The sequence below is a fragment of the Hippopotamus amphibius genome, chromosome 13 (assembly GCF_030028045.1).
Source record: "Hippopotamus amphibius kiboko isolate mHipAmp2 chromosome 13, mHipAmp2.hap2, whole genome shotgun sequence".
Taxonomy (NCBI): Eukaryota; Metazoa; Chordata; class Mammalia; order Artiodactyla; family Hippopotamidae; genus Hippopotamus; species Hippopotamus amphibius.
This window is the reverse complement of record NC_080198.1, coordinates 375,016-440,578: the sequence shown is the minus strand read 5'-3', so window position 1 is coordinate 440,578 and position 65,563 is coordinate 375,016. Positions and strand designations below refer to the sequence as shown.

Below are 65,563 nucleotides of genomic sequence, written 5' to 3'. Positions count from 1 at the left end.
GCACCGGCGTGGATCTGACCGAGGGGGCCCGAGCCGAGTCTGGCAGCTGGACCTGGGGGGCCCCGGCTGCTCCAGGATATGGTGCAGGTCCTTTGGAGCCTCTCGGAACCCGGAAGGGAAGGGGTGAGGAGGCGAGAGGGAGGCGCTCTGAGACGAGAGCAGCCTGTGGATGGGGGGGGGGGGGGGGGGCGGGGGGCGGCACTCGAGGATTTTCATCCTCTAGGACGAAAAGGACTCCTGCCAGGTTCCTTCAAAAACACGTCGGTTTGCACATCTCCCTCCAGCCCTTTCGTCCTCCACCTCTCCCCTCCTCCACCTCTCCCTTCCTCCACCTCTCCCCTATAAGCAGAGCCTGAGTAGGGGATTTGGTGCACGTGGTTTACTGGGGGGGAGGGGGTGGTGCCACAGGAGAAAGCTGAGATGCCGTCGGAGCTGGAGACTGGCTTCAGCCCAACCCCATGGGGGCCTCGGAGCGCAAATCACGTCCAGAATTAGCCCGGCTGAAGGCCGGGAGGCAAGAGGACCAGCCCTCCGTTCCCCGCAGCAGTCGGCCACTGGCAGCCCAGTGAAAAGGGCGTCTGTGAGCTCTCGGGAGCCCACACCTGCAGCAGCCGGGGGCGGCCTCACCAGCCGGTAAAAGATCTGGGTGGGGCACGTTCAGCATCTGCTCCATGTTCTGCTCGTTTTTCAAGGTCTCCCAAACACCCTGTGACTGTGGAAGGGGTTATAAAAATTGAGGAAAGAGCTGGATTTCATGTCTGAGCCGGATGATGAAATAATTAACCACTGAACTAATTCAGCAAAACAAGAGTCAGAGCCACAGGTGACTGTGAGACTGTGTGGTCTCCCCCGCTCCCACCATGTGCCAACTCCTGGGAGAGAACTGGAATCCCACAAGGCTGAGAGTGGGGGCCACGCTGACACCAGCTGAGCTAAGCCTCGTGACAACCCAGCACATTGTGTATCCCTGCCTGGCTGACGAGAAAACCAAAGCACAAACAGGTGAACGTAGTGACTTGATCAATCCAAAGAAGGGTGAGGATTTTAATAAAAGCGGTAGCAGAGGAAAGGAAAGGCAGAGAAGTTTATGGTTTTTGAGCACCTTCTTTGCACCAGGCTCTATGATGCAGGCACACATGCTTTGCGTGCAGTTAATCCATGACCAGCTCCTTTAGTCCTGGAAACCATCCTGAGAGAGTCTTACCCCCTTCTAAGGCCCAGGAAATGGAGGCTTTGGGGAGGTTAAGTGTTGTGACAGGCCCACAAGTCACTGCCCACTACCCATTCTCTCCTTCCTTAGGACAGCACCCAGCTTCCTTAGGTGCAACAATGTATCTGGTTAGAAAAATTGGTGCCTAAACTCCCCATCACCAAACTTGAGCATTATAGCAATTTGAACCTATGACACTTAAAATTTTTTTTAATTCAGCAGTCCATGTGTTAAAAGAGAGGGGATATAAAAAAGGGGAGTGCTCTTCTCTACAAGAGAATGCCAGCAAATCAATGTGAGATTTAAAAATTGCCATATTTTGTGACCCTCGGTGAATTAACTAAATCATGCAAAAATCAGCAGTGTATCCAAAAGCTATTGGGTGAAAAGTGGTCAGGAAACAGGATGTTCACACAACCCCTAAGTCTCACCACAGATTTCTGAACAATCAGAAAGCTATTACATTGATGAGACCTGGAGGTCACTTCCTTATCCAAATGGCTGAACTTAGCATCCCAGAGAGTGGGACAACATGAGATGAGATTGCTCCCCAGGAGATGTAAGCGACACACAATGTCCCCTTTGGAATGTTATTGCCAAAAACGTGGACCTGAATCCAACCATGAGGAAGTAACCAGACAAATCAGCATGTGAGACATCCTACAAAACAGCTGTCCTGGACTCTTCCAAAAGGCTAACGTCATGAAAAGCAAAACAAGTTTCAAGACATGAAAGAAGCATAACAACGAGATACAGGAGTGAGCCTTGATTATAGCCTGAGTTAAAATGACAATAAGAGCAACAAAGCCATAAAAAGGTACTTGGGACAATTGGGAAGGTTTTCTATATGGAATAGTGTCCTAGGTAACTTTATTGAATTAATGTTAATTTTCTTGTTCTTGGGAGATGCCTTTGGAAATATTGGGGGAGTGTCATAGTGTCTGCAACCTGCGTGCACTCAAATGGTTTGGCGAAAATGTTAACAATAGGTGAATCTAGGTGAAATATATATATTGGAATCTGTTATATCTTCCACTGTTTCTATGGGTTTAAAATTTTTCAGAGTAATAAGCAGGAAATAAAATAAACTTCTGTACTTTGGGAAGTAAAAAATACTCTGTCTCCAGACTGCCTTCTCCCTTGCAGCTAGAGAGGACTGTGTGACCTAGCTCTGGTCAGATGGCTCAGGCAGTGTGCTTCCTGGACAACAGCGCAGTGCTGAAGAGAGCAGTGAGATGGGCTGCCAGGCTGAGCTCTGCCTCTTCCTAGACCTGTGCCCCTCAGTTTCCTGACATGACTGGTGCTGACATGACATGGAGTGCTTGCCTGGAGCTTGGACTTAGTGAACTCATTCAGTGATAGCTATTATTACTGAGAAGTTTTTTTTTAAACAATACCTTGGCAACCAGTATAGGGGGTGGGCTGGAGAGGGTGTTGTGTGAGCTGGCTTCTCTTAAATTGGATTCTCTGGAAGCAGAGAAGAAAAAGAAAAGGGCCGGTAGAGCAGCAAAGTAAGAAAAGGAATTTGCTTTGTCCATGTTAAAAGCCAAAAGGAAGCTTCTCCTATAAGATGAAGAAAGAGATAAGGATGTCTGCTTTCACGACTTCTGTTCAACATTGCACAAGAAAATGAAGTAAAAGATTGGAAAGGAAGAAGTAAAATGATCTCTATTTGTGAATGACATGATCTTGTATGTAAAAATCCTAAGGAATTCACACACAGACACACACTCAACAGAGCTAATGGAGCAAGTGCAGCAAGGTGGCAGGATAAAAGAACAAGATACGAAAGTCAGTTCTATTTCTGTGTACTCACAAAGAGCGATCCAAAAATGAAGTTAAGAAACCAATTCCACTTAAAATAGCATCAAAAACAAGAGAACACTTAGGGATAGATTTAGCCAAAGAAGTGCAAGACTTGTATCCTGGAAACTACAAAACACTTGTCTGGGAGGGAGGGTGGAAATGGACAGGAAAATAAAACTTGGAATAGTTATCAATACTCACCAAGGCATACACTTAACATCTAGGCATTTTACAGTATGTATATTATAGCTAAGCAAAAGTTGAAAATGTTGGGGGGGGGGTTACCAATATTTTATTTCTTACTCAGGCAAAATGTGGGTGTGCAGGACATGGCAGTGCCAGCCACCAGGGCCTCCACCATGCTTTACCTGCACACGTGGCTTCCCTGGTGGACTCAGCAGGACAAGTGAGCCTCAGAGCCTAGAGAATGGAGCCCGGCTTTTCCTGCCTCTGGAACTGTCACTTCCATTCACATCCACTGGCCATTCAGACCCACAGCCCCTCCCACCTGCAAGAGCTGGGAAGTGCTGTCTTCTGTGAGCAGAAGGAGAGAGGAGACATCTAAACACTAGGAACATCGGGCACAACTGATGAATTAACAGCTCATTGACCCCTTACTGTTTCCTGAGACGTAAGAAAGATGTACTGATAATAACCGAAACATTCCAGACACTGAAAGCTCACTTTGAGACAAAATCACAGTCCGTCTTGTGCACAGGTGTCATGATAACAGCACCTGCACATCCTCTGCCTTACAGAGGTGTTTCCCGGGTGCTGAGATTGTCACCCAGGATGCTGGCATGTTTGCACCCCTGAAGCCAGTTTGTTGCTTCTCTTCACTGGCCTGACTTTCCCGTTGCCGGGCACTGACACGCACTTCCTCTGGGCTAAAGTTTGGAGACCACTGGGGAGGAGTGGAGCCCTGATGAGAAGGGGCTGGAGTGAAGGAGGCTTTCATGCAGGAGGCTTGGGTGGGCCCGCGGTCCGGGAGCCACTGGGAGGAGTCACTGAGAAAGCGGGGCCCCAGGGCTGGGGGGCATCTCCGAGCTTTCTGGGACTCTTCACCTCTCTGAACCTCAAGCTCGTCATCTGTGGGATGGGGGTGATTCAGCCCCAGGGAGCACCCCCTATGGCCTGAAGAACGAGAGCAGCTGGATGCGGGGGTGTTTGTACGTTCAGGCTGTTTGGCCTCGCATTGAGGCTCTTGTGGAGTAGACTGTCAGCTGCATGGATTTTCAGAGGTGGAGGTGGAGGGTAGGGGCAGAGCCAGCTCGGCTGAAGGAGAGTGGGGTTTGGAGTGAAGGAAGGAGGAAAGAAACCTGGTTGAGGAGGAAATTCTGGAAAGGCAGTTATGGTTCCAAGTGGCACATGGACAGATTTTGTTCTGCGATAGGTGGTAGGACCCTCTCTTCCACGTGATTCATCTTCACTGAAGTTTGCCTCTGTCCGCAGTGCCTTTGAACTGGATTAGGTGGTTTCAGGCAGAGTTCGTGTCTGGCTCTCAGCAGGCTCAACGAACCTCCCCAAATCCACCCTTGGACCATTCGTAAGAACCTAGAGGACAGTTGGCCATCGGTGGCCCTAGGGAAGGAAGTGGCAGGGCCCTGAGTGGAGGAGAATAGGCTGTGGCGGGGAAAACTCCAGAAAGCCTGCTTGGATCCTGAGGACAGAAGCTTTGAATGCCTGGTATGCCCTTCTACCCTGAGGTGTGAGAGCAGAGGACACTTGATTTGGGGGCCGTGCTTTGGAAAGCTCTCTGCAACCCCACAGGGCAGGACATCTCTGCAGGAGCCCAGGAGCCGTGGAGACAGATGACGACAAGGTCCATCCCTGAAGCACAGCCCGGTCAACGTGCAGAGAGCACCACCTGCCCTTCACCACCATCTGGTTCTGAGGGCCCGCAGCACCCTCCCCGGCCCCGCCAGGCAGACACCTCCCCTCTCCAGCCCCGTGTTTCCACTGGGAGGGGCAGGCATTAGCGTGACACTCGTGGGTGGAAGTGCCTGCGGGGACTCGGCATGTGACACCCTGGCGGCTCTCTCCTCTCCTCTCCTCTCAGGCCTGCCTGCCTGCCCGGAGCAAGTGCTTCTCCACGCGGGGCTCTCAGTGCCGCAGTCCGGGCCCGAGGAGGATGGAGGCGCTTCCCTTCTGCCTGCTCAGCAGGTTGGTGACCTCCCCCCTCGTGGCGTCGGTGTCCAGATGCCAGCCTGGGCTCCGAGCATCACACCTGCCCACCTCCGTGGGCCCTGCTGGACGGAGCGGCTGCGGAAGGCGCTCTCCCTCCCTCTCGGCACAAAGGAATCTTTCCCAGAAGCCAGTCTCCCCTGGAGTCGCACTTGTCACCCCAGCCTGCGCCAGGCCCCGGCAGAGGGGGCAGGGTGGACAAGGCGGGCTGGACCAGCGTGATCACTCCCCGAGCCCGACGGAACCAGCCGCCGGCAGCCGGTAAGCGGCCCCCTTACGGAGCCCCCCTCAAGCACCCCTTCCAGCCGCCCTCCGTGCCAGCCGGGACCGGGCGGTCGCGTGCGCAGCGCTCCCTGCGGGTCCGCGGGGAGGGCCAGGGCGCTCCGGCCGCCGGCGAGGCCGCGCCACCCCCGCCCCCGGGCGCGCTCGGGTCCGCAGGGCCTCCGGACGTCCAGGAGGGGCCTCCGCGGGGGAAGCTCGGCTGCGAGGCAGGGGGCCGGGTGCCCTTCCGGTGCAGCTTCGGGGGCGGAGCAGCCCGCAAGGCGCCCCAGAAGCCCCCCAGGACGGTCACCCCTCGTCGCGGTTCTCCCGGCGGCCGCGGGGGCGGGGCGCGGAGGGTCCCTCCCCGCGAGCCGGCCCCTCTGCGCGCCCCCGCGCAGGTGCACACGCGCACGCGCAGGTGCCGCCTGAGCGCGCGTGCACCCGCCCACAGCCGGAGCCCGGCCGCAGCCACGGGCTCCCCGCCACGGCGCCTCCCCAGCCCGCCCTCCCGCACCCTCACACGCTGTGTTTCATTCTCTTCCCCCCTGGAGGGAAGATCGCTGTCCGGATCTTCGTTGCCTAGTTGCTTGCTTACGGGGCGCACACGCAGCCCCAGGACAGAAGCTTCGCAGCAGAGGGACTGTGTCCGCTGCGTTCATCCCCGCGCTCCTGGCACCCGGCGGGGGCCTGCGGCTCAGGGCATCGGTGGCTGAGTCCCTGACTGGCTGGCTGAATGGGCTCTCCTGCTGGTGAGCGGGTCGCTCCCGGTTCAGAGACAAGAAACCGAGTAACTGGGAGTGAAGACTGTCCTCTCAGTCCCAGCTGTGCTGCCCGCGTGTCTCCCGCAAGCTCCTTCGCCTCCCCCTGCCTCTGTTTCCCCACCTGTAAAACAGGCATAAGCACAGTGCCTACCCGTCGGGCCGATGCGGGGTTGGGTGAGTTGATACACGTCGTGGGCCCAGAACAGTACCGGGAAGAGGAAACACTAGTGTCCCTAGTCAGCACCATGCTGTGCATCACCGAAAGCAGCCTGCCAAACCCAGGCTCAGACAGGGTGCTCGGCTTGCCTGAGGCCACACAGCTGGAAGGAGGCACGGATGGGATTGGAACCCTGGTCCTAACATCTCAGAAGGTGGAGCCCTTCCTCGGGTCCCACCTGGCTGTGGCGCCTCCCTTGGAGCGTGGCCGGCCTGACCCTTGGGTGTGGGGCTTGGGAGCTGGGATGAAGGCCCAGGAAAGGGTGTGGGCGTGCGGGAGGGGAAGGAGGGGGTGCTGGCCCCCACGCCAAGCCCTGATGGGGAGACTGTCTGGGCACTGGCTGCCGGCCCCACTCTCCATCCCGTCCACCCCCTGCAGCCACACCCCCTCCCCTCCACGGGACTCTTACAGAGTTTTAGGAATTCATTAAAATGTACCCACAACCTGTAAGGAAATAACATTGTGCCACAACAAGAGCTGCAAATGGACACGATTCCGACAGCCCAGTGGTGCTCCTGGTTGCCTGCTTGGCAAGATGGTTTTCCAGCCTTTTGCAGCTATTAGCAGGGGAAGGGAGGGGCCGACTGGGGGTGCCGAGAGGGCTCTGAGCAGCTGCAGGGGCCTCCTCCAGAGCGGCCTGTGCCTTCTCTGCGTTCAAGGTCCCACATAGAGCAGGGGCCACACCAGAGGGTGGCGGGGGAGCGTTCCCCGTCACCTCTGTCCCTCCTCCCAGCCATGCTAAGCAAAATACCCTCTAAGAGGAAGCGCTGTGTTTGTGCTGCAAGTAGAGCTTCACGATAGGCCTCCCAGGTTTTCACCAGCGTGACAGAGAAACTGTTGTTTTAATTTTAGTTGCACTTCCCTGACTATGACCATGTCTAAAGTTAAGCATGTGTGCTGGTCATGGACATTCTTTTACCTGTGAATCACCTTCTCCTGTACTTGGCCCACCTTGCTTGTTTTGGTCTGTTTGGATCTGAGTCCTTTTGCTATTGGTTTGCAGGAGGTTTTATATGCTCTAGATGTCACTCCTCTTTTCTGATGCTTTACCTGTTTTCTCCTGTCTACCACTTGTCTTGTAACTGTAGGTCATTTTTGGACAAACAAGTTTAAACTGTTTTCAGTCAAATCTCTAATTCATGCCCTTTTTTGACGTGTAGATTTTATGTATTAGTAAGGAAGTATCTCCCACTGAGATTGTAAACAGTTGTTTTAATGTTTATCTTTTAAAACCGTTTGTAGTTTATTTTTGATTACGCCACGGATTCTGCTGGGGAGCATGTTTTCACATAGATAGTCAATTGTATAGGTTTTCGTATACATAGCCCTTATCACTTATTGAATATTTTATTGTTTTGCCACTGAATTTAAAAAGCCAACTTCATGATAAACTATTTTCCATATGTTTCTCTATTCTGTAGCTATTTTTCTAGCAAATCACCACTGATTTAACTGCTATAACTTTATCAGATATTTGGATATCTGACAAGGAAAGTCCCTTCAGTGTTTTTCTCTTTTGAATGTTCTTGACCACCTCTGGCGATTTCCCTTCTGGGGGAGAGAAATCATCTTGTCATATACCATTAACAGTCTTCCTGAGATTTCAACTGCGGTTCTGTGGGATGTATAGATTAATTTATGGGAGAACTGCTATAGCTAACTCTTTTTGAAGGCTGTTCAGTAAACTTTGGTAGCTTTCTTTATTTAGTATTTAGACATTTTCATGAGGTTTCCCTCTAGTTGTTTTATGGAATTTTTTGCTTTTAAGAATGAGTTCATTTTTCATTTCATTTTCTAATTGGTTTTTGCTAGTATGCAATTAAGCTATTGATTTTTCTATGCTGATCTTATATCTGGCTGCACTGCTAGACTCTCTTATTGGTTTGCCAATTGATTCTCTTCAGAATTTTCTAGGTAGATGATCGTGTGGTCTGCAGATAATCTCCGTTTTGTTCTTTTTTTCCAGTATTAATGACATTTTCCCTCTTATTATAGTACTGGCTAGAATCTCCAATAAAAAGGTTGAGTAGCACAAAGATAGTAACATTGACTCTTTTTATTTCATTATCAATCGGTGCAAAGTTTCAATGCCCTTTATCATATTAAGAAAAAACCTAATTTGCTAGAAGCTGTTTTTTTATCATGAAAGTATGTATGTTGAATATTTTCAAAAGTGTTTTTGTTCTCTGTGCAAATAGTTATGTGGTCTTTCTTGTACTCTAGAAGAGCAGTGGTTTAAAATGGTAGATTTTTTTCTAAGGTTGAACACATACTTGCATTCCTAGGATGTCTCTTAATATACTGCCAAACTGAATTTGCTAACTTTTTAAAGATAAAAACTCAATCAATTTAATTTAAAATATAATACTATAAAAGTGTTCTCTTTGGCATAATTTAAAATTGAGAACACGGAACACATTCAAATTTATAAAAACATAACATTTGCATATTTTATATTTTTAATGAAGGGAGAAAAATAAGAGAAAAAAAGGTTAAAAACAAAAGTGGAAAAAAGACTTTCACACAAACATCTAGACACAAAGACACAAAAAATGTGAAACTAAAGAAAAAAGACAAATTACAGAACAAAGGCCAAGAGACTCACAAATAAACATATTCAGAAGAGATATACCTGAAAAAGATAAAAATAGATAGATGTCTACAGAATTATAGAGAGAGATGGGGGCGGGGGTGGGGGGTGAGGAGAGGCAGGCAGAGCCGGGAAAATACACTGAGACTGCGGTAAAGACAGAATGATTCTCGGCGGAGAGTGACCTTGTGGGCAGCACCCGAAGGTCATCTGTACAGCCCTAGCATTTCCGTTCTATATGGCATTTTATTTAGGTGTTTTGCGTCTGTGTGTACGAGGAAGATCAGCATATAGCTTTATTTTCTGGAGCTGTCCTCTTTTGTCTCTTCATCTGTTGAAACACCTATTTCGTTGACCAGCTGCATTGTTTTCGTTTGTATTTCATTAATTTCTACCTAGCTTTTATTCCATCTTTCTACTTTTTTTGGATTTTTTTAATGGTTTTTAAGTGGTTACTTGATTTGAAAGTTTAGTTCATTTATTTTCAATCTTTTTTTGTTTTCTAATAAATGCATGTAAGTCATGCTTTATCCTTTGAGTATTGCTGTGGCAGAAAAACAGATTCTGTGATATGGTCCATCTGTGATGGTTCAGACATAAATAGTTCATACATTATATATTTTAATTTTCCCTTTAATTCAAGAGCTATTAAAATATTTTTGTTAGCTTCTAATTTTATTGCATTTCAATCAGCCTAAATAATAGCAGCTTTTTGAAATTTATTAAGATTTCCTTTATGGCCTTGCACAGGTCAGTTTTTCAGAATATTCCATTTGTGGTAAAAGGAATATATAATCTCTGTCAGCTGAGAGCAGGGTGATTAGAGAAAGCTTATTATCTTATTCAAATTCTCTTTTTCCTTACTTATTTCTATGAGAGCTTTGTCAAAACTGTCACTAAGGCATTCAGGGTTTGTTTTTTTTCTATGTGTAACACTGTCAGGTTTCTGCTCTGTATCTTCAAGTCATACTGTAAGTGCGGTAAAACGATCAGTAGTTGTCCTATGGGTTGTTCCCTTTCCTCAGCATGACATAGCCCTACTTTTATTTATTTATTATTATTTTTTAATTTACTTTTTTTGGCTGCATTGGGTCTTCGTTGCTGCTCGTTGGGGCTACTCGTCATTGAGGTGTGCTGGCTTCTCATCGCGGTGGCTTCAGGCCCTAGAACACGCAGGCTTCAGTAGTTGCGGCACATGGGCTCAGTAGTTGTGGTGCATGGGCTCAGTATTTGTGGTGCACAGGCTTTGTTGCTCCATGGCATGTGGGATCTTCCTGGATCAGGGATCTAACCCATGTCCCTTGCCTTGGCAGGTGGATTCTTAACCACTGTGCAATTAGGGAGGTCCCTGTTTCATTATTAAATGCTTTGACCTTGAATTCTATTTCATCTGAATTGAATGTTACCATCTTTTTGTTTTGTTAGCATTTTCTTTCCTTCACTTTCATTTTTCCTGGATTGTTGCTCTTAGGTATGTTTCACATAGTTTGTACTTTTAGCCAACCAGAGTTTTTTTCTTTTAATTGATGAATTTAACCGATTCACATCTGTTGTGATGACTGATGACATTAGAATTGTTTGTTCCACTTTTTGGTTTTTTGTGTATTATACTTTTGTTTCTTTCTCCCCTTTCTTACAGTTTGTTATAGAGCAATTGAATTTTCTTAAAATTTTTTTCACCCTTTAAAAATGCTTAATTATGCTTATATTTATAGTTAAATCACCCCAAGTCAGACAACACAGTGCTACTTCCCTCTGCTCCATTTAACAGTTCCCTAGAATTTTTGTTCCATGATCATTTTATTTTTTTTCATTAAAATATAACAGACATACTTTACACCCTCACATCTTAAGTGTACAACTTGATGAATTTTTCAAGGTGAACACATCCCTGCAAACAGGACTGAGTGACACAGAACATCGCTGGCTGTCAACAAGCCTTTGCTGAGCCTCCCGTCATTCCCGCCACAGCTAAACCACAGCACCATGCCCGTCACCCGCGGTCAGTGTGTAACGTCTCTCAGCCTGTATGTTTGAGTCACAGTGTCTGTTCCCTTGTGTCTGGCTTCCACTCAGCATCGCGCCTCTGAGACTCCTCCCCACAGAGGCGCGTGGCAGTGGTGCTTTCCTCACGCGGCGTGGTCGTCCCTTCTACAGCTGTGTTACAGGTGGTCTCTTCCACGTTGGTGGACGTTTGTGTTGGTCCCAGTGTGTGGGTGTTGCAAACCACGCTGCCATGAACATTCTAGCATCTCTTTTGGAACAGGTATCTATGCATTCCTTTCGGATACAAACCCAGGACAGAGCGTGACTGTTTAGTGTCTGAGGACACTCAATTTTCTAGGTGGTATGTCACATTGTTATTTAAAATGTCTTAAACAGTCAACACTCATGTTCTCTTATAAAATCGCTTTTACTGTTTTATTTGATCACCATTGTACCCTGTCATTTATCTTCTTGCTAAGAGCTCATCACCCAGCATTTGTTTGTTTTTAGAGAGTGTCCACTGGCCTTAAATGTTTGGCTTCTTGCGTGCCTGGAAAAGTCTTTATTTTGCCTTCCCAGTGAATGATGGCGTTGTAGAAGGCTTCGTACAAAGTTACAGGTTCCGAGTGATTTTCACCCAGAACTTGGGAGATGCTGCTCTACTGTCATGTCGCTCTCTTGCGGGGCCATCGTCGGTCTCAGCATTTCCACATTTCTTGGAAAATCTCTTCCCTTCCAATCTCTCTATTCAGTCTTTCCAGATCTCCTATTTGATGGCTTTTACAATTCTTAAAATCTATCCTTCATCTCCCTTGACTTTTATTTCATGCTTTCTATTTCTTTGTACTTTTATCATAATTCCTCACTTAGCTTTCCTAGAATGTGAATATTCCATTTTTCAGCCCATCTATTGAGCTTTTGTTTTCCCCAATTTAGCAATCAAGTTTTTAACATCCTTTTATTTTTTTTACAAAGGCCATATCCTCATGCACTCTCTGAAGCTGTTAATTGCACTTGTTCAAAATTCCTGTCCTGCTTTCTCTATAAAATTTGGTTCCCTCACTCTTTTGTCGTGCTACTATTTAGAGAACACGGTGGACTTTCTCATTACTCACATTCAGAGTCTCGAGGCATCTCACAGATTTGCAGACAGATCTGAGCAGTTAGTGGCACCGGTGCCAAAGTGGAGCCTGATTACAGGGCTCACATCAGCTGCGTCCGGTGAGAACAGAGGCCCCTTCGAGCCCACAGAGCCCTGCCTTCCATTCTCCTCTCTCTCCTCCCAGGCATCCCTTCCCACGGATCCAGAACGGTAGCTCACTGACCCCTGGTTTACAGGTTGGCTTGGGGGCCCATAAGGGAACTGGTTGGTGGGTCCCTGGGAGTCAAAGCTAGGTTGAGGTGTCCTCCCTCAGGGAAGAAAGAGGAGGAGGAGGAAGCCAAGACGTGTAGAAATCCCTCCGAAGTCCAATGTTGAGCTAAGAAAATAAGATCAGGTGACCAGTCTGCAGACGTGGCCAGAAGAGGAGAACCCAGCGTGGGCACAGGTGGCCGTGGCGGGCAGGTGAGGACAGCCGTCCCCGGTGGCTCCTGTGCGGGCTGCTGAGGGTTCGTGGCTGACCTTTCTCAGCCATCCGGGGACGTGCGTGTGGATGGGCGCGGCTGGCCCGCAGCTTCTCGGTGAGATGGAGAGGGACTTGTAGCCCCAGCCCCGCTCCTGCAGGACGCGCCCCGAGATGCCATTCGTTGGACTCCTGAGTCCTCCCCTTTCTGGATTCAGAAAATGAAATTCAGGCTCTGTGTCTTCTGTTTCTCTGAGACTGGGATAAATACAGTATAGTACCAAATCCAGACTTTGTCCATGGAGAAAACTCAAGATCTTCCTCCAAGCCCAGCCTTGATTTCTTTGCAACTTAGAATTTCAGTCTTGTATGTGTTATAAACATCTTGTCTGCCAGACCTAAGAAATTCACCCACACTCCCCAGCTGGTTGAGTTTTCTTCCCTGAGTCTGTAGATATCCTTCATCACAACTTGACAAAAGAACGGTGCTTGGAGGCCTGTTTTATAGGTTTTCTATCCTACAGGTTTGCTGTCCATTAGTACCATCTGTCAGATTCACAAAGCAGCAGTATGTACACGTTCCTGTTGGCTGATTTTATTTAGACACTAATTCTTGTAGCTGTTAAAAAAGGAGCGATGCAAAGGCAGGGAAGAGCACGCGGACCCCTCCTCTCAGAAAGTTCTCGCCTGTCACAGTTTAAAGACAAGACGCACAAACAATGCTGCAAGATAAGAAAATACGGAAATAAAACCACCAGGATTCTAATGATCACCAATTACTGGTCTCCTAAATTGGATCCCGGAACTTGCAGAGAGCAGGCACATCACTGATAACGCTCACTCTGCGTCTTTAACCCGCAGACGCACCTCTGTGGCTGAGGAAGAAAATGAATTCTTTTAGGTGAAACCATTCCTGCAAGTGAACAGGAAGCATCCAGAGGCCACCGTGCTGGCTCCGGTTTTACGAGGCCACGACGAGTCCCTGGGAGGAGAAGGGAAAGAGTGGTGAGTGACGCCCCCCACCCCCAGGACACAGCCGGCTCTGTCACCTCCCGGTCACATCCCTGAGACAGCCCTTCCAGGGAGACGGGGTGGCTGCCCTTTGATATCTCACGGTTGCAAAGCAGCTAAGGATGTGGCCTCAGAGCCATCATCAGCTTGTTCCTTCTCGTCCTCTGAACACGGTCGACAACCGACGCGTGTCCCTGCAGCTCCCGTGTGCGGAAGGGCACAGGTGTGTTCAAGGAGAGAGTCAGCGCCCGAGACAGGAGGGGCCGAGGGCAGAGCTGACTGTGCACACTGTACCCCCAAGGGCGCCCGTCCTGCACCCTTGCCAGGGTGAACCTTCTATTCTCTGCTTGCACTGCTGCCTTCTGGGCGCCTCAGCCACGTGCCAGCACGCACCCAGCACTGATGACGCAGGGGTGACCACACGGCCTGCTCCCCGCCCCCCAGGCGTCTGGTCTCGGGGAGGGGGGGTGCCACACATGAATCACACAAGCGTAGCATCACACACTGCGGTTTGTGCAAGGGCTCTTGAGAACACGTCAGAGTCTGGGCTGGTGGCAGGGTGTGGTGCAAAGGTGTGTGCAAGGGGGACGGGCCCTGGGCCCAGAGCACACGGCGCCTCCCTGCTCAGGCCTCTGGGGCGCGGGGCCGCGCCACGCAGGCGGCCTGCAGCTGTGGGCTGCGGAGGGGGCGCCACGCTGCCCCTGGCGGGCATCCTGCCCCTGCCCTTTCGCCGCTGGCGCGCTGTGTGCGCCCCTCCTCAGCCCCTCCCCTCCCGGGGCCGCTTACTAAGACGTGGGCTCCAGCAAGTCACCACTTCTCTGGGCCTCAGCTTCCTTGTCTGTGGAAGGGGGTTAATCCAGGTCGCTCAGAGAATCGGAAGGCGACCGTGCGGTTCCCGTGGGCGGCTGCCGGCAGCACACCTCTTCCCCGGCCCTCCTCGCGAGGCCGCCCGTGCGCCCGCCTTCCCGCGCGGGGCGGGGCTCTGGGCAGCCGACCGGGACCCGCCGCCGCTGCCCCTGCTCTGCAGCCACGCGCTCCCGCCCTGCGCAGCCCTGCGCGCCTCACGCCGCGTGCTCCTACCTGCTCCCTCCGTAAACCCGACACAGGACCGACCTGTTGAGGAGGAGAAATCCAGACCCCGCGCGGCGGTCGCGGAGCGGGGCGCCGTCCTGCGGGGGCCGGCCCCCCGGGTCCCGAGGCGCCCAGGGGCGCCGGCGCGGGCGGCGGGGACGCACCTGCGCGCAGGTGCGCGGAGGGGACGCGCCGGGCTTGCCCGCTTCGCGAGCGGCCGCCGCCACCTGGTGGCCGGCTGCGGAAGTGCCGCCGGCGGGCCCGCTCGCGGGGCCGTCCCCGCCGCGCTGCCCAGCGGCGCGCGCGCCTCGGCCGCGCGGGGTCCCGGCCGGAGCCCTGCCGCGGTGCCAGGCCCCGGCCCCGCTGCGGCGGCGCGGAGAGGCGCGCGCGCGCCTGCGACAGGGGCGGAGGGCCGCCGGGAACCCGCCGCAGAGAGCGCAGCCGGCCGGCCGGGCGGCGGGCGAGCCCTGGTCCCGCGCCGCGCTCCCGTCCCCGGCTCGCGGCTGCCCGCAGCGGCGCCGCACCCGAGGCCGAACCCTTCCCGGCCCAGCGGTGCGGGCCTCCCCGCGGCCGTGCGGGCCCAGGCCGGCCTCTCGCTGCGGGCACCTCGGGGAGGCGCCGCGCTCTCGGCGGGAGGCTCTGCTCCCAGCACCCGGAGACCGCGCGGCCCCCGCCCCCTCCCCGGCTCCGCGCCCTGTTTACCAAGGACTCTTTGGAGCCGGGGCATTTCCAAGGCAAAGAAACTGCTGACACCTTCTCTCCAAAAAATAAAAAATAAAAGCAATCGGAGGGACGTCCCTGGTGGCGCAGCGGTTGAGAACCCGCCTGCCAACGCAGGGGACACGGGTTTGGGCCCTGGTCCGGGAAGATCCCACGTGCTGTGGAGCAGCTAAGCCCGTGAGCCACAGCTACTGAGCCCACGCGCTGCAACTACTGAAGCCCACGCGCCCATAGAGCCCATGCTCCGCAGCGAGAGAGGCCACTGCAATGAGGAGCCCACACACTACAACGAAGAGAAGCACCCCCTCGCTGCAACTAGAGAAAGCCCGTGTGCAACAATGCAGACCCAACACAGCCAATAAATAAATTATTTATTTATTTAAAAAAAAAAAAAGGCAATCGGACCTGCTGGCTTGCCCTCCATTTATGTGACTTAAGGAAACTCTTCTGAGGCAAGTCTGTTTCCCAGGTGACTTCGGGTCTCCACTTGGGATCGGGAGCAGCTGCATGTTTTTAAGTTTCCGCCTGAACAGGCATTTCTATGAGCCTCAGACCCCACGTCCACCCCCACCCGCACTGCTTTCTGGAAGGGTCAATGCCAGGAAGAGGGCCAGGGGGCCAGCAGCTCTCCCCTCCCTTGAGAGCCCCAGCCTGACCCTCTGCGGCCCCCGTGAGTGGAGGGCAGAGTGAGTCTCTGCCCCGGCAGGACCTGAACCCACTCTGGTGGGTCCCTTGGCTCAGGGGAGCCACGCCGGGCTGACCAAAGTCTCCTCCACGTGCGGAAAACAGGGAAGGAAACACAGCAAAGTGAACGACTCAGAACGCCTGGAGTTCTGCCCCGAGAGGGGTCCACTCGCACCCCGTGCACAGGGCAAAGGAAAGGAGAGCCCATCGAGCAAGAGAGGTCCCCTCTGCTCCCTTCCAAAATCCTTGTTTTCTTTCCCGTGGGAGACTGATGGCACACGCAGCCCCCGTTTCTCCCCCTCCCTGCATGCGTGTCCTCGGTGATGTGACTGCAGCCCCTCCTGTCCGGAGGAGGGCAGCGTACCTCCCTCTGGCTGTCTGGTCCACAGAACGTGGCAGAAGCGGTGTTCTGGTTCCACGCCGAGGCCTCCGGAGGCCTTGCGTGATCCCTGTCTCTCAGGGATCCCTGGGCCTGCCTGCTGCCAGATAAGTCACCAGGCTGTGTCACCCGGCTGTCCCAGCTGAGTCTTGGGGGGTGCTAGGAAGCCCCACCGAGAGGAGTGAGGCCACGCACTGACTCAGGGCTGACTCACAGCTAATGCACAGCAAGCCCTGCAGAGCCCAGCCCAGAAGAGCAGAACCCCCGCCAGCTCAGACCATGAGTGACACCGAGGGTTGTTGTCTGAAGCTGCTACATTTGGGGATGGTTCTTTACACAGCAACAGCTAACTGGCACACCCACTGCCTTTATTCTTCTGCCCCTCCTGGATTCCCTTGAGGTCACCCAGCTTGGTAGCTGTCTCTGGTTCTTTCCCCCACCCTCTGCCCTCTGGGGCTTAGTGACAGGAAAGCAGCCTCCCCTTAAGGAACCTGTACAAACAGCGGGCGCCTGCTGAGGCCGGGCTGGTGAGCCCTCTGCACCGAGGGGCAGCAGGGGGCTGCTGCCCAGTCTGCGCTTTTTTCCTGGACGTTTTCCGCCTTCTCTTTGAAACAGTCGCTCTGTGAGACAGCGGACTGGCTTCCTGCAGCAGCTTCCATTCACTGACCTCCTAGGGTGGACCCACCTCTTTCTCCTGGGGCACTGCTTCAAGGGTTAGGTCTCATCTGGGTGGAGGGCAGCCTCAAATATCTTCCTGGGAAAGGCTCTGTGCAGGGTCAACCTCCTGAATCCTTCCATGTCTGAAAACACCTTCACTTTGCCTTTAAACACTGGCTTGTTCTAGATGTCTAGGTGCAAAATTAATGTTCCTCAGAAGCGTAGAGGCCGAGTTCCTTTTCCTCCCAGCATCCAGAGGTCCTGGTGAGGCCTCTGATGCCAAGTACATCTCCCCTGCACCCACCCTTTCTGGAAGCTCGTAGGATATTACTCCATTACTCTTGATATTCTGCAGTTTTGTGCTGCTGTCACGTGGGTCTTTTAGATCCATTACACTGGGCACTTGGAGGGCCCTTCTGGCCTGAAGGCTCATGTGCTTCAGTTCTGGGACGTTGTCTCCTATTATTACTATTTTTTTCCTATTTCTGTCCCTTTGTTTGTATTTTTGGAGCTTCTATCGGACAGACGTTGTAACCTCATGGACTGATTTTTTTTTATTTCTTATCTTTCTTTCATATTTTCTGCCTCTTTATTGTGCCATACTGTGGGAGATTTTCTTATACATAGACACGTGTGTATACATAGAAACATATGCTATATGTATAGACAATATTAATTATAAAGTATATAATAATTCGTATTATACATATCTAATATTTATATATAATAATTTATATCACGTACAATATTTTTATATATAAATAAGTTTTGGCAACAATACATCAGATTTCCAAGAGCTCTTTCTTTCTAGTTTTCTAATTGTTTCTTGTTTTATTTATTCGTGTCATCTTTCTTTAAAAACTTACTTCAGATATATTTCACATGCTATGCAATGCACCCATTTACAGCATAAATTCAAAGGCTTTCAGTATATACAAAGAGTTATGCTTCCATCACAACAATTTTAGAACATTTTTATTCTCAAAAAATATTCTGTAACCCTTGGCCATCACTCCCCAGGCCTCCCTATTCTCTCCCCTGCTGCCCAGCCCAAGGCAACCGCTGATCTACTTTCTGTGTCAATATCTGCTTGGCTTTATCATCTGAATTCTTGAATCTGACTTCGACTAATTAAGAACTTACAAGGTGATTAATTAGGTTGTTTCCTGTCCCAGGAGACAAATATGGAAGAAAAAGACAAGTATATATTGAAAATAAAAGAATAGAAAATATGTATACAAATACCAACAAAAGAGTAGATATGACCACAGTAATATTTGGAAAAATAGAATTTAAGGACTGGAGAGTTAAAAACAAATAGGGATATTTTATGATAAAAATATACTCCATTAAAAATTATGTTATGAATTTTTCAGAACCTAACATCATAACCCTGAAATATTTGTATTTGTTAAGATGCTTTTTATTGCAAGTAACAAAAACCACAACTCAAGCTGGCTTACATAATGAAGGCAATTGAAGGGAACTGCAGTGCTGATTCTGGACATGGCACTACCCCAGAGGGAGGGCCTCCGGACCTGAGTTTGTCCCTCCCCTGACATCCGTGTGGCTTTGGGAATATCCTGTTCTCATCCCCATCCTTAGTTGTCTCGCCTGAGAGGTGGAGATGATGATCTCTCCTTTCTGGGGCTGATGGGAGGAGTAAATAATGAGATTTCACGCATGCACTGATTGTGTGCTTACCCTGTGCCAGATGCTGTCCTAAGCACTTTACACGTATCGAATCACGTCAATTCCATCGATCCTTTAAGGTAGGAACTGGTATTAGTGTCATCCTAGGACGGTTGTCTCAGGCCACCAACTAGGAAGCAGCGGAGCTGGGGTTCTGAGCCAGGCTGTCTGGCTCCAGAGCCTGTGCTTTTTCAGACCTTAATGAAAATACAGTTTCCTGAAAAAGGGGTCACAGTTCTGAAAGGCCCACCAGTGAAGCTTCGAGGGATCCACTAGACGTGAGGCCATGAGCAGGATGCAGAGGAAAACAAGAGGTGCCCAGGAAGCAGGGGGCAGAAAGAAATGTGTAATCCTTTCTCTCAGTGACCCAGCCTCTGGCCAAGGACAGGATTGGAGGGTGAGGATGGGAGGGGGTGTGATGGTTCATCGTAAGGAGGCCTGGCTGCGAAACTCTTAAATTGTGAGAACTAAGGTTAGAGGCATCCTCGGGGCCAAGGAGATTACAAATCTGGCACAAGGTATAGAGGACAATTACCCTAAGCTGAGGCCATGGGCACCCCTTTCTCCTTCTTACTCTCATATTTGCGGCCATAAAGCCAACTCCACGGAAAGGTGGGTGGTACTTAGAAAGGAACCTGCAAGGGGCTGTGAGTGAATGGTCAACAGGAAACCTGGACTGACCTTGGCCTGCCTGAGAAATGACCTCAGGCATCCCCTTCTCATACCATCCCGCAGAAAAAGCTAGATTTGCTGGATGCGGGAGAAGGTCTAGGCTGAGGAAACAGAAAACGCAGATGCTAAGGCAGGAATGTGTTCGACGTAAGGGAGGCACAGGGAGGAAGGCAGCGTGGCTGAAGCACAGTGAACCGGAGGTGCCAGGAGATGAGCTCTGAGAGGGACCAGGCCGTGCCTGCTGCTCCTGTGGTTGGACGGCTCTCTCTACTGGCGTTTAAACACATTCATCCTACAGCTGCGTGGGGCTGCACATCACGTGGAGCAGGTCAGCCCCGAGATCGGCCACCTGTCCACCAGAACCATGGACACAGGATTCCTGTTCTGGCACAGGTGGCTTCAGGGTCCCTTCATGAGAGGTGCCTGCAGAACTCCATGCGGTAGGGACGGAGGGGTAGCAACCTAGGAAACTCATTTAAACACTTCGCAGCAATAAGAAACGACGTAGTATTTTTATTTACTCTGTGGAATATGACCTTTAAAAAATAGCCGTCTTTGCTACGGATGGTTTTATTTATTCACTCTTTCGTAAAGATAGACATCCAGCCTCACTGAAGACAGTTTATTTTTAAGGTGGCTTGAAGGGGCTGGTGGAGTGGAAGTGAGAAGCTAAATCAGTCCTTCACAGAGGGCACCCCTGGGAGACCACACGGAGACCGGGCGGTGCCGCAGTGCCCGCTACACGCTTTGATAACAAAGCCGTGCAGATTTCCACCCGCCCCTTCGCGAAGCGCGGATAAGCCAGGCGCAGCGGCCCGGCAGCGGCCTAGATCACATGTGCCGGGGGCGGGGCGCGCGCGGGGGCGGGGCGCGCGCGGGGGCGGGGCGCGCGCGGGGGCGGGGCGCGCGCGGGGGCGGGGCGCGCGCGGGGGCGGGGCGCGCGCGGGGGCGGGGCGCGCGCGGGGGCGGGGCGCGCGCGGGGGCGGGGCGCGATCCGGCCCTAAGCCCAGTCGTCCCAGCCGGACGCCGCGTCTCCTCAGCAGGCCGCCGGCCGGGCCCGGCCCGGAGCGACGCCGCGGCCCTGGCGCAGCCGCCACCGCCTCCGCCGCCCTCGCGGGCGCAGACGTCTCCGGGGCTGGGGAGGGGCGCCGCCTCCAACCGCCGAGCGGCCACGGCCCGCGGCGTGTGGGCGCCGCCGGGCCGCGCGCCCGCCCCCGGGACCAGCCGCCTGTCCTCGGCGGCCCGCGAGGAGCTGCGGCGCCGCCTGCTGGGCCTCATCGCGGGCCACCGAGTGGTGGTCTTCAGCAAGAGCTACTGTCCGCACAGCGCGCGGGTAGGCAGCGGGGGCTTCCGGGCGCGCCGGTCCGTCCGCCTCCGCGGCCCCCCGCCCGGCCCTGGGCCCGCGCGTTCCGCCCTCGCGCCGCCGCCCCCCGCGGTCCTGCGCGCAGCCTGCGGATGGGCCTGCGGGCGGGGGGCCTGCGCCGGGCGGAGGGCGGCGGGGAGAGGCCGGGGTGGCGCGCGGTGGAGGCGCGCGGGCGTGGGCCGCCGGGGCGGCGGCTTGTGCTCGGGGTCGCGCCCGGCTGCCGGCGCGCCCCGCGCTCTCCCTGGGAAGCCCGCGGCCCCCGGGCTCGCCCGCCGGAGCCCGGGGGCGGCCGCCAGCCGGCCTCCTCGCCGCCCCGTGCCGCTGCGCCGCCGAGCACGTGCGCCCCTCGCGGGCGACGGCGGCGCGCGTGTCCGGCGCTCTCCCGCAGCGCTCACGCCTCAGAGGCGCGCGCCGGCCTCGCCGCAGGACGGCTCCGGCCGCGGCGTCCGGCGCTGCGCGCACACTCGCCGGCGCTGAGCCGCCGGGCCGCGCGGGAGGCGCCAGCCCCTCCCCCGGTCCAGGCGAGGCCGAGACCTGGCCCCGCCGGCGGTGGGTGGCCGCGCGCGTGGCGCTGCCTCCCCGCCGGCGGCCGGCACGCTAACGGTCGCCGTGCTGGCGTCTGTGCCGCGGTGCGTCCCCGTGGCTCTAGCTCTGCGTTTTCCCCACGAAGCCGAACCTCTCTTCACGTGTGGATGGGTGATTCGAGTTTCCCGTTCTGCAGAATGTTCGGATATTCTGCTTATTTCCCTGTTAGGTTGTTCGTTTATGCGTTTATGTATTTGTACTGATTTGTAGGCATTCTTTATGTATTTTGGATATCGGTCCTTTGATTCTGTGTGATGGAATGTCTCCCAGGTTTGGCTTTTCTTTTTACTCTCTTCACGGGATCTTTTGGTTCCCTGGAGTTCGGAAGTTTAACGTGGTTGAATCTGTCACTCTTTTTCTCTGCTAGTCTGTGCTTTCTGTGTCTTATTTAAGAATGTTTCTGCTCTGAGGTGGTGGAGATACTCTCCTGTGTTAGCGCCTGAGAGTTTAGAGTGTGCGTCCCACCGCCCCCTCTTTATTCCCCGGGCGTGAGGCTGAGGGTGCGTGGGGACCCAGTTCATTTTTTCCTTTGTGACGTCAGTTTCCCTGCTTCATTTTTTGGAGCGTCCATTCTTTACACGGCGGTCTGAATGCTCGCTCATCACCTTCCAGATCCTCACGTATGTGTTGGTCTGTTTCCAGCCTCTGTTAATTTCTCAGCCTATTTAAGTTGTCCTTTGGAGCTTATAGAAGGGCTAAGGGATCCGAGCTGTGCCTGGCCACTGCTGTGTCACTACGGCTAGAAGAGTGTGGGGCAGATAGGTGGGTTGGATGAATAAATGGCCTTTGGTCGTTCTGGTCAAACATTTGCTGACACAGAATCTTAGAACAAGTGATTTTCAGTTCTGTGTGTCACCCCTTGCAACGTGACTGCTTAGAGTCCCGTTACATGATTGCACAGCTCTGATAACCAGAATTTTTAAAAATTGCACCCGAATCTGTCTCCTTGAAACGCTTACTCTCTTTTGGAGGTGATGGTCGCCCCGGGGCATAGAGCTCAGGACCTGGCTGCTGCCTGATGGCAGATCCTTCCGTGTCTCCCCGGGGGTTTCCCTCTCTGGCCTGGCTTTGCATGTGTTCACATCATCTGTCATTACATGTGCCCTCACTACATGGATGATGCAGGAGTTTGACCAAGAACCACTGAAATACGTCACCCTGCCTGTGCAGACTCAAGTAGGGAGGCTTGTTCCTCGATCGGGCCACGAATGTTGTTCAGCAGGTGTTACTGGTGCTTCGTGTTGTGGCCTTGCCTCCCCAGGACTCATGGTCTAAGGGAGCCGTCATCACAGCCGGTTCTCATGAACCGAAAGAAACGTGTGTGTGAGACAGTGGGGATCAGAAACATTCAGGACATGATGTTTAAGCTGGCCCTTGAAGGGTAAGCTGGATGTAGGCAAGGAAGAGCATCTGGCTGAGGAATTCGTATATGCAAAGGTAGGAGATGATGACATGAAAATAGTGGGGCTGAACGCAGGGTGTATGAACGGGAATCTGGAGAGGAAAGTGGAAAATGGCTGAACTTCAGTTTCTCAGCCATATTGAGATCTGAAAATGCATGCTGGTAAGTGTGGACTTAATGATGTCAGACTTGTGAGGAGTGGAGTGAAAGGAAGGGTCTGTCCTGTGACTTGGAATCTGGCAACAGTGTGAGGAGTAGACTGGACGTGGAGGCAGCTGACTAGGCGGGAAGTTGCCGTGAGTCAGGTACAAGGTCATGGCCCAAACTAAATAGTGAAAAAAGCACTCCGATTTTTTTAAGCCCTTCCCCACATTAACTTTAAGCCATGTTTTCCCCAGTTGGTTAGCTTTTCTTTTTTTATAGTAGAATAAACACCACGTAAGGTTTACTGTTTTAAGCATTTTAAGTTCAGTGGCATCAAGAACATTCACATTGTCGTGCAGCCCTCCCCGCCATCCATCTGCAGGACTTTTTCATCTTCCCCAACTGACACTCGGTCCCCATCAAACAGTAACTCCCCCTCCTCCATCCCCCCAGCCACCATCTGCTTTCTGTCTTATGAATCTGACTCCTCTCTCAGCTTCACATAAGTGGAATCATTTGTCGTTTTCTGACTGTCTTATTTCATTTTGTCTCATGTCCTCGAAGTTCATCTATGTTGTAGCATGGGTCAGAGTTCCCTTCCCTTTTAAGGCTGAATAATATTCCACTGTGTGTATAGACCATGTTTTCTTTATCCACTCATCTGTCAATGAACAACTGGGTCACTTCACCTTTTGGCTACTGGGAATTTTGCTGCGCTGAGCACGGGGGCACAAGTATCGGTTTGAGTCTCTTTTCAGTTCTTTTGGATTTATACCCAGAGGTGGCATTGCTGGCTCCTGTGGTGTTTCTAGCTATTTTTCATGTTTTGAGGCACCCCCCTACTATTTTCCGCAGGGGCCACGCTGTTTTACATTCCCGCCAGCAGTGCACAGAGGTTTCGGTTTCTCCTCATCCTTGCCAGCACTCGTCATTTTCCGTTTTTTGTATTGTCTTTGTTTTGATAATACTTATCCTAACAGGTGTAAAGTGCTGTCTCATTGTGGTTTGATTTGCGTTTCTCTAATGATTAATGATGCTGAATAGCTTTTCACATGATTATTGACCATTTATTAATTGACAGTATCTTTTTTGGAGAATTGTCTATTCAGGTACTTTGTCAGTTTTTACATTGGGGTTTTTCTTGTTTGTTTAGTTTTAGTTCTCTATATATTCTGTAAGTTAATCCCTTATCAGATATGTGATTTGAAATACCTCTCCAATTCTGGAGTTGCCTCTTTACTCAGTTAATAGTGTCCTTTAATGCACAAAATTTTTAGTTTTCCTGAGGTCCAACTTTTCTGTTTTCTTTTGCTGCCTATTCCTTTGGTGTCATATGCAAAGTACCACCAAAAATCCAATGTCATAAAACTTTTGTCCTGTGTTTTCTTCTAAGAGTTTTATAGTTTTAGCTCCTACATTTAAGTCTTTAATCCATTTTGAGTTGGTTTTTGCACATGGTATGTTAGGTAACGGTCCAACTTCATCCTTTTGCATGTGGATATCCAGTTTTATCAGCTACATTTATTGAAAAGACTGTCCTTTCTCCATTGAATGCTCTTGATGCCATTGTCAAAAGTCGTTTGACCTTGTATGTGAGGCTTTATTTCTTGGCTCTTTATTCTCTTCTGCTGCTCTACATGTCTGTCTTTATGCCAGGACCACACTGTTTTGGTTACTGTAGCTTTGTAGCAATTTTTGAAGTCGGGAAGTGTGAGACCTCCCACTTTGTTCTTCTTTTTCAAGAATTTTTCAGCTGTTCAAGGTTCTTTTGAGATTCTATATGAATTTTAGAATGGATTTTTCTATTTCTGCAGCAATCATTGTTGGGATTTTTTTTCTTAGCAGCAGGTGTTTTTTAAAAAATATATACATTTATTTATTTGATTGCACTGGGTCTTAGTTGCAGCACACAGGATCTTTTTTTTTTTTTTTTTTTTTTTTTTTTTTTTTAGTTGCAGCATGCAGAATCTTTAGTTGCGGCATGTGAACTCTTAGTTGTGGCATGTGGGATCTAGTTCCCTGACCAGGGATTGAACCTGGGCCCCCTGCTTTGGGAGCACAAAGTCTTAGCCACTGGACCACTAGGGAAGTCCCCATTGTTGGGATTTTGATAGAGCTTACACTGACTCTGTAGGTCACTTTGGGTAATATTGACATTTAAACAATACTAAGCCTTCTAATCTGTGAACATGGGATTTCTTTCCATTTATTGTTATCTTCTTTAACTCTTTCAGCAGTGTGTTGTAGTTTTCAGTGCACAAGTCTTTGCCTCCTCAGTTGAGTTTGTTTTTAACTGTTCTGCATAATGTTGTAAGTGGAATTCTTTTTTACATTTCTTTTTTGGATTGTTCATTTTTAGTATATAGAAAAACAACTGATTTTTTTGTGTTGAGTTTGTATCCTAAACTTTGCTAAATTTTTTATTATTTATAACAGTTTTTTGTACAGTCTTTAGGATTTTATACATATAAGATCATTTTGTCAGTGAACAAAGATAATTTTACTTTTTTTCCAGTTTGGTTTTCCTTTATTACTTTTATTTCTTGCCTTATTTCTCTAACTAAGACTTCTAGTACTATAATGAGTAGAAATGGTGAGAGTGGGCATCCTTGTCTTGTTTCTGATCTTAGAGGAAATGCTTTCAGTCTTTTACCATCAAATCTGATGTTACCTGTGGGCTTTTTTATGTGGCCTTTATTATGTTAAGGTAATTTCCTTTTATTCTTTGTCTCTTCAGTGTTTTTATCATGAAAGGGTGTTGGATTTTCTTAAATGCTTTTTCTGCACCCATTGAAATGATCATGTGGTTTTTTCCTCTTCTCTCTCTTCAGGTGGGGGACTGCATTGATAGATGCTTGTGTGTTGAACCATCCTTGCATTCTAGGAATAAATCCCACTTGATCCTAGTGTATAGCAGTTCTGATGCTCTGTTGAATTCCTACTGATAGTACTTCGTTGAAGATTTTTACATCAATATTTATGAGGGATATTGGTCTGTAGTTTTTTTTCTGGTATCTTTAACTTTGATATCAAGGCAGTGGTAGCCTCATAGAATGAGTTTGGAAGTGTTCCCTTTTCAATTTTGGGGAGAGTTTGTGGTGTTCACTCTTTATATGTTCAGTAGAATTCACCAGTGAAGCTATCTGGTCCTGGTATTTTCTTGCTTAGGAGGCTTTTGATCACTGATTCAGTCTCCTTATTAGTTATAGGTGTCTTCACCTTTTCTGTTTATTCATGATTCAGTCTTAGTAGGTCCCTGTTTCTAGGAATTTATCCATTTTATCTGGCTTATCCAATTTGTTAGTGTTGGAATGTTCAGAGTACTCTCTTGTAATCCTTTTTATTTCTATAAAAACAGTAGTAATGTTGCCTCTTTCATTTATCACTGCTTTCACTGTATCCCATGAGCTTTGGTTTGTTGTGTTTTTATTTTCATTTGTCAAAATATTCTATGATTTCCCTGTGACTTCTTCTTTGACTTATTGTTTAACAGTGTGTTTTTAAATTTCCACATATTTGTGAACTTTCTAGGTTTCCTTCTGCTCTGTTTTCTAGTTTCATTCTACTGTGGTAAGAAAAAATACTTTGTGTATTTTAATCTTTTTATTAAGACTGATTTTGTGACCTAGCCTATGATGTATTCTGGAGAAAGTTCCATGTGTACTTGAGAAGAATGTCCATTTGACCTGTGTTGGGTGGAGCGTCATGTAATACGTCTGTTAGGGCCAGTTGGTCTGTTGTGTTCTTCCTGTCCTCTGTGTCCTAATTGATCTTCTGTCTGGTTGTTCTATCCATTTTTTTGAAAATGGAATATTAAAGTCTTCTACCATAATTTAGTTCTGTCAGTTTCTTTCTTCAATTTGGTTAGTGTTTGCTCTGTATATTTAGAAGCTCTGAGGTTTGGTGGATATATTTTTATGATTGTTATGGCTGCTTGGTAAATTAACACGTGATGTCCTTTTAACACGTAATGTCCTTTTTAGTCTCTTGTAACAGTTTTGACATAAGGTCTATTTTGTTTTATATTAGCATAACCATTCCTGCTCTTTTTTGGTTAGTATCTCTTGGCGTGTGTTTTCCATCCTTTCAGCTTCAACCTACGTGTGTCCTCAGCTCTAAAGTGAGTCCCGTCTGCACAGCATAATGTCGGATCCTGTCTTTTTATCCATGCTGTCAATCTGTGTCTTTTGGGGAGTTTAACCCATTCACATTTAAAGTAATTATTGTTAGGGAAGGACTTGCTTTTGCCATTTTGCTCTTTGTTTTTGATATATCTTATAGATTTGCCCCTGATTTCCTCTCTTACTGTCTTCCTTTATGTTTAGTTGGTTTTTTGTAGTGACAACTTTTTGATGCCCTTCTTGTTCCTGTTTTGTATTTGTGCTAGGTATTTTTTGTGGTTACCATCGGAATTAAATATGCCATCCTAAAGAGATAATCTACTTTAAACTGATAGCAATTTAACTTACATCACATACAAAAATTCTACTCCTTTACAGTTCTGACCCCTCCTCCTCCATGTTATGTCACAAATCATATCTTTATACATTGTGTATCCAGAGACTTGTAGTTGTTTTGTGGCTTATGTCTTTTAAATCCAATAGAGAAGAATAAAAAATGTAATTATAAGCCAAGATTACAGTAATACTGGTCTGTATGTTTGTATGTGCTTACCTTTATGTGAGAACTTTGTATTTTCATATGGCTTTGAATTCCTGCCTAGCATTCTTCATTTGAACTTGAAGGTCTCCTTATAGCATTGCTTGCAGGACAGGTCTAGTATTAATGTACTTGCTCAACTTTTGTTTATCTGAGAAAGTCTTAGCTTTGCCGTCATTTTTTTTTTTTTATTTCTTCATTTTTGGAGGACTTTTTTTTTTTTTTTTTTTTTGTCAGATATAGAATTCTTGGTTGATAGGTTTTTATTTGTTTGTTTGTCTGTTTTTCTTTCAGGACTTTAAATATATCATCCCACTCTCTCTGGCCTACAAGCTTTCTACTGAAAAATCCACTTACATTCTTAGTGAGGATCACTTGTAGGTAACGAGCTGCTCTTCTCTCGCAGCTTTCAAGACTCTTTGTCTTTGGTTTTTGACATTGTGAGTATGATGTGTGTTGGTGTGAGTCTTTTTGTGTTTATCCTTCTTAGGTTTTTTTGGAGCTTCTGGTGTTTGCATATTCATGTCTGTCTTCAGATTTGGAGAGCCTTGAGGTGTTATTTCTTCACACAGGCTCCCTGTCCCATGTCTTCTTCTGAGACTTCCACAATGTGCATGTGGTTCTGTTTAATGGTGTCTATCAAGTCACTCGCTCTGTGTTCATTTTTCTTCTTTGCTTTTCCTCCTCAGATCTACTAATTTCAAATGGCCTGTCTTTCAGCTCACTGATTCTTTCTCCTCTCTGTTCAAGCCTGCTGTTGAATTCCTCTGCTGAGTTTTTCAGTTCATTCATTGTCTTTTTCACTTTCAGAGTTTCTGTGTGGTTCTTTCTCTCTCTTTGCTGTTTTCATTTTGTTCATATATCATTTTCCTGGTTTCCTTTAGCTCTGTGTGTTTTCCTCTTTGAGCATATTTAAGACAGTTGTTTCAAGTCTTCGTCTAGTAAGAATGAAGTCTGTATGTATTCAGGGACATTTTTGGAGATTTATTAATTTCCTTTGAGTGGGTCATTTTTTCTGTTTCTTTGTATGCATGTGATTTTTTTCTTGAAAGTTTCGCATTATAAATACAGCCACTTCTCACGGTCTTCACAGACTTGCCCCAGCACATGCAGCATGGAGGCTTAAGCTCGTCTCAGGCCTTTTCTGGACTCTTCCCTGGGCCTGTAGGTGTGATTTTCACTCAGTGGCCCAATTCTCCTGTGTACATGGCTGGGTTAAAGGATCTTAAATTCTTAAGCATCCCCACCCCCACCGCCACCCCCGACCCCGCATGCTTCTCCCCGGCACCTTAGCTGTTAGATCATGTCCCTCCCCTGTGGCCTCTCGCCCCCAGGTGTCTGCGGATTTATAGTCTACTTTTGGTTTTCGTGAGCCACAGCCACAGCCACTGCCTCGCGGCCTCCTCCAGCCTGAGGTTCCAGCTGCTTTGGGGCATCTGCACGCTGTGGTAGGCTTCACCAAGGCCAGTCCCTCAGGCAGCTCTCAGACAGGGGTGAGCATTGCAGATTCGGGCCTCTCTGCTCTGCATGTTCTGCAAGAGACCGGGGGCCCAGGCTGCTGCCCCCCCTCATGTGCCATGCAGCACTGGGGACACAGGAAGTGCCACAGAGTTATCTGCCATTTAAACGTGGCTCCCTCTTCACTGAGCATTTACTTGGCTGCTATAGATCTCTCACCAGTTTCCAGGCTTTCTCTTAAGTTATCTTACTTTGACATTGTTTAGCTTCTTGAATATTTAGATACAGTTTTCCATCACATTTGGAGTGTTTTTTGACATCTCTTCAAATATTTCTTTTGCCCTTTTCTTTCTCTCTCTTACTGGTATTCACACTGTGCGTATGCTGGCTTCATGCTGTCCCGTATTTCTCTAAGGGTCTGTCTTTTTCTTTTTCTTTTTCTTTTCTCTCTGTGACTCAAGGCTGCATAATCCCCCCTGACTGTCCTCAGCTTTGCTAACTCTGCCAGTTCAAGTCTCCTGTTGAGACGCTGTAGTGGAATTGTGATTTTAGTTACTGTGCTTTCCCATAATCCCGTAATTTCCAGTTGGTTCTTTTTCATCATTTCTGTCTCTTTATGGATATTTTGTGCTGAGTGAGACGTTACTGTCTTGCCTTCCTTCATATTCCTGTAGTGTGGTTTCTTCCAGCTCCTTGCACGTATTCTCAGGGGCTGCTTTGCCAGCTCATCCTGCTTCTAGGGCTTCTCAGAGGCAGGTTCTCTTTCCTGCTTCTCTTCCTATTTGTGGGTCCACCTTCCTGTTTCTTTGTATGCCTGGTAATGTTTTTGTTGAAACCAGGACATCCTAGGTGGCATGTGATGTCAGCTGTAGATCTGGTTCCTCCTCTGTGGCATGTTTGTTTCTTTATCGTGTGTTGGCTGGGTTGCTTTGGGGACGTTTGTTTCCACCTGGGGATGGAGCCTCTGCCCTCCTCGGAGGTGCCGCCTTGGGTCCATGCAGCTGCGCAGGTGATGGTCAGCGGGGCCCGCGCTGGGCATCTGTGTGTACTGTCGGACACTGTCAGTGCCCTGCCAGATTTTAGGCCCCACTGATTGCAGGTTAGCTGCTCTGCTGCTTTTGGCAGTGCCCTGGGGTGTAAATTGTTCGTACTCTGATCTAATTAAATCTGGGCTGGTTTGCAACCGTAGTTTTTGAGGCAAAGTTGCAGTTTGTTCTGACCCTAGAGAGGCAGTTTGTTCGATGTGCCTTTCCCTGGCTCTCCGGTAGACCAGCTGGCCACAGCTCAGCTTGTTGCCGAGACAGCGCCAGTAGCCTCCTCTTAATTGCTCCCGCTGAAACCTCTATTGTGTCCGGTTGCACCTTTAGACTTGAACTTCCCCGCAGCCTGTTTCAAATAAAGTCTGTTCCTGGGGTAGAGTTTTGGAGCTCTCTGATCTTGTGCTTTACCTCGTGCTCCAGAGGTGGGGTGGGGACAGCAACCCCTTCTCTTGGAAACCCCTGCTTTCTGAGCAGCTCTGGTGGGGCGGTAGCCTCTGGCCTTCTTGACTGGCCTCTCCCAGCCTGGAACCTTGCCCCACGTGGGCGCTGGGCCGGGGTGGTCAGGGCCGGGTACGTCTGCCTGCGGTAGAGACTTTGATCTGTGAGTGGGGAGCCTTCCCGGTAGGGCTGGCCACGCTCACCGGGAACATAGCCTGTGCCACCCAGAGCCGTCAGGAGACTGAGAAGTGGGGCTGGCCTGGCCCTTCTGGCGGCTGGGATTCCAGGGAGCAGGGAGCCTCCTTCCTGGCCACGTTCACCTGACGTGGGGCTTCCGTACGCTGAGGGGCAGAGGAGGGAAGGAGCAGGTCGTGGCTCAGGTGCCTCAGGCTCTTTCGCTCGCTGGCATTGAGGAGATTTTCTTGAATAAATGTGTCCGTGTTTGCCCTCAATTTCCAGAGACTTTAATGCCTCTTTTTAAACAGCTTCCACCAGTTGTGGATGTTTGCCAGGGAGCAGGTCTGCCGAGTTCCTCCTGCCCCATCCTGGGCCTTCGGGCTTTACCTGGAGGGCTGAGGGCATTGAGGGGTGACATCCTGGCAAGAGTGGGCTCTAACTGGCCTCTGGCCTTGTGGGCTGCGACTTAGAGAACTCCTAGGAGCTAGCTGAGAAACTCCTGTGGCAGGTGTCGCGGCTCAAGACGGCAACTGTGGGGAACTGGAAAGGAAACTTAGTAACTAACTGGAAGGAAGATGCTGCAGGAGGGGAGGCGTGAGAATGCCTCACAGTCCGTGCTTTGTGAAGTTCTTAGCGTGCAGATTGGCATCCAGGGCCTGAATCTGCACGTCTGACGAGCCCCCAGTGACGCCCGTGCTGCTGGTCTCCTGTTGAGTAGTAGGGACCTAGGGTTTCGTGTTCAGGCAGCTGGTGAGTGGTGGGAGTGTGGAGTTGTCCGTCTCCTTGTCTGTTTCCCCTCCTCGAGGGCAGGGATTGTGTCTTGCTCGCTGCTGTATGTTGAGTATGTAGAACGATGAACGAATGTTTGTCGAATGCCTTAATAACTGTCGAAAGAAAACACAGAGGAAGAGGAATGTGGAAACGTGCATTTTATTTGGGGCATGTTGTGTGTGAGGTGCCTGTGGTCACCTGGGTGGAGAGGTATTGCTTGTCTTGAGTTCAGAAAAGGGATTTGGGCAAAAGCTATAGATTTGGAAGTTGAGAACGCAGATTGTAAAGGAAGGAAAGAGATGGGGTGAGGTTATTCTGGGAGGTGCCTCGCGGAAGGGGGAGAACATAGACCAGAGCTCATGTTCCTGCAGAACATCTGATTGAACGTTCCTTGTTCCTTCCCACCCCCGTATGCCATAGCTCTGCCTAATCTCTGTGAGAGTAAAACTGAGTTGCTTTTTTGTTGCAGGTTAAAGAACTCTTTTCTTCTCTGGGAGTTGACTGTAATATCTTGGAACTTGATCAAGTTGGTGAGTAGAGTGGCTGGTGCACACTGCTCTTTGTAGTAAACGCCAACAGCGTTGACTTCTTTCCGTTTGCCTCATTCAGTTCAGTTTACTCCTGTCTCTCTGGCTTGGAAGAGCTGATTTCATCTATGTTCAACCCCGCAGAAAATGAACCTGTATATGAAAATAATCTGTGTAGATATTTTTGTTTATGTTTTTTGCATCGGGGGGTGGGGGTGGGAAGTAGAAGGAAGATGTGTAAGCCAGTAACCTGGACGTCCTTCAGGCATGTCAGGTGTGTCTGCTGACTTTCTGGCAGAGTAGGTGAAGCCGTAATAAACGGGATGCATCTGCCCCTGTTTCCTGAATGCATTACCCATGAGGGCAACACGCTAGCGTCCCAGCTTTTACACTCTTGAATTTTTGTCATCTGTGCACTTTATATGCGCGTGTATTTTGAGGAGTGGGAGACGTCATGGTGAACAGAAACCCTGACCTCGGCCTTCACAGGCATCACCCCTCCTGCTGACCTCTGTGGGTGCACATGTGGGCGTCTGAGTGTCGTCGCACTTCAGCTCAGCTCACAGGGGCTTGGAACCTGTGCGGTGTAGTACGTATTTCATCTTGTATTCCTTAGATGACGGGGCCAGTGTTCAGGAGGTGCTGTCAGAGATCACCAGTCAGAAGACCGTGCCCAGCATCTTCGTGAATGCAGTGCATCTGGGCGGATGTGACCGAACTGTCCAGGTGACAGCAGTGCCGTGTGTCCTTGAATGCTGTCCATTCAAAGTGTGTTTTAAAAAAGTATTTTAAAGGGGGAGGGAATGGTTTTTAGAAGTCTGTTCATTTGTCTTTTGGAGCTTGTGAAAATCAAAAGCCGGTAGGATGGTTATCAGACAGTCTTGATTACTTTAAGGGAAACTAGTTTTTCTACCAGTTCAAACTTCAGAAGCTGAGAAGGAGACAGTTTTGAGTGAGGTCGCAGGACAGACAGGTGGGCTGCCCTGCCCCCTTCCTCCTGATGGGAACAGAAACCAGGCCGCTTCCCTCCTCAAGGTTTAGTGAAACGAGGTCACTGCTAACATTCTGGTCCAGGGAGCGTAGAGCTCCTGCCAAGGCTGCTGACCCTGTGAGCTTTGCAAAGCTACGATTACTTGATTCCTAGAACGCGGAGGTGAACAGGAATCGTGCGGTTAAGTACAGGTAGGTAAAAGTGGATACTTACTAAATAAGGTGCTGATTTTAACAGTTATTTGCTTTTATTAAACTTTTCTTGTATCCTTTATATTTGCACGCACATGGTAATAATCAGTGATTGATTAAATACTTAGATTTCAATTAAGAATTTCGTTTTTGTCGGGAGAAGAGATTGTCCACGTTGTATGTTAATCTGGGAGTGGCATCGCTGTCTGCTAACAGCCTGCTTTATCCATCCTGGAAGCTCTGACTAGCTCACCTGGTGGTAAGTACCATAGTTACAACCTCTGAGCAGCTTCGGAGGTGCTGACCTTGCCAATCCTAGCCGGGAAAATGCTGTCGGAGGATGGATCTGGGGCTGCAGAGATGTCAGTCATGCTTTGAGACTGAAAGTCTCTACCTTGGACAGCGATGGTTTAGGAGGTGGATTTCAGGAGGCCGCCCGGCTCGGGACCACGCACGAGGCGTCTGCTGGGTCTCTGGTCACGCGGCACTTCCACTGCACTCCCAGGACGAGCCGGTCCGAAAGCCAGCGTGATGGGACCGAGCAGCCGACTTCGCACAGGCAAAACTACCGTTTAGTCATGTGTGGAGACTCTGACCTCATCTAAGCTGCTTCTGACCACAAGGAAGGCCGAGTGGACAAGCGAATGTGCTGCAGGGTCAGCCTCCTGACCATCCCAGCAGGAAAAGCAAGATGTTTGTGTTGTATAGGAAGTTGCAAGATTTAGGTCAGTTTACGAGAAACCAGGGAAAAATTGAAAGAGCACGTCCTGCCAGTGATGCCTGGGATTGTTTTCAGAGTGAAGACCCGCACAGGCGAGAAAATACAGGGCAGCACGGAAACTGGTGCTTGGCTGACTGCACTGGGTTCTGCTGCCACTCAAAAGCCAACGCTCGAGAGGCAAGTGTTGGTAGAAAGGGAACTTGGTTTAATCAGAAAAGCCAGCAATCTGGGGAGAAGGTGGACCCATGTCCCAAAAGCAGCTTGGAAGATTCTACTCGGCCATGAAGATGTTTAAAGGGAAAAAGGGGAAGTAACCTCAGTTTTTAAGGAGGTCAGATTCTCTGTCCTTTGTCCATTGTGTGCAGACTGCCGACTCCTCCTGTCTTCCATGGGATGCTCTCTTGCCCACAGGGTCCACCTGCAGATGTGCTGAGGGGAAGACGGGCGTAGAGGGTCAGTTGTTCCTCAGCAACGTAACTCTTCATTCTTACTCCTTGTAACCCAGGGGAGGAGCCCGCAGGTCAGGCAAGGCACTGTGCACATTCTGGGGCGCACAAGCCAGGACTCAGGGTAGATGTTACCTTGTGATCGCACATTTATAATTAAGGTCTGAGGAACGCAGCGGTACGCAAACAGAGAAGGGGCAGGAGAGCTGCTACAGAATGGCCTTGTCCGGCAAGGACATAAGGCCGTGACCCCCCGCTGTTTGACACGTGCCTCCCTGTGGGGTGACAACCCGCAGAGCCAGGTGGACCAACTGCAGGCCACCCGCATAAACCCATGGTTCCGCTACACACGTTGTAGGTCAGCTGCTGCCAGCAGTGTCGTGGGAGGAATTCGTGCTGATGAAGCAGGGGAACAAAGAAGGCGCCCCCAACACGTCACCTGTGTTCTCTCCTCAGGCCCACAAGAGCGGTTTGTTACAGAAGCTCCTCCAGGAGGGTTGCGTGTACGACTACGACCTCATCGTCATTGGTGGCGGCTCTGGCGGGCTCTCGTGTGCTCAGGTATGAAGAAAACGACACCCGAGCACGGCTTTCCTGGTGATTGCCACGAGCGTTTCTTGTGCTACTTAAAAGCCACTCATGATCTTCCAGTGCACACTGTTGTCATAGCAGCTGGTGCAGTGAAGAGGAAGGACTGTGTTATGTCTTACTGTTTAGGGAGAGGGAAACCCGGGGTGGGGGGGGTGTCAGGAAAACGACGCGCTCTGTGTGGCTTCTTTCGCAGGAGGCTGCCGTGCTGGGGAGGAAGGTCATGGTGCTGGACTTCGTGGACCCATCGCCCCGGGGCACGGCGTGGGGTGAGCTGCTCTTCCTGCTGTCGTGAGGCGGTGGTTCTCTGTTGGCTCAGCCTCCCTCAGTCCTCACAGCAGCCTCGAGGGAACCCGCCCTTTTCGGGGGTGAGGAAGCCAAATCTCCTATCACATCGTTAACAAGAGGAGACGTCGGAAGCATAATATGAGCATAACTAAAGAACACTGTGCAAAAGGGAAAAGTTCCACAACCCGCGTATCCCAGCACTTCTGCCAGAATAATTTTTGCACACACACGTTTATGTTTTCCTACAGTTGTGGTCATGGAGTGGTGTGTACCCTGTCATGCTGGCTTCAGTTGGCCATGACACTTTTCTGTGTTTCTGCATCGATTTTTTTTAATCAATTAGTTTGTTTATTGGCTGCCTTGGGTCTTCGTTGCTGTGTGTGGGGGCTACTCTTTGTTGCGGTGCACAGGCTTCTCATTGCGGTGACTTCTCTTGTGGTGGCTTATGGGCTCTAACCGCCACGTGGATCAGACTCAAGTGGGAGTTTTGGACTCTGTTCCTGGAAAACCGCCCAGAGGCACGTGTTTCGTGTATCCCTGGGCCTCCTTCACGGACCTCGGTCCACGAGTTTGGTGAATCACTTTGTCTTGTTGTGGGGCGTGATGGCGACCCCACAGTCGCCCAGCTTGTCATTTCTGGGTTTTCATAGCACCCACACTACACACACGTGCACTCAGACACACACACCCCGTTACAGCTGTGACTCTCTCCAGGTCTTGGCGGGACTTGTGTGAATGTTGGCTGCATCCCTAAGAAGCTGATGCACCAGGCCGCCCTGCTGGGGCAGGCACTCATCGACTCCAGGAAGTTCGGCTGGGAGTACAGTCACCAAGGTGGGTGACGCGTGCAGAAGTACACCTCGGGGGGAAAGAAAGAATGGGTGTCTTGGAAATGCTTGCTGTTTCTGTTTCTGTAGTTGAGTTGGAAGTTAGCTTAATAAACACTTGTTTGGAGGCCACCATGTGCCAGCCAAGCCCAGAGGACTCACAGATGGTCAGTTCAGAGCTGCTTTCGTGGGCTTAGTGCTTGGGAGGGAGTAGCTGCAGCCTCGGCTGTCCAGACCCTTGGCAGAATGTGAGAGGAAACAATCGTGTTTTCAGATTTCTTTAAGCATAAAGAAAACAGAACAGCGAGGGTCATTGTGTGGATTTTATCCCTTGCTGTGAGGCCATTTTCTTTTTTATCAGTATTTATGTATGTCTTTGGTTAATGAAAAATGGAAAATAAATTCACCCATAAACGTCTATTGTTGGGACTTCCCTGGCGGTCCAATGGTTAGGACTCCGCGCTTCCCATGCAGGGGACCAGGTTCAATCCCTGGTCAGGGAACTAAGATCCCGCCTGCTGCACTGTGGGACCCACCCAAAAAATCTGCAGACAGGCTCTGAGGGTGCAGAGATGAGGACGCTGTCACTCCTGCCCTGGAGCAGCACAGCCGGCTGAGGGGAAGGTGGGGAGCCACTCAGTGCCCGTAATGGTGCTGAGGCTTCCGGCATCAGCCTGAGGGCCACTTAGGAGCCTTGAGGAGTGGAGGTGGCGGAGGTGGCCCTTGAGCTGCATCTTAAAGGTCTCAGAGAATCAGGACACAGGACAGGAAGCAGCTTGCCCCACACTACGTGGAGACAGTCATCACTGCTGGTCGTAACCCCGTGGGGTCGGGGACCGTCATAACCAGAATGGCCGTGTGGAGCGCAGGATCCTAGGAGGCTCGCTGTCCGCTGAGCTCCCAGGAGGGGTGACGTGACGCCTGGGCCGCAACCGCTGGGGTCACCCAAGCCTCCGTGCACCGTGACCCTGCCCCGCCCTGTGCTGGAGGATCGGGTCCAGTGAGACCAGAGGGCAAAGCCCCTCTGGCTGGGTTTGTCCTCAGGGTCTTCCCCAGCTGGACGGGAGCCCTGGGCTGGTGTCTCCTGGGGGGGTGGCATCGGCGGAGAGGAGGTTCCAGGGAAGAGTCCCACCTGGAAGATCCAGGGTGAGGAGGAACGTTGATGCCGTTGGCCCCACTCCGGCCTCAGCAGCAAGGGGGTGAACTCTGTCCTCTAAATGCGGGGCATTCACGGTCACAGCCCTGCCGGGGACCCGGGGGAGTGGCCGGGGAGGTGAGCTCACACCTGTCCTGGGGCTGCTCCGGTGCTCCAAGAGCCTGGGGCCTGGCCGCAGGGGGGCTGCTCCCCACGCTCCTGCAAGGACTTTCCTTGCTTTCAGAACTGGGCTTTTCGCATGTTGTGTCCTGTAAAAGAGAAAGAAGTATGAGCTGTAACTGACGTAGAAAAGGCTTCAGTTGCTAATTATCTTCTGTTTACTTCTTGATTCTTGACGTGATCGACAGGGTGGCTCGTGTGTTACCTGTACCTTTCCTGTGACAGCACGGTGCCCTCACCGCTCCCCGCCCCCTCTGATTTCTCCTCAGTGAAGCACAACTGGGAGACCATGACCGAAGCCATTCAGAACCACGTCGGCTCCCTGAACTGGGGCTACCGGCAGGCTCTGCGGGAGAAGGCCGTGGCCTACGTCAACTCCTATGCGGAGTTCGTCGAACACCATAAGATCAAGGTCTGTTGGGGCGTTTTGTCCCGTTGGTTGCTTTCCTTACTTCTGCTGTGCCTGCCGTGAACCCAGACTCCGTGCTGCATGTGAGGGCTGCAGCTGGTGTGCGTGTGCTTTCCCGTGTTTGTTGATTCCACGTCTGGCTAATTTGGAGAAATTGCCTTTTAAAGAACTCTCAGTTTTAAGTAATTTGCCTTTCGGTTTCATTGCCATCTTAAAAGAGAAAATGTTCGAAGTTCAAAAGTCTAAAAAGATCAAAATTTTAGGAGTGTAATTCTTTTTAAAAATGAAGCCGTAACTAGAAGTCCAGTATATGTTATTCATAAAGGCCATAGTAAAAGTAGTATCGGAATTAGTGTATTGTGTGCACTAATCTGTATGTGTAACATTCGTGTGTTGTAAGAGCGATACTGAAGGAGAAGGAGACCATTTTAATGAGCAAACACACTTACCTGGCGCACGAGAGATGGTCCCGTAGCATCCTCAGCACCTGCTCCACCTGTCCTCTGCTTTAGTGGTGCGGTGCACGTGATCTGACGGAGTCGAGGTCATTTTGTGGTCACCTGTGGTCTCTAGAAAGGCGTCGGTGGCGCACTGAGAGCTGGGACTTGCTTGCAGCCACAGGAGACGGGTGGGAGCCCCAGTTGGTGGGCTTGTTTCTCAGGCTGTCCCGTCTGCCTCCCCCCCCCGCCCCCGCCCCAGCCCAGCTGGTCTGTCCAGGATCCTCCTCCAGGCAGCCCTCCGTCCACCCCACTGGTTTTTAATCTTTCTAATGAAAATGTATTTATGGTTGGCTTGTGTGATTGAAAACAAACAGTGCACGAGCTTCGTGGAGCCCCGAGGGCCTGGTTCTGGACGGCGCACCAGGGTCTTCACAGCTGGCGCCCCCTTCCCTGTCCCTTCCCGGCACTGGCCGCTCCCCAGGCGCGCGCTGCTCTCCAGCCTGTGCGCTCTGCTGTGCTGTCCTCTCTCCAGTCACCCATGTGGCCGCCCTGACCGGCCTTCCAGTGCCCTGCTGTCCCTACCGCAGCTCCAGTGCCCAGGGACGCCTGTTTTCTGTGTGGGAGGTGATCACAGCGCGTTACTGTCTTTGCATGTCTATTCTTGCTGATGGGAATCTCTAAAGGGCAGTAACTAGTGGTCCCAGGTATCTGATACTCTGTGGTGTTTGATGGAAAGTGAAATTAGCTTTGCTGTTTTCAAGGCAACCAATGGAAAAGGACAGGAAACGTATTATACTGCTGCAAAGTTTGTCATAGCAACAGGGGAAAGGCCACGCTATTTGGGAATCCAAGGAGATAAAGAGTACTGTATCACTAGGTAAGACTAACGAGGCCATCTAACCGTAAGTTGTAAATATTATGTTTCTGTGTCTCCAGCTTATTTACTCCCTGTCTTACTTCTCAAAAGATTTGTACTAATGACAAATAAAAGTACACGCAATGCAAAGCTAAGTAGTTACAGTGGCGCACAGAGCTTGTGGGCTCGGTAAGTAGTAAGGTCACAGGTGCACACAGGTGTGTACAGGTCTCCAGGTCGGCGCTCTGGGATTTGGCTCCACACTTCCTAGAGCCAGAGTGAAGCAGTGAATACCATTAGCTGTAGGGTTTCGTGTCTGTGAGACAATCATGGGCCTGGTGACCAGGAGAAGCACAGCTGTCCTGATACTGGGATGTAATAGGAGTTCTCATTGGACGGCTGTAGTGAGGACATATGACCGTGATATATAAAGTAGGACAATGACTTTCCAACTGTTTTGAGGGACAGACTTTAAGAAATACATTTTCGTTGTGTGGTTGTTCAAATGAACACACAGCGCGCGCGCACACGTGCACACCCCCCAGACAAAACATCTCTTCTTATTGCATAGCGTGTGCTCTCACATCCTGTGTTCCATTGTGTTGTTCACAAAATCTCTGCCTGCGGTCCACTAACTTGGTTGGAAACACGGGGCTGGACGTCTTGCTCCGGTGGACACACAGACGCCACCGGCTGTTTCCTGCAGCGTCTGTTCGTTCCGGCCCCAGACGGCACCATCCCTCGTGGAAACCCCTTCTCTCTTTGCAGCGACGACCTCTTCTCGCTGCCCTACTGCCCGGGCGCGACCCTGGTGGTGGGTGCATCCTACGTGGCGCTGGAGTGCGCGGGCTTCCTGGCTGGCCTGGGCCTGGCGGTCACGGTCATGGTGCGCTCGGTGCTGCTGCGGGGGTTTGACCAGGAGATGGCCGAGAGGGTGGGCGCCTCCCTGCAGCAGCTCGGCGTCCGGTTCCTGCGCAAGTTCGTGCCGGTGGAGGTGAGGCCGCAGCACCGCCAGCCTTCACTGTTGCCTTTGCCTCCCCGCTCCCCGACCGGCTCCCCGGGGCGCTGGCGATGGTGGTCCCACCCCGGGCTCTGCCGCCCCCTCCTCCCCCTCCCCGCCGCCCCTTCCCCTCTGTCCCCCTCCCCCCCTCTCCCCCTGTGTGCTCTCCCCCCACCTGGCTGGTCCCGTCTGCGCTCAGGCGTCCTGCCCACCCCCACACCCAGTTAGGCATCGCCGCTTGAATTCCTCTCAAGCGTTTTAACTGTAACAAGACAAGGTGAGAGTCTTGATTTCCCACCTGACGTGCCGCCTGTCTCAGTGGTCTGCACCGTCTGTTAAGTCAACCCCTGGAAAGCATCCCTCGGGGGCTCCTCTTCCGCGGCCTGCAGCTGACCCGGGAACTTGTTTCTCCCTCCAGATTGTGCTGGGGACGGCCCGCCTCTCTGTCCCTGCTTAGTCCAAGCACCTGAACACGCACGCGCGCCCTGGGCTCCGTCTGTTTTCTGTCACCCGTAGAGAGAACCGTTACCCTGTTCATCCTCACCAGGTGCAGCAGCTGGAGAAGGGCTCACCCGGGAGGCTGAAGGTAGTGGCTAAATCCACGGAAGGCGCGGAGACCGTCGAGGGCGTGTACAACACAGTGAGTTTCTGCCACCTGAGCAGCAGGGGATGAAGGTCCTGGTCAGTTAGCGCAGATGAAACGTGCGGGACGACTATACCAGCATTAACTCCTCCTTGTGAGAGTGGAATACACACGGAGGTGGCTGTGCTGTTGACATGGGATCGTTTTCAGTGGTACGTGAAGAATACGGTAAAATATGCGGGTGAGGGTAACTGCACAGAACCTGACTGCTTTTAGTGCTTACTGCTGGGGCATTAGATGTCTTGTACATTTCTGCATTTGAATATTTTTGCGATAAACATTGAATATATTTGTATATATTTTTATAATCAAAAAGAACAGTAAGGATATTTTCAAAAACAAACTGTAAAATCTCCAAACCATGTTAATAGTCCCTCTGAAGTGGCAACAATTGTAACTTAAACTGATAATATTTGGATACCATTTCTTTTGTAAGCTGTAGTTTATAGCTTAAATATGAACTATATATTTATATTTCATATACTCTAACATGATTTTTTTCAGTTAAAAGTAAATAACGTAGAGAGGAGCCTCACAGCCAAAAATTTGTAAAACAAAAATAAAAATCAACGCCTGTTGAGATTTTGATTAGGACTATGGTGGCGAGTGTGTGGCCAGCTGGAAACACTGGACTTCTCTGCAGCGCCCAGTCCTCCAGCCCATGACTTAGGCCTAGTTCCCAACAGAGGTAGTACACTTCTTATCGTGGCTCGAGCGCGGGTTGGAAAAGAATTTGCAGACACAGGAAGATAGAGTTTATTAGAGAGAAGGACGCTGCAAAGACAGCGGACGCCTTCCTGGCAGACCAGGGAGAGCCGACCCCTTCGCGGGCCTGCAGCCAACTTTTATAATCCCAAGACGAAGACAGTTCCTGCTAGGAGAATGGCGTTAATCGACTGGTCAGTGTGCCATAAGGCAAAGGGTGTCGTTAGGTGATAGGCCAGGACCCTGTATGTTGAATTCCTTCCTTATGTGGGGTCCTGTTATCAGCTAGCCTAAGTCAAGAAATACAGCCTAAGTTAGGATACAGATCTTGCTGGGGGGGCGGCGGGGAGAGGCAGAGGGATGCTGTCGAGCTAACTCTGAAATTGAGTTGCTAGGCTGTAAATTAACTCTGAGTTTGGTTTAGAGCTCCACACTTTTCTGTAGACATCAAGAACGTCTTCTGTTACATTTATTCCTAGATACTTACGTATTTTTGTGTAGTTACAAATGATGTTTTTTGAAAAAAATGTCATTGTCTTTCACGCTTTGTTGCTGATACACAGAAATGCTGCTGATCTGTGTGGCTTCGCCGACTTGTGTTCAGTAATCTTGCTAAACTCGTATTTGATCATGTGTCAGCCTGTTTGGGGTCTTCTTTGTACATGTTCATGACGAGGGTTTTGCTTCCTCCTTTCGACTGTTTCCCTTTCCTCCTTTTTCTTGCACAAGGGCACGAGCCACCGCCTCCAGTGCAGTTTTAACAAGAAATGCAGGGCCAGGCGCTCCCCCTTGTTCTCAGGGTCAAAGGAAGCCTCTCAGTGCTTCGTGGTTAAAGAGTCAGATTTTCCAGGGCTTCCTAGGTGGCGCAGTGGTTAAGAATCCGCCTGCCAATGCAGAGGACATGGGTTTGATCCCTGCTCCAGGAAGATCCCACATGCCACGGAGCAACTAAGCCCGTGTGCCAAAAAAAAAAAAAAAAAAAAAAGAGTAAGGTTTTCCATAGGGCTTTGGAAGATATTCTTTTTTTTTTTTTTTTGCTGTGCACGGGCTTTCTTTTTAGTTGCGGTGAGTGGGGCCTACTCTTCGTTGTGGTGCATGGGCTCCTCATTGCCGTGGCTTCTCTTGTTGCGGAGCACGGGCTCTAGGCGCGTGGGCTTCAGTAGTTGTAGCACACGGGCTCAGTAGTTGTGGCGCACGGGCTTAGTTGCTCCGTGGCATGTGGGATCTTCCTGGACCACGGATCGAACCTGTGTCCCCTGCATTGGCATGTGGATTCTCAACCACGTTGCCACCTCGGAAGCCCCGGTAGATTTTTTTTTTTTTTTGATATTTTTAATCACACTAAAGAAATCATTTTCTATTTCATGTGCTAAATGTTTTGGGGTTGTTTTTTGTTTTTTGTTTGTGTTTGTTTTTTTGTTTTGGTTTTGGTTTTTTCATTTGTTTGTTTTAAAAGTCAGGAGTGGATGTTTAGCTGTAAGATTGTTTCTTTTGTAGCAGCTAATTTTTTTTTTCCTTTAAGCTGTTAGTGTGTTAAAAACATTGGTTTTCAAACAGTGTGTGTTGAAAACATTGGTTTTCTAATGTTCACTCAACTTTGTATTCCTGGTGTAAATCCAGCTTGGTAATGGTCCTTTTTATATATTGCTTGACTTGGTTATTTAGAATTTTTGCATCTATATTCATGAATTGTATTGGCTTATAATTTATTTTTCATATATTGAACTTTTCAGATTTTGGTATCAAAGTTATTCTAGCTCATGAAAGAAGTTTGGAATATGTTCCTTCTTTTTCTGTTCTCTGGAAGATTTATGTAATATTAGAATTAGTTCTTTGTATTTTTGATAGAATTCATTGATGCAACAACCTGGGCCTAGAATGTTCAGTGAAGATATATTCAGTTTTCTTTGACAGTCAAAGTACCTTTTAATGCTTTCTGCTTTTTTCTGTATCAACTTTTGATTTGTTATATTTTCTAGGAATTAGTCTGTTTCATCTAAGTTAGCAAATGTGTCAGTATAAAGTTGTTCACAATATCTAAAATGGTGAATTGTTTATTTTTGTAGTGAGGGATCATTTACAGGTAGTGCCTGCACAGTTCAGCTGGCTCTGACGCGTATACATGTCCGCATGATGCACGCTCCAGCGAGGCTGACAGAGCATTTCTGTGGGTCCGAAAGCTGTCTTGTGCCCCTTCCCAGCCCCTCACCCCAAACAACCTGGATCTGGTCCTGTCACCACAGACCAGATGCTCCTCTTTAGACGTCGTGGACGTGGAGCCGGGCGCACGCACTCTTGGGGTGTATGTCGCGGACGTGGAGATACGCACACACTCTTGGGGTTTATGTCGCGGACGTGGAGCCCGGTGTATGCGCTCCTGGGGTATATGTCGTAGACGTGGAGACACGCACGCGCTCCTGGGGTTTATGTTGCAGACATGGAGCCAGGTGCACATGCTCCTGGGGTTTATGTCACGGACGTGGAGACACGCACGCGCTCCTGGGGTTTATGTTGTGGACGTGGAGACACGCACGCGCTCCTGGGGTTTATGTCACAGATGTGGAGACATGCACGCGCTCCTGGGGTTTATGTCACGGACGTGGAGACACGCACGCGCTCCTGGGGTTTATGGCGCGGACGTGGAGGCACACACGCACTCCTGGGGTGTATGTCATGGATGTGGAGCTGGGTGCACGCACTCGTGGGGTTTATGTCGTGAACGTGGAGACACGCACGCGCTCCTGGGGTGTATGTCGCGGACGTGGAGCCGGGCACACGTGCTCCTGGGGTTTATGTCGCGGACGTGGAGACACACGCGCTCCTGGGGTTTATGGTGCGGATGTGGAGGCACACACGCGCTCCTGGGGTGTATGTCGCGGGTGTGGAGACACACACGCTCCTGGGGTGTATGTCGCAGACGTGGAGCCGGGCACACGCACTCCTGGGGTTTATGTCGCGGACGTGGAGACACGCACGCGCTCCTGGGGTTTATGTCACGGACGTGGAGACGCGCATGCGCTCCTGGGGTCTGGCGCAGGATCCACTCGCGTGCTGTGTGTCAGTGGCTGGTTGCTCCCAGCGTGGGAATGGTCTGACTGTCCCACGGGTTGCGCGCTTTCCCCTGGAGGGATGCCAGGCTGTTTGCAGCCGGGCCCTCGTGACGGCAACTCTGTGGTGATGTCTAGCATGAGGCCTCTGTGGACACACACTCTCCTCGCTCGTGGGTAAATGCCTTGCAGTGAAATTGCGCGGGCGTAGGGGAGTTCATGTGTTGAGCTCTCAGGGAAACTGCAGGCAGCTCCCAGGTTGCCTCGTTTTCTCTTTCCACCAGGCGCGTGGGTTGTGCTACAGCCTCACCGGCGTTTGCGGTTGTCGGCTCTTTGTTTAAGCCACTCTGGTGCGTGTGGAGTGGAATCTTGTTGCAGGTTCACCTTACGTCTTCCTGATGACCAGCGACGTTGGGCAGTTTTTCATGTGTATTTTTGGCCATTGAAGTATTTTCCCTTAGGAAGTGTTTGAAATTTTGGCCCATTTTTCGTTGGGTTATTGAACTTTTATATGAGATTGCAGGAGTTCGGTGTGTCGTGGGCAAGTTCCTTTTTCAGATGTACGTGCATGAATACTTCCTCCCCTCTAGCTGCGCATTTAGTTTTTTATGCCATCTTTTGATAAGCAATAATAGTTTTAATATTTTTTATGAAGTTCAGTTTATCAGATTTTTGTGTTATGAATAAAATTCTCTGTGTGAGAACTTCACCCAGAGGTGATAAAGATAGTCTATAGTGTCTTCCTGAAGCTTTACAGTTTTATTTTTTATGTTTAAACCTGTATTCCCTCTTGAACTAATTTTTGCTTACAGTGTGAGGCGGGAGTTGAGGGTCTTTTTCTTCCATGTTGATACCCAGAGCCATCTGTGTAAAGACTTCCTTTTGTCCATCGAATTGCTTGGTGCCTTTGTTATGGTGTGATGTTGAACTGTGGGTCTGTTTCTGTCCTCTCTGACCCGTTTTGGTCATTGAAGCTTCCTCGTAAGTGTTAAAGCATGGAGGGTAGGCTCTCCAACTTTGTGTAGGTCTTTTCCTTATGAATTTTTTTTTATTGATGTGTAGTTGATGTACAGTGTTCTGTTAGTTTCAGGTGTACAGCACAGTGATTCAGATAAGTGTGTGTGTATATATATGTATATACTTTTTCAGATTTTTTTGTAATTATAAGTAATACAGTATACTGATTATAGTTCCCTGTGCTATACAGTAGGTTCTTGTTGATTATTTTATATATAGTAGTGTGTATATGTTAACCCCAAACTGCTAATTTACCCCTCCCCCCCTTTCCCCTTTGGTAACTGTAAATTTGTTTTTGGTGTCTGTGAGTCTGTTTCTGTTTTGTGATTAAGTTCATTTGTATCACTTTTTTAGAGTCCACATATAAGTTAAGTGATATCGTGATATTTGTCTCTGTTTGATTGACTTCACTTAGTGTGATCATCTCTAGGTCCATCCATGTTGCTGCAAACGGCATGATTTCATTCTTTTCTGTGGTTAAGTAATATTTCATTGTATGTATGTACCACATTTTCTTTATCCATTCACCTGTCGGTGGACACTTAGGTTGCTTCCTCCATATAAATTTAAAAACAGCTTTCCAGGGCTTCCCTGGTGGCGCAGTGGTTAAGAATTCACCTGTCAATGCAGGGGACACAGGTTCGAGCCCTGGTCTGGGAAGATCCCACATGCCATGGCGCAACTAAGCCTGTGCACAACTACTGAGCCTGTGCTCTAGAGCCTGCGAGCCACAACTGTCGAGCCCACATGCCACAACTACTGAAGCCCATGTGCCTAGAGCCCCTGCTTTGCAGCAAGAGAAGCCACTGCAATGAGAAGCCTGTGCACCACAATGAAGAGCAGCCCCTGCTCACAGCAACTAGAGAAAGCCTGTGCACAGCAACGAAGACCCAACACAGCCAACAAATAAATGAATAAATTTACTTTAAAAAAAAAGTTGTGTAGATGATATGCATTTTTTAGATGATATATTTAAAAAAAAAATAAAAACAGCTTTCCAGTTTCTAAGAAAAAAAAAGCCTGCTGGGGTTTTGATTGAGATTGTATTACTTATATAGATGAATTTGGTAGAACTGACATCTTAACAGTATTGATTTTTTCCAGTACACGAACCTCATATATCTTTCCATTTATTTTTTTTTTTTTGCCAAGGATTCTGTTTGTTTATTTTTGGCTGCATTGGGTCTTTGTTGCTATGTGTGAGCTTTCTCTCTGTTGTGGTGCACGGGCTTCTCATTGCAGTGGCTTCTCTAGTTGCAGGGCATGGGTTCTAGGTGTGTGGGCTTCAGTAGTTGTGGCTTGCGGGCTCTAGAGCGCAGGCTCAGTAGTGGTAGCACACAGGCTTAGTTGTTCTGCGGCATGTGGGATCTTCCGGCACCAGGGATTGAACCTGTGTCCCCTGCATTGGCAGGCAGATTCTTAACTACTGCGACACCGGGGAAGTCCACATCTTTCCGTTTATTTGCAAATTCTTTAGTTTCTCTCAGTGACTTTTTACCATTTTGCCTGAGAGGTCTTTCATGTATTTGGTTAAATTTATCTCTGAGTATTTTATATTTTAAGCTATTCTAAATGATATCTTACAGTTTTAATTTTCAGTGGCTAGTAGGTAGTACATAGAAATACGAATGATTTTTGTATATTTGCCTTCTTAGGATTTGTTCCTTCTTTCCAGTCTGCGTACTTTGTATTCCTTTTTCTTGCCTTGCTACGCTGGTTAAGACGTCCACAACAGAAATCGTGGGAGTCCCCGTCTCAGGGGTGAGGCTGTCTTTCGTCACTGCTGGGATGCGAGCTCCTGGGGTTTTACAGGTGCTTTCTACCAGGCTGGGGAAGTGCGCTTTTATTCTGTGTGCTGAGGACCTTATTAAAATCCTCAAAGCGTGTTCACTTTTGTCAAGTGCTGTTCCTGCATCTGTTGGGATGATGAAGTTCCTTTTTCCTTTGTTCTGTTAACGTGATGAATTATACTGATGGGTTTTTGTAGGTTAGACCAGATCTGTGTTTGGGGACAGAGCCCACTTTCTGTGTGCTGCTCCATTGTATTTGCTGACGTGTGTTCATGAGGAGAGTTGGCTTCTGGGTTTCTTTTCTTTTCCTGCCCATGTTCGCTTTTGTGCCAGATGGTTGTGCCAGGCTCCCACAAAGGACCTGGGACCTTACAAGGCGTGGCTCCTGCCTCGTCCCAGAGGGTCTGTGTCGTTATGCTATACCTGAAGGGTCCCATAGACTCTGCCACTGAAGTCACCTGGGTTTGGAGGTAACTTACGGGAAGTTTGTGCACTGTGGATTCAGTTTTTATACTGAGTGTGGGGTGCCGAGGGCTGCCGTGACGACGCACCACTGGGTGGGGTTTCTCTTCGTTCTAGAGACCAGACTCCTGAGATCAAGGTATTAGCAGGTTGGCCTCTTCTGAAGCCTTTCTCCTTGGCGTGTAGACGGCCGCCTTCTCCCTGTGTCCTCAGGTGATCACCCCCAGTTTGTGTTCTGTGTGTCCCAAAGACCTCTTCTTACAAGAACACAAGCCTGGCTTAGGGCCACCCTAACAGCCTTGTTTTACCTAGATCACCTCTGTAAAGGCCCCATCTCCAAATACAGTCATATTCTGAGGTCCTGGGGTTAGGGCTTCGACATGAATTTGGGTGGGGGGCACCGGGCAGCCCGTGACAGGGTTATTCAGACTTGTGTGGGTGTAAGTTTGGTAAATTCTGTCTTTCAGGGAATCTATTTCATGTAAATGGTCAAATGTATCGGCATAGGGTGTTCATGATATTCTGTAATTATCCTTTTAACGTCGGAAGGACCCATCGTGACGTTTCCTCTTTCATTCCTGACCTTGACCCTTCGTTTCTGCTCTCTCTCTGGATGTAGGTTTTGTTAGCAGTTGGTCGTGACTCCTCTGCGAGGAACATCGGGCTGGAGAAGATTGGCGTCAGAGTCAGTGAGAAGTGAGTACCGGGCGTCACCACCCAGCGCTGCACAGGGCACCGTGTTTCTACACGTCATCTCCTGGAGACTCTGGTTTAATTACTAAGATGCAAAACTGTGATGCTTTACGTTTCTTTTATAACCAATTCTGTGCCAGCTCTGTATTAACCAGTTTTCTTCATTTATCAGTAACTCTTCACGTTTTCCTTAAATATCTCATGCGTTGAACAGTTATTTTTTAAAAAATTGTAGAAATGTATTCACTTGCTTTCTGTGATTTAGAATGAGTCTGTGTGTCCTTGACCAGGCAGGAGAGAAATTTCAAAGCTGTAGGTTTGACTCTAGGGGAATCTGGAGATCCCTCAGCACCCGGAAGGCAGGCCTGGGTTCGCAGCCAGAAGGGTGTTTCCACGGGGGCCGCAGACGCCCCGGGTGTTTCAGCCACTGGCCCCGTAGACGCTTGACGACAGTGGTGCAGGAGCACTTACCGGGGTCTCTCTCTGGGTCTGTCCTTTCCTGGAGGAGTCTTCCTGTATTTTCTTCCGAATGTAACAGGACTGGCAGAATCCCAGTGAACGATGTGGAGCAGACCAGCGTGCCCTACGTCTACGCCGTCGGGGACATCCTGGAGGGCAGGCCTGCGCTCACGCCCGTCGCCGTGCAGGCGGGCAAGCTGCTGGCTCGAAGGCTTTTTGGGGGCCGTTTAGAAAAGGTAAGCTTCTGACGGCCGTGTCTGAGGCAGTGTTGAAACCGCAGGTATGACTTGAGGAGAGTCCGTGCAGGTGGCGCCGCGTGCGTGCTTTGCTGGGGAAGGTTCCCCCTCAGTCGTTTGCAGTCCTCTGCCGTTTACTGACAGTTTTAAGTAAATGTCTTACGAGTATCTTACGTGCAAGGTGTCGTGCCGGGTGACACACGGGCGCCCAGGTAGGGACGTCTTGTCTTCTGATGGGAGGGGCAGGGAAACGCGCCCCGGGTGGGTGCTGCAGGGCCGCGCAGCATGGGACGGGACGGGACGGGACGGCCTCCACCCCTGCTTGGAGGGCGGGCGGGCGGCGTGTGGACGGGTCCAGCCGTCCTGCTGCTCCAGGCTCAGTGTCGGCATCCACACGGCTGACGGCGCTTCAGGCGCGTTCTGTAGCCTCCCCACCTCCCGCAGTCTCTGGTCACACGCGGGCCTCTTGCTCTGCGGGGTGGGTCTGGGGGGCCGAGGGTGGTCTCGGGAACCCCCGGCCCCGCCGCATCAGGAGAGCGGGGACCGTGCGGTGCTGGCAGCTGAGGGCGGTGGGGGAGGTGGCTGTGCGCGTTGGCGGGGGTGGGGTGGGTCAGGAGGCCCGCTGTGCCGTCCCAGACGTGACACCTGGAGCATCCCTGCGTGTGCAGGCAGTGCAGGGGCGGCACAGCTGAGAGGAGCCCGGGGGCCAGGGGGTCAGGAGTCTGTGAGGCCGCAGTAAGGGGCGTTTGTCTCCCCACATTGCATTTAGAAATGCGTCAAACTGCAGAAGGGCTAGTGACCATCACCCGTGTGGACCTCCCACCCGGGCCGCGCAGCTGTTACGGCGTGTCATTTGCTCGCCCCGTTTCCGAGGGTGCGGGTGTTCAACACACAGACTTCTTCTCTGAGCTTCTTTTTTTTTTTTTTTTTATAATTTTATTTTATTTTTTTGGGGGGTACACCAGGTTCAATCAACTGTTTTTATACACATATCCCCATATTCCCTCCCTTCCTTGACGCCCCCACCTCGATTCCCCCCCACCCTCCCTGCCCCAGTCCTCTAAGGCATCTTCCATCCTCGAGTTGGACTCCCTTTGTTATACAACAACTTCCCACTGACTATTTTACAGTTGGTAGTATATATATGTCTGTACTACTCTCCCGCTTCTTCTCAGTTTCCCCTTCACCCCCCGCCCCCTCCCATACCTCGAGTTCTCCAGACCATTCCCTGTATCTGCTTCCCTGTTCTTGTCACTGAGTTCATCAGTACCATTTTTAGATTCCGTATATGTGAGTTAGCATGCAATATTTGTCTTTCTCTTTCTGACTTACTTCACTCTACTCTGAGCTTCTTGAAGTACGTGGCAGACGTCGGTGATGCTTTGTCCCCAGATACCTTAGCACGTGTCTGCTAAGAACGCGGGTGCACCCAGCCTACCCACAGCTCGTCCCTGTGATGAGAAAGTGAACAGGGTGCGGCCACGCCCCACCCCATCGTGGGTTACCCGTGGGCACACGGCTGAGTCGCCCGGCACGCCCGGCTCTGCTGACACGGTCTCTGCTGAGGACGGAGCCCCGCCTCTGCACCTGCTTGTCTGCTTTGCCCTTCGTGGCTGACTTTGTTGGACCCAGGCTGCTTTTCTCGCAGAGTCTCATATCCTGGGTGTCTCTGGCGCTTTGCGTGAGCAGGTTCAGGTGGGATGTTTGGGGCCTGGCTTCTTCAGAAGGAACGCCGTGTGCCGTGTTTCACCACCACGTGCCCGGCACGGCTGTGCGTGGAGACCTCGTGGGCACACGGAGACGCTGGTGGGTGACAGGTGACTGGGGCCATGGCCCTTCCGGCCCTGGTGGGGGCAGGGGTGTGAACGGGCAGGGGAGCTGCCCCCTCTCCGGGGCAGGAGCACTGGGGCTGTGGGAGGCACAGCGGTGGCCTGAGGTCCTGAGCAGCGGAACATGGTGGCCGTGGGCGGAGGGGTCAGAGGACCGGGGCGCAGGGCGGGGGTGGGGCGAGGCTTGGCCCTGCTCACGTGGAGGACGGCGTTCAGGACGCGGGAAGGGCTTTGGGGGGCGGGGTCCTGCTGATCTTCCTCCCTTGGCGTGAAGCAGGAGGGACGCGCCTGCTGAGTGTGAGGCACCTCCTGAGAGCCACGGGGGCGGCTTGACGGCCGAGCGAGGAGTGCTCGCGGGCCTGGGAGGAGGCGGGGACTGCTCCGTGCAGTGGCCTGCGCGGTGCTGTGAGTTTCTGTAGCCGTGTTGGAAAAAGAAAACAAACACGTGGCTGGTCCGTGATTTGCAGGTCGTGGAACATGAGGTGTCAGGGCCTCACGTGAGGCTCAGGCTGGGGCATGGTGTCCACGTCACATGGGTGGTGCAGGGATACCCCGAGGTGTGTGATTGGCTTTTATGTAGGGAGACAAAGCAGCACCTCGCTCAGACCAGCACGTGAGCAGGTTTCTTGTGAGGATCCCACAGTTACCTGGAGGGAGAGCCAGGCTGGGGCTGGGGTCCCACTGTGGTTGGAGCTGGGGCTGGGGTCTCACTCTGGTTGTAGCTGGGGCTGGGGTCTCCCCGCGGTTGGAGCTGGGGCTGGGGTCTCACTCTGGTTGTAACTGGGGCTGGGGTCTCACCTGGTTGCAGCTTGGGCTGGGGTCCCACTATGGTTGGAGCTGGGGCTGGGGTCTCCCCGTGGTTGGAGCTGGGCTGGTCTCGAGGCCGCTCTGGGCCCTGCACAGGGTGGAATCCACAGGGCGGCCTTCCCGATTGGCCACCCCTCTGGCCAAGTGTTTCTTCCTGTCCGACTGCCGCCCCGGGGCTTCACACCGAGGGCTTCTCAGGTCACCTCTAGTCCACACCCCACAAGTGAAGAGTTTGGTGGGCGGAACTCCTCCTCCTGTGTACGTCTGTGGCAGCCGATCGCTCTCTCTGGGTTGGGGTCTCCCCGAGCTTGTGACCTGTGGGCGGGTGGGGACGGTAGTGCAGTGGGCAGGGCTGCACACGCTTCCTGTCCGCACAGTCACAGGACCCGCCCCCTCCGGGCAGGGGTGCACCTGTGCTCACACCGGCCTCCCCCGGGGAAGCACGGGGCTGCGAGGGACTGCGTGTGGGGATAGGGGTCTGCGGTCTTCCCGTGACGTCCTCTCCTGCTCTGCCCCAGGCTGCTAAGGGCCCTGAAGGGTCCCGTCTCTGGGCCCTGCCGTGTCATAGCCCCCACGCGCACGGGGCCTGGCTGGTCGCTCTGCCCAGCGGGGAGGAGGGGCTTCTCTGCTCATTCTTGCTGGGGTGTGGTCGTGTGCGTGGCTGGGGTGGCGCCGCTCCCAGTGAGATGGCCAGTGCGCGGTCCCTGCCCCGGAGCTGGGGCTCGCCGTCTGCTGGGTGACTCAGTTCCCTGCAGTGTGGTGGAGAGTCACCGACGCTGGGCCACGCGGGCTTACATTCCTCGTGCAAGTGCGCGTCGTGTGGATTTTCACTGTAAAAGCTATCACAAGATAAGAGACTGTGACTTGTCCACCTTGCAGTGTGACTACGTTAACGTCCCCACCGTGGTGTTCACGCCCCTGGAGTATGGCTGCTGCGGGTACTCGGAGGAGAAGGCCGCTCAGGTGTACCAGAAGGAGAGCCTGGAAGTAAGATGGTGTGATTGTGGCATTTCAGACCTACTATAAACGGTTTGTCTTCTCAGTCACTTTTGATTGTGTTGTTTTGCAAGTTACCGTAATGGTTATATTATAGGAAATTGTATTGCTACTTTAGGAAAATTGGAAATTAAATAATGTAAACCCTGTCTCTAGCAAACTGTAATTATTATACAGCTGGGGAAAGTAGGACACGTACTGTATCCTTAGGGCTTTGGGTTACGGTCGGTAACAGGCGTCTGCTTGAGGAAAGTTATAGTAGGCTTATTGTCTGATCTTTGGGGCTGCGGGAATGTTCGAGGACTTGGGCAGGGTTAGGAATCAGGAGTTGGGACGCCTGTCAGCCTCTCCTCCTCCTTGTTGGGGTTCACGTGTGTGCGTGTGTGTGCACACGCCTGCCGTGCAGGTCATGCTTCTGTCCCTGCAGGAACAGAAATGCACGCAGCAGCCAGAGTACAGCCTCTCCCTGCTCCGACTTTACCTGGTAGTTCTGGTCTTTGGAGGAACTGGCTGACTCACTGTTTCTCATCTCAGTTATGAATTGTGGGGGGCGTCCGCGGGTCTGGGCTGGGTCTGCGGTCCACCCCTCCCACTTGGCAGGGCGAGAGCTAGACTCAGGACCTGGCTCTGGGAGCCAGGGGAGGGGGCAGTTCCAGGGCTGTTAGCCTGCTGGGGGCCGCGGGCTCTTCAGACATGCCTCCCCTCCACCCCTCCACGCCTGTCTGGTCGTAACTGCCTCGTAAGTATTTTCTCACATCTTAATGTGGTGGGTGGTTGGAGTGGCTTTTTCTGCACCTCCTCCCCACATAGGAGGGTTGAGGGGAAATTAAAAGGGTCAGAGGATTAGAACTACTTGATGTTTTAAGCAGAGGAGTTGAAGTCTCAGCCGCTCCCTTGATTACGGGGGATCCACTGAACCACAGCACTGGGGTTCCTAGCTAAAGGCCGAATGACTTCCTGATGCTCTGCTCTGCGTTTCTGGGGTTGGGGACCAGAGTGGTGATAGATGGTGTTATTTTAGATGGTGTTTTCAATGAGAAATTTACAGGGAATCTAGAGGACGTTATGTGATCCGTGTTTATAATTCAGTCCTGGTAATAACGAACCACCCATTTGCAGTGGTGAGCTTTTTCTTGGGTCTTGGAAAAGTGATGGTAACAATTATGGATTTAACACTCAGTTCTAAGATCTTCTGAAATGAGTGAGAAATGAAGCTCGGCAGGCACGTGGGAGGGAGGCTGCAGGGGGCTGTACCCCAGATAAAGGGTGTCTCTGTGGGAAGGGTCCCTAGCTTTGGGGGTTACTTTCAGGTCTCTTTCCTAAGGCTCGTGCAGATCAACTCACCTAGTCTGTACGTTTATTTATTGCATTTTACAAGACTGAAAATTTGACCTACTAGTGTTTTTTACTGTTTCTACTATAGAGAGATTTGAGGAAGCCTCTCATAATCACACGTATAATATTGTTTAAAGTGAGGAAACGAAGGTGGAAAGAAGATGAGGGCAGAAACAGTAAGACGGCAAAGGAGGAAGCTTGATTTGTTCACAGGGTTCGTGCTGTAACGCCCTGTGCAGTTGGGTCTCTCGGGTAAGGAACGTGTATGCAGAATATTTAAAGAACTCTTACAGCTCAGCAGTGAAAAACCAAATAACCCAGTTGTTAAGAGGGCAAAGGATCTGGATAGGTGTTTCCCCAGAGAGGGTGCACAGATGGCCAGGAAGCACATGAAAGATGCTCAGTGTCGTTAGTCGTCAGGGAGACGCAGAGCAGAAGCTCGGGGAGACCCCACAGGGATGGTCTGTAAAAGTTCTCACCTTTATGTGGGTTGTCTTTTCACTTTCTTGATGATGTCCTTTGAAGCACGAAAATCTTTCATTTTGATGAAGTCCAGTATGTCTTTTTTTTCTTCTGTTGGCGCGTGTACTTTTGATGTCACTTCTGATAAATCATTGCCTAATCCAAAGTCGTGAAGATTGACGCCTATGTTTTCTTCTGAGCGTTTTACAGTTTTCAGCTCTTACATCTGGGTATGTGAGCCGTTCAGTTACTTTTTGTACACGTGAGGTAGGGGGTCCAACGTCATCCTTTTGCTGTGGATGTCCATTTTCCTGTGAAGCGCTTCTGCCTGGTAAAGGAAACACCCGATACCGATCTCGCTGCAGAGTTAACTGTAATTGGGGGGGTGGGAACGGGAGGGCAAGGGCCGGGGGAGGAGTTGGACCCCGCTCCTCCGCAGGGCAGGGCAGTCAGGAAGGCCGAGCTCAGAAGCGTCAGGCATGGGGCAAACAAGCACACGCAGGAGGTGCGGGGGGGTGTGCTGACGGAGGGCAGCGGGCACGGGCGGGGCACCTGCGCCCTCGGCAGTGGAAGCCCTGGGGCCTGACCGCCGCACCGCCAGGGACTTCCTGAGGGAGCTTCTGAGTAAGGAGGTGCTGGGAGACCAGCCCTGTTAGACAGTCAGCTGCGTCCTGTGGCTTCGGCGGTTAGACATGTGCTGTAGGCACACGGGGGCAGGAAGACCAGCGGCACAGAATTTGAAACCCAGGGTGAGCAGTCGCGTAGAATTAGTAAGTGGTAAAGGTGGTGTTTTCGGTCTGTGGGAAAGACATTCATTTAAGGCTGTTGGAGAAGGGGACAGTGTGCAGGGTCCACGCTTCACACCCACTTGAACCTGGAGGATCGGACACAAATAAAACGCAACCTTCCAAGTGCTAGGAGGAAACACGCCTGACACGCCTCTTCTCACACGCCTTCCGTGCCTCCCTTCGTGTGTGAGTGCAGGGGCTCAGGGCAGGAGAGTGTCTCTCTTCTGTTACATACACATCAAATCTAACATTTCATGTTAAATCTAGTATTTTAGTTACAAGGAGCTGTGAACTATGATGTGTTTTAAATAAAAATTTCATTTTAACTACATACGCGCTAACCACTGATACTTCATTAGCTTTTAAAATGGCTATTTCTGGACAGTGGGATTTTTTTTTCCACTTTCTTTGTGATTTTCTGCACTGTGCTTTTCTTATATAATAACATCGTATCATTGTCATAAAAACAATAAAGACAGTATTCCAACTGTAAAATACATAATCCTCTTAAAGAGCAAAGACCCAGCATGTAAACGCCTCCCCGGCAGGGGGTTGAGACAGCACGGGCTGGCCCCCCGCCCTCCGTGGGGAGCGATTAGGAGGGGGGCCGCTGGGGCCTGTAGCCGCCCTGCGGGGGGGACCGCACAGAGGGTGGCGGGGACCGTGTTCCTTATACCGTGGCTGGCTGGGCTGTCTCGTGGCGTCTGCTTTTCCTGGATTTGGTTTGAGCATGTGCCTTGCGGGCTGTGTGTGAACAGACTGAGGGCGGGGTCTAAGGCTTCATTTGCTGTCTCGGCCCCCGCCGGGCCTGTGCCTTGGCTGCCTCGGAGAGCAGCCCTCTAAGTGCTTGAGAACCAGAGTTACTTAGTAGGAGGTGTTTGGGGACTGACAGCAGAGCGAAGACAGGTCGACACGCTTTGCAGCTGGCGGTTAGGAGCTTGCCCAGATGCCCCCGTCAGATTCGTAAGCTGGGACCACGCACGTTTACATTTCTGAGAGCTGGTACAGAAACTGTCGTCTTTGTGTAATTAAGGAGCTGAGCTTGGCCTCTCTCTTGCAGGTCTACCACACTCTGTTCTGGCCTGTCGAGTGGACGGTGGCCTGCAGAGACAACAACACCTGTTACGCAAAGATAATCTGCAACAAATTCGACAACGTACGTCATACGGTTGGAAGCGGGAATGCTTTTATTCTGTTGTTTGGGTTTTTATAATCTCTTTAAAGATAGAGCTCAGGGCCAGTGGAAATCCTTCAAACTGTTACCCAGGCACCGTGTTTACAGAGGTTGGGTGGTGACTTACCTGCTCAGAATCATCACGTTGTGCCTCTCCAGAGCTGTCTGACGTGGCAGTTTAGGACTACAGGGTCTGTGAAAATTTGGGTCATCGGTGATGAGATGGAAGGTGTATGTTTGTGTGCATTTGGAAATACAGGCGTGCCTTGAAGACACTGCAGGCTTGGTTCCAGACCACTGCAATAAATCGGGTATCGCAGCACCGTGAGCCACACGGACTCCTTGGTTCCCGGTGCACGTGCAGCGTACGTTTACACCAGGCTGTAGTCTGTTACGTGTGCGATCACATTATGTCTAAACAATCAGTGTGTAAACAACTTAACTATACTTTATGCTAAAATTTCTACCCATCACCTGCGCCTTCAGCAACTAACCCTTTCGCTGGTGAGGGTCTTGCCTCGACGCCGGTGGCTGCTGACGGATCAGGCGGAGGTTGCGGAGGGTGGGGCGGCTGCGGCAATTTCTTAAAACGGATGGACGCCTCCTTCCACTAATGATGCCCCTGTAGCCGCAACGCTGTTTGAGAGCATTTCACCCACAGCAGAGCTTCCTTCAAAATCGGAGTCCGTCCTCTCAAAGCCGGCAGCTCCTTTACCCACTCGTTTGTGTCCTACGTGAAGTCCCCTGTGGTCAATGCAGCCGTCTCCACAGCCTCTCCACCAGGAGTAGATTCCACCTCCGGAAACCACTGTCCCTGCTCATCCCTGAGAAGCAGCTCCTCATCCTCCGGGTTCTGTCCTGAGACGCAGCCGTCCAGTCCCACCATCGGGCTCCACCTCTAGTTCCAGTTCTCCTGCTGTTTCCGCCACGTCTGCAGTCCTTCCTCCGCGGAGTCTCGACCCCCTCGGAGTCGTCCACAGGGGTTGGAGTCAACTTCTTCCAGGCTCCTCTTAACTTAGATACTTGACCTCTTCCCATGAGTCACAAATGTCCTTTTTCTTTCTTTTTTTTTTTTTAATTTTTATTGGCTGTTACTCACGTGTGGAGCGTGTGGAATCTTAGTTCTCCAACCAGGGATGGAACCTGCACCCCCTGCAGTGGAAGCATGGAGTCTTAACCACTGAACCACTGGGAAAGTCCCACAAATGTTCTTTTTTCTTTTCTTTTTTTTTTTTTTTAGATTTATTTATTTATTTTATTGGTCGTGTTGGGTCTTTTTTGCTGTGCACGGGCTTTCTTCAGTTGCGGTAAGTGGGGGCTACTCTTCGTTGTGGTGCACAAGCTCCTCATTGCCGTGGCTTCTCTTGTTGTGGAGCACGGGCTCTAGGTGCGTGGGCTTCAGTAGTTGCAGCACATGGGCTCAATAGTTGTGGCTCACAGGCTCTAAAGCTCAGGCTTAATAGTTGTGGCGCACGGGCTTAGTTGCTCCGCAGCATGTGGGATCTTCCTGGAGCAGGGATTGAACGCGTGTCTCCTGCATTGGCAGGCGGATTCTCAACCACTGCACCACCTAGGAAGCCCCCCACAAATGTTCTTAATGGCATCTCGAATGGTGAACCCTTTCCAGAAGGTTTTCAGTGTACTTTGCCCAAATCCATCAGAGGAGCTGCTGTCTAGGGCAGCTACAACCTACCAAAATGTATTTCTTAAAAAATAAGACTTGAAAGTCGAATGACTTCCTGATCTGTGGGCTGCAGAAAGGATGTTGTGTTGTCGCTGCCAGGCAAGAAAACATCACTGACCCCACTGTCCGCCGCCCTCAGAGCTCTCGGGGGACCAGGTGCGTTGCCAGTGAGCAGTGACATTCGGAGAGGGTCTTTTTTTCTGAGCAGGAGGTCTCAACGGTGGGCTTAAAACATTCAGTAAACCGTGCTGCAAACAGACGTGCTGTCACCCAGGCTTTGCTGCTCCATCAGCAGAGCACAAGAGTCGACCCAGCACCTCTGTGAAGGGCCCTGGGCTCTCTGGAACGGTCCACCCGTGCTGGGTTCCGCTGCACGTCTCCACCCGTGTCAGCTCCTAGCCAGGAGTCAGCCTGTCCTCTGAGGCTGTGAAGCCGGGCACTGACTTCTCTCTCGCTGTGAAGTCCTAGACGGCATCCTCTTCCACCACAGGCTGTTTCATCCACACAGCAAATCATGAGCTAGCTCAGCTGGATCTTCTGCACAACCTGCCGTGGCTTCTGCAGCACTTGCCGCTTCCACGTGCACCTCGATGTGACGGAGACGGCTCCTTTCCTTAACCTTCATGGACACGTCTGCGACCTTCACACTCCTCCTGCAGCGTCCGCACCTCTCAGCCTTCGCGGACGGAAGAGGGTTGGGCCTTGCTCTGGACGAGGCTCTGGTTTAAGGGAGTGTTGGGCTGGCTTATCTTCCATCCAGACCACTCAGCGTTCTCCACGTCAGCAACAGGCCTGTTCTGCTTTCTCACCACGCGTGTGCTCGCTGCAGGAACACTTGTAGTTTCCTCCGAGACCTTTTCCTTTGCCTTCACAGGTTGACCGTCTGGCACAAGAGGCCTAGTTTTCAGCCTGTCTTGGCTTTGTCGTGCCTTCCTCGCTAGGCTTCACCATGTCCAGCTTTTGCTTTAAAGTGAGAGATGTAGAACCGTTGCTTTCACGTGAATGTTCAGAGGCCACTGTAGGGTGATTAACTGGCCTGATTCAGTGTTGTTCTGTCCCAGGGAGGGGGGAGGCCTGGAGGGGGAGAGACGGGGAGCGGCCCGTCCGTGGCGCTCACCGTGGCACGCGGGCGTGGTTCGTGGTGCCCAGAGCAGTTACAGTAGTGGCGTCGAGACTGCTGATCACAGATGCTGCGACAAGTGTGACGATGATGAGGCATTCTGAAGTACTGTGAGAATCCCCAGAACGTGGCACAGACGACGTGAGCAGACGCTGCTGGGGAGCTTGCTGACAGGCCTGCTCGGCACGGGGTTGTCACACATCTCGTGGAGTGCGGTGCGCGAGGTCTGCCTGGAGCCTGGGTGTGGCCAGAGCCTGCAGAAGGAGATGCTCAGTTCAGGAGTGGTTCTGGCGGAGGCTTTCACTGGAGAAGCAGCGGGTGGACCCCCCACTCTGGAGGCGGGCAGGGAACCCTAACAGCCCCCCACCCTGGCCCCCGCAGTGGTGAGGGCACAGCCCCCTGTGTGGGAGACCGTGGTAGGACGTGGCTCTGCCCTCTTCAGAGGGTGTGACCTCTTTGGGTGAGACCAGATGGGAGCGCGGAGCACCCAGCCGTCCCACGCGTCCTGCTTGCGGCCGTGTGCCTCTTGTCCCCAGAGTAATGGACAGCGACAGCCGCGAGTCCCAGACAGGGCGCTCCGGGTGCGGGCGGCAGGGGCTCCCGGCCTGGGAGCTGTTCCAACCCTTGGGAAATAAGGAACCTGGGGCGGCTGTCAGGACAGGGTGGCCTTTCCAGAGGGCCGGCAGGCTGTCCGCACGCCCTGCTGCCCCAGAGCGAGCAGCTGGGGTGCGGTTGTGGGGCCGCTGAGGCCCTGGGCCGTCCCGGCCAAGGTGCGGCCTGAGGCCGTGGGCGTGTGCACCCTCTTCTGACACCTGCCCTGCCACTGCCCCCTCCCTGGCTGCCCCCACGTCCCTGCTTTGCCATCACACACTGGCCTGTTGCCCCTTTCTTTTACTTCTGTGCAAATTTCCACATCTGGAGCGTCCCCCCACCCCTCACTGTCTTCCTGAAGCCGTGATGAAAATCGTGAGCAGGCTTCCATTCCTCAGAAGCTCCTCACTTTCACTGAAAAGTGGCTGCCCCCCCCCCCCCCCGCCAGTCCCGTCTCGCGCTTGGCTGCACAGTGCACCCCTTGGAGGGTCCCCTCCACGGTGCCTGGGGACCGCGCTCAGGGGATTGTCCCCCACCACAGGCTCTTGGAGAGTGGGGAGCACAGGCTCCTGTCTCCTGGCCCGCTCTCGCTCCTCAGCTTGTGCACTTAGGCTCTGAAGCTCTGGGTGAAGAGGAGAGTGATGAGGAAGCCCGGGTGCCGGGAGTGCACAGGGCGAACCCACGTCCCCGGTGCCTGCTCGCGAGGGGACGAGAGCCGCGCCCCTGCCCCGCGTGGTCCCCGGGGTGGGGGCCGGGCAGCCCGCGTCCTGAGCCGGGAGCAGCGCCCGCTGCCTCGGGACGTAGACTTACTGCAGCGTCGGCGGGTGGTTGGCACTTGCTGTGTGGTGGTCAGGGCTGTGTCCGGTAGTGCGCAGACGTCTGCCATACTGACGCCCCCCGCCCCGGCCCCACGTGGGGGGCGCACTGCTCGCTCCGCGAGTGCAGGGTGTGCGTTCCGGGCTCACCTCCCAGGTCCTCACAGGGCGCGGTCTCGGGGACGGCGCCCTGCTCATTTCAGGGCTAGGGGTGCTTCTCTGTGGGACAGGCTGTCGGTTTCGGCTGTGAACTTGGGATAAGGCAGTTCCCGTGCAGCCCGTTAACCTGCTGGCTTCCCTTTGGAAGGATCGGGTGATCGGATTTCACATCCTCGGACCGAATGCCGGCGAGATCACCCAAGGATTCGCAGCGGCCATGAAGTGCGGGCTCACGAAGCAGCTGCTGGACGACACCATCGGGATCCACCCCACGTGCGGAGAGGTGCGGTCGCAGGAGCCCGCGCACGGGGGCTCGGTCCGTGTGGTTTGGAAAACTGTGATAAAGCGTCATGTCAGTAGATTGTGTGTTATACAGGGCGCTGTCGATGCCACGTTCAGGACGTGCTTTCTCCCTGCAGAGCTCAGGCGCCCGCTGCTAAGTGTGAATCTGTGTTTCCTTCCTGTGGGCAGGTGTTCACCACCTTGGAGGTCACCAAGTCTGCGGGGCTGGACGTCGCGCAGAAGGGCTGCTGAGGCTAAGCCGCTGCTGTCACGCTCCCTGTCCCGCTCCCGGGTCTGTGGCTCCGCGAGGACGGGAGGCGGGGGCAGCAGCGGCAGGCGGCTGACGGGGGCGGGGCAGCCACACTGCCTCCTTGACGTCTTAGCTCGGAGCCTCCAGGGGAGCTGAGACCGACCTCTTCCCGTCAGCTCCCCCGAAAGACCTTCAGTCACACGGCGCCTCTGAGTCAGCGTTCCTGGTTGCTGGTGTGTTTATCCCCTCGCTTTGTCGAGTCTTTTATGAAACTGCCTGTAAAGTGGGCATCTGGAGTGCACGAGCGCTGGTGCACCGTCTTCCCCTGTGGGCATGTGTGGACCCGCGGGCAGACGGGCCTCTCCCTCTCCTGGTTCCCGATGGTGAGCACCTGGCCGTTCTCCTCTTGGCGTCCTTGGACTGAGCGGAGTATGTCACGTCACAGAGCGATGCTTGAACGTCTCGTGTCGATCTTAAGAGTAATGTTAAAAGCGGTCAGCACTGTGTTATGTGAAATCTAAAACTGTTTAAATGGTTCCATTCTCAGTCTGTTTACTTACGGTCACGTTCAGTAAATGAGCAGGTGGTGTTAGGAGGTTCCGTGTGAGTTTGCATACCTGTCAGCATCTAAAAGGCCCTGGGGGGGTGGGTGCTGCCCGGGATCCCTCCGGGGACCTTGTTCCTTGGGAGCAGGCTTCCCACCGAGTCAGGTGTTCCAGGCAGCCGTGGCCGCACGCCGGCCCCTAGCCCAGCGGGTCTGGTGTCAGAACGTCTGGGTGTATGTTTTAAAAGAAACGTTCGGCCAGCAACCAACGAGGAAACGCCATCAGTGGGCAGGCGTGGCCACCCTCTCTGGAGGCAGGCGAAGGAGCGGGGCTGGGGTGGGGGGTGAGCACCCAGAGTGGCGGACGCAGGAGCCGGGTCCCGGGTGGGGTCACCGTGTCACTGGGGAGACGAAACCAAGTGGGGCGGGCGGAGCGACTGCTGTCCCCGAGGCGGGGGAAATGAAGAAAATTAAGAAAATAATTCTAGTTACAATAGCCCCAGAAGAATAACGTGCAAAAGAATTAATGTAGCCAAGGAGGTGAAATAGTTGTACAATGAAAACCATAAAATGCTGCTGAAAAAAATTAAAGAAGACAAATCAGTGGAAAGACAGCCCATATTTATGGATTGGAAAGCTTAATATTGTTAAAATGTCAGTTATGCCCAAAGCAATCTATAGATTCAGATCCTGTCAAAGTACCAGCAATGATTTTTACAGATATAGAAGAATGTGTCCTAAAATTCACGTGGAATCTGAAGGGGCTCTGAATATTCAAGACAATCTTGAAAAAGAACAACGTTGGAGATCTCATACTTCCTAATTTCAACTTTTACTACAAGTCATCAGCGGTCAGGACCGTGTGGTACCAGCACCGAGAGGGATGTGTGAGCCATGGCGGAGAATAGAGGGCCCAGAGGTGAAGCCTCAGTGTGTGAGCAGGGGTGCCAAGAGCACTTGATGGGGAAAGAACAGGCTTCACCAGATGGGGCTGGGGAGCCGCCTGTGAAACAGTGACGTTGGATCCTGGCCTGACATCAGGTACAAACACGAATCGAAGATGGATCGAAGTCCTAAATGTAAAAGCAAAAGCTGTGAAACTCTTACTAGAAAACATGACAAAAGCTTCACGCATTGGATTTGTTAGTGAGTCTTGGATATGATGAAAGGCCAGATAACAAGAGAAAAAATGGGCAGACTGGACCTCAGGAGAATTTAGTGCAGTAAAGGACACTGGGACACTATTTACAGAGTAAAGGACAAACCACAGGTTGAGAGGAAATACTTGCGAGCCACGTGTCTGATAAGAGGCATAATTCAGAATGTAGTATCGAGAGTATAGCGAGCTCCCAAGCACAGCAGCATAGAAACAAGCCCCCAGCTTGAAAGTGGGAGAGGAGCAGAGGCACAGGCGGCCGGTAAGCACGTGAAGAGCTGCCCGACGCTGCGAGTCATCAGAGAGATGCAACCAGGAGCACAGGGAGACACCACCTCACTCCCAGCAGGGTGGCTGTTGTTTAAAAAAATAAAAAAACACAACAAAGGTCAGTGAGAACATGGAGAATTAGAACCCTTGTGTGCTGTAGAAGTGTGCAGTGGTGCTGCCACTGTGGAAGACAGTCTGGCAGGTCCTCAAAAAATTAAAAATAACGTCACCATATTATCCAGCGATTCCACTTCTGCATCTCCACCGGAGAGAACTGGAAGCAGGGTCTCCAGGAGATGTGTGTGTTCACGGCAGCCCTAGTCAAAGCAGCCAAAAGGTGGACAAAACCCGAGTGTCCATCCACAGGTGAGTAGATAAACAGAACGTGGACCTTACGTACAATGAAATGTTATTCAGCCTTAAAAGGGAAGAATTTTTTCTCTTAAGGATCTAACTGTATTTTTTATGTTTTTAAATTGGAGTATAGTTGTTTTATAATATTGTTTATACTGTATGGCAAAGTGAATCAGCTCTGTGTATACATATATCCCCTCTTTTTTGGATTTCCTTCCCATTTAGGTCACCACAGAGCACTGAGTAGAGCTCCCTGTGCTCTACAGTAGGTTCTCATTAGTTATCTGTTTTATACATAGAATCAGTAGTGTGTACACATCAGTCCCCATCTCCCAGTTCATCCCACCCCCCTCCCCCGGGTATCCACACGTTTGTTCTCTGTGTGTCTCTATTTCTGCTTTGTAAATAAGGTCGTCTGTGCCAATTTTTTCAGATTCTACATGTGGGCATTAATATACGGTATTTGTTTTTCTCTTTCTGCCTTAACTTCATTCTGTATGACAGTCTCTGGGTCCACCCATGTCTCTACAAATGACTCAATTTCGTTCCTTTTTATGGCTGAGTAATACTCCATTGTGTGTATATATATACCACATCTGAATCGAGGGACCTTCTGATACCTGCTACAGCGTGGATGAACCTTGAGGGCATTATGCCAAGTGAAGTAAGCCAGGGAAGATTGCATAATCTCACGTACGTGAGAGCTGTCAAAGCCATGGAGACAAAGTAGCGGGGTGGTTTCCAGGGGCTGGGGGAGGGCAGTGGGCAGTGGGCAGTGCCTGTTTAATGGGGACAGTTTTAGTTTTGCAGAATGAAGAGCGTTCCGGAGACCGGGGTGCTGGTGGTGGCACGGCGGTGTGTGTGCGCTTGGTAGCGCTGAGCTGCGCGCTTAAGACAGCGAAGGCAGTTATCTTTATCTTATGTGCGTTTTACCACAGCTTTTACAATGCATCTGATTGGGTGTCTGTTATGCCTTAATAAAGTTGGTTTAAAGAAGCAAACCCACAGCAAAATAGCCCAAGACCAGATGGCTTCACGGGTGTAATTCTACCAAACATTAAAGAAACTGTAGTCCCTCTCAGAATCTTCCAAAAACACTGGAGAAGGGAGAGCACCTCCTAACACAGTCTACACATTACCGTCCCCTGCTACCAAAGCCAGACAAAGACACTGCAAGGAAAGAAAACTACAGACCAATGTCCCTGATGATTGTAGGTGCAGAAATCCTCAACAAAATAACAGCAAAGTAAATTCAACAGCACCTTTAAAGGATTATATACCACGTGAGTTTTATCCCCAGGGTGCAAGGGTATTTCATCATAAAGAAACCGTGCAATGCAGTACACCATGTTAGTAGAATGACAGAAAAAACCACGTGATCGTCTCAGTTGATGCAGAAAAAGCGTTTGATAAAATCCAACATGATAAAGCCATATATGAAAAACCCACAGATTGCACCGTACTCACTATTGAGAGAAGGTTTTTTCCTCTAAGATCAGGGACAAGATAAAGACACCTGCACTGCCTGCTGCTCATTCAAGTGGCCCTGGACATTCTTGAGAGAGTGATGGGGCAAGAAAAAGAAAAGGCATCCAGGCTGGAAAGGAAGAAGAAGAATGATCTCTGTTCACAGATGACACGATCTTATGTGCAGAAAACCCTGGAGAACCCACAAAAGCTGTCAGTGATAAAAATGCATCCAGTTTGCAGGGTACGACAGACAGTGGCTTGGAGACGTGACACCGGGGACCTGGCAACACGCCCTCAGGTTCCAGCCCCTGCAGTCTGCGTCCATC

At 51.1% G+C, this 65,563-nt stretch overlaps 1 protein-coding gene across 5 annotated transcripts; it reads left to right on the top strand.

Moving 5' to 3' along the window:
- The first annotated feature begins 20,476 nt into the window (after window positions 1-20,476).
- TXNRD3 (thioredoxin reductase 3) lies at window positions 20,477-61,966 on the top strand. Of its 5 annotated transcripts, XM_057706901.1 has the most exons (16): window positions 20,477-20,796; window positions 31,970-32,030; window positions 32,644-32,795; window positions 34,833-34,937; window positions 35,161-35,233; window positions 35,967-36,086; window positions 37,664-37,806; window positions 39,005-39,120; window positions 39,868-40,093; window positions 40,647-40,739; window positions 48,383-48,459; window positions 48,995-49,151; window positions 52,667-52,774; window positions 56,429-56,524; window positions 61,060-61,194; window positions 61,383-61,966. In XM_057706901.1, the coding sequence occupies exons 5-16, from the start codon at window positions 35,188-35,190 to the stop codon at window positions 61,443-61,445; spliced, it is 1,380 nt and encodes a 459-aa protein (XP_057562884.1). In that variant the 5' UTR covers window positions 20,477-20,796; window positions 31,970-32,030; window positions 32,644-32,795; window positions 34,833-34,937; window positions 35,161-35,187; the 3' UTR covers window positions 61,446-61,966. The 5 variants fall into 5 exon arrangements, with proteins under 5 accessions (XP_057562884.1, XP_057562886.1, XP_057562888.1 ...); XM_057706903.1 differs by lacking the exon at window positions 52,667-52,774; XM_057706905.1 differs by lacking the exons at window positions 20,477-20,796; window positions 31,970-32,030; window positions 32,644-32,795; window positions 34,833-34,937; window positions 35,161-35,233 and adding an exon at window positions 35,243-35,332.
- The last annotated feature ends 3,597 nt before the right edge of the window (window positions 61,967-65,563 follow it).

What these genes read in the sequence shown, in the direction of transcription:
- TXNRD3 (XM_057706902.1), top strand. Translation starts at nt 35,391, where the DNA reads ATGAGCATAACTAAAGAACACTGTGCAAAAGGGAAAAGTTCCACAACC. An exon ending in CTGGGAGTACAGTCACCAAG is followed by an intron (nt 36,087 to 37,663) that starts GTGGGTGACGCG and finishes ATTTCTCCTCAG; the next exon opens with TGAAGCACAACTGGGAGACC. An exon ending in TCTGCAACAAATTCGACAAC is followed by an intron (nt 56,525 to 61,059) that starts GTACGTCATACG and finishes TCCCTTTGGAAG; the next exon opens with GATCGGGTGATCGGATTTCA.